This window comes from Tachypleus tridentatus, chromosome 12 (genome assembly GCF_004210375.1).
Source record: "Tachypleus tridentatus isolate NWPU-2018 chromosome 12, ASM421037v1, whole genome shotgun sequence".
Taxonomy (NCBI): Eukaryota; Metazoa; Arthropoda; class Merostomata; order Xiphosura; family Limulidae; genus Tachypleus; species Tachypleus tridentatus.
Genome location: NC_134836.1, coordinates 125,335,641 through 125,407,729, shown reverse-complemented (window position 1 = coordinate 125,407,729; position 72,089 = coordinate 125,335,641). Strand labels below are relative to the sequence as shown.

Below are 72,089 nucleotides of genomic sequence, written 5' to 3'. Positions count from 1 at the left end.
TAGTCTTACAGGATGGGAGTAGGCTTATAATACTAACTCTTACAGTAGGTTACAATATAGCTCTATAATAGTAGAGGGTATAATATATAATAGTTCTTACAGGGGTGGAGTAAGTCTAGGTTGTAATATAGCTCTTACAGTAGGTTTCATTGTAGCTCTTACAGTAAATTATAATATAGTCTTACAGGATGGGTAGGTTATAATATAGCTCTTACAGTAGGTTTATAATATAGCTCTTACAGTAAAATTATAATATAGACTTACAGGATGGAGTAGGTTATAATATAGCTCTTACAGTAGGTTACAATATATGGAATCTTACAGTAGTAAATTTATAATATGGTCTTTGGGTAGGTTGTAAGTATGGCTTTTTTACAGTACTTATTACTATAGTCTAACAGTAGGTTATAATATAGCTCTTTACAGTAGGTTACAATGTAATCTTACAGTAGATTTAAATATACGTATTACAGGGATGGGTAGGTTATGTAGCTCTTACAGTAGGTTTACTAGTACAGCTCTTACAGTAAATTATAATATAGTCTTACAGGGTGGAGTAGGTTATAATATAGCTCTTACAGTAGGTTACAATATATATACTTACAGTAGAATTAAAATATAGTCTTACAGGATGGAGTAGGTTATATAAATATAATAGCTCTTACAGTAAATTAAAATATAGTCTTACAGGATGGAGTAGGTTATAATAGCTCATTTACAGTAGGTTATAATACAGCTCTTACAGTATATTATAATATAGTCTTACACAGGATTAGGTAGGTTATAATATAACTCTTACAGTAGGTTACAATATACAGCTCTTACAGTAAATTATAATATAGTCTTACAGGGTGTGGGTAGGTTATAATATAACTCTTACAGTAGGTTATAATAGGAGCTCTTACAGTGTAAGTATAATATAGTCTTACAGGGTGGAGTAGGATTATAATATAGCTTTTACAGTAGGTTTTTCAATATAGCTCTTACAGTAAATTATAATATATAGTCACCACAGGATGGAGTAGGTTATAATATAGCTCTTACAGTAGGTTATAATACAGCTCTTGCAGTAAGTTATAATATAGTCTTACAGGATGGAGTAGGTTATAATATAGTCTTTACAGGATGGGTAGGTTATAATATGAGCTCTTACAGTAGGTTACAATATAGCTCTTACAGTAAAGTTATAATATAGACTTACAGGATGGGTTTGCGTTTATATATATAGCTCTTTTACAGTAGGTTATAATAGAGCTCTTACAGTAAATTATAATATAGTCTTACACGGGGTGGGTAGGTTATAATATAGCTTTTTTACGTGTAAAATTATAATATAGTTTAACAGTAGGTTATAATATAAAGCTCTTACGGTAGGTTACAATATAGCTCTTACAGTAAATTAAAATATAGTCTTACAGGATGGGTAGGTTATAATATAGCTCTTTACAGGGTTATAATACAGCTCTTACAGTAAATTATAATATAGTCTTACAGGGTGGAGTAGGTTATAAATAGCTCTTACAGTAGGTTACAATATAGCTCTTACAGTAAATTAAAATATAGTCTTACAGGATGGGTAAGGTTATAATATAGCTCTTACAGTAAATTAAAATATATAGTCTTACAGGATGGGTAGGTTATAATATAGCTCTTACAGTAGGTTATAATACAGCTCTTACAGTATATTATAATATAAGTCTTACAGGATGGGTAGGTTATAATATAACTCTTACAGTAGGTTACAATATAGCTCTCACATTAGGGTATAATATAGGTCTTTACACAGGGTGGGTAGGTTATAATATATGCACAGTAGGTTATAATAGAGCTCTTACAGTAAGAATTATAATATAGTTCTTACAGGGATGGAGTACGTTATAATATAGCTCTTACAGTAGGTTATAATGAGGCTCTTACAGTAAATTATAATATAGTCTTACAGGGTGGGTAGGATTTATAATATAGCTTTACAGTAAATTATATGTATAGTCTAACAGTAGGTTATAGTAATATAGCTACAGTAGGTTACAATATAAGCTCTTACAGTAAAATTAAAATATAGTCTTACAGGATGGAGTAGGTTATAATATAGCTCTTACATGTAGGTTATAATACAGCTCTTACAGTAGAATTATAATATGAGTCTTACAGGGTGGGTAGGTTATAATATAGCTCTTACAGTAGGTTACAATATAGCTCTTACAGTAAATTAAAATATAGTCTTACAGGATGGGTAGGTTATAATATGGCTCTTACAGTTAAATTAAAATATAGTCTTACAGGATGGGTAGGTTATAATATAGCTCTTACAGTAGGTTATAATACAGCTCTTACAGTATATTATAATATAGTCTTACAGGATGGAGTAGGTTATAATATAACTCTTACAGTGGGTTACAATATAGCTCTTACAGTAGAATTATAATATAGTCTTACAGGGTGGAGTAGGTTATAATATAGCTCTTACAGTAGGTTATAATAGGGCTCTTACAGTAGAATTATAATATAGTCTTACAGGGTGGGTAGGTTATAATATAGCTTTTACAGTAGGTTACAATATAGCTCTTACAGTAAATTATAATATAGTCTTTACAGGATGGGTAGGTTATAATATAGCTCTTACAGTAGGTTATAATACAGCTCTTACAGTAAGTATAATATAGTCTTACAGGATGGGTAGGTTATAATATAGCTCTTACAGTAGGTTACAATATAGCTCTTACAGTAAATTATAATATAGACTTACAGGATGGAGTACGTTATAATATAGCTCTTACAGTAGGTTTATAATATAGCTCTTACAGTGAAATTATAATATAGTCTTACAGGGTGGAGTAGGTTATAATATAGCTTTTACAGTAAATTATAATATAGTTTTAACAGTAGGATTTATAATATAGCTCTTACAGTAGGTTACAATATAGCTCTTACAGTAGAGGATTAAATATAGTCTTACAGGATGGGTAGGTTATAATATAGCTCTTACAGTAGGTTATAATACAGCTCTTACAGTAAATTATAATATAGTCTTACAGGGTGGAGTAGGTTATAATATAGCTCTTACAGTGGGTTACAATATAGCTCTTACAGTAAATTAAAATATAGTCTTACAGGATGGGAGTAGGTTATAATATATGGCTCTTACAGTAAATTAAAATATAGTCTTACAGGATGGGTAGGTTATAATATAGCTCTTACAGTAGGTTATAATACAGCTCTTACAGTATATTATAATATAGTCTTACAGGATGGAGTAGGTTATAATATAGCTCTTACGAGTAAATTAAAATATGGTCTTACAGGATGGAGTAGGTTATAATATAGCTCTTACAGTAGGTTATAATACAGCTCTTACAGTATATTATAATATAGTCTTACAGGATGGAGTAGGTTATAATATAACTCTTACAGTAGGTTACAATATAGCTCTCACAGTAAATTATAATATAGTCTTACAGGGTGGGTAGGTTATAATATAGCTCTTACAGTGGGTTATAATAGAGCTCTTACAGTAAATTATAATATAGTCTTACAGGATGGGTACGTTTATAATATAGCTCTTACAGTAGGTTATAATAGAGCTCTTACAGTAAATTATAATATAGTCTTACAGGGTGGAGTAGGTTATAATATAGCTTTTTGCAGTAAATTATAATATAGTCTAACAGGTAGGTTTATAGCTCATAGCTAACAACAGTAGGTTACAATATAGCTCTTACAGTAAATTAAAATATAGTCTTACAGGATGGGTAGGTTATAATATAGCTCAAACAGTAGGTTATAATATAGCTCTTACAGTAAATTATAATATATAGTCTTACAGGGTGGAGTAGGTTATAATATATAGCTCTTACAGTAGGTTACAATATAGCTCTTACAGTAAATTAAAATATAGTCTTACAGGATGGGTAGGTTATAATATAGCTCTTACAGTAAATTAAAATATAGTCTTACAGGATGGAGTAGGTTATAATATAGCTCTTACAGGGTTATAATACAGCTCTTACAGTATATTATAATATAGTCTTACAGGATGGAGTGGGTTATAATATAACTCTTACAGTAGGTTACAATATAGCTCTTACAGTAAATTATAATATAGTCTTACAGGGTGGAGTAGGTTATAATATAAGCTCTTACAGTAGGTTATAATAGAGCTCTTACAGTAAATTATAATATATAGTCTTACAGGGTGGAGTAGGTTATAATATAGCTTTTACAGTAGGTTACAATATAGCTCTTACAGTAAAATTATAATATAGTCTTACAGGATGGGTAGGTTATAATATAGCTCTTACAGTAGGTTATAATACAGCTCTTACAGTAAATTATAATATAGTCTTACAGGATGGAGTAGGTTATAATATAGCTCTTACAGTAAGGTAAAATATAGTCTTACAGGATGGGTAGGTTATAATATAGCTCTTACAGTAGGTTATAATACAGCTCTTACAGTATATTATAATATAGTCTTACAGGATGGAGTAGGTTATAATATAACTCTTACAGTAGGTTACAATATAGCTCTCACAGTAAATTATAATATAGTCTTACAGGGTGGAGTAGGTTATAATATAAGCTCTTACAGTAGGTTATAATAGAGCTCTTACAGTAAATTATAATATAGTCTTACAGGGATGGGTACGTTATAATATAGCTCTTACGAGTAGGTTATGGCAGAGCTCTCTTACAGTAAATTATAATATAGTCTTACAGGGTGGAGTAGGTTATAATATAGCTTTTACAGTAGGTTATAATATAGTCTAACAGTAGGTTATAATATAGCTCTTACAGTAGGTTACAATATAGCTCTTACAGTAAATTAAAATATAGTCTTACAGGATGGAGTAGGTTATAATATGATAGCTCTTACAGTAGGTTTATAATACAGCTCTTACAGTAAATTATAATATAGTCTTACAGGGGTGGAGTAGGTTATAATATAGCTCTTACAGTAGGTTACAATATAGCTCTTACAGTAAATTAAAATATAGTCTTACAGGATGGGTAGGTTATAATATAGCTCTTACAGTAAATTAAAATATAGTCTTACAGGATGGGTAGGTTATATATAGCTCTTACAGTAGGTTATAATACAGCTCTTACAGTATATTATAATATAGTCTTACAGGATGGGTAGGTTATAATATAACTCTTACAGTAGGTTACAATATAGCTCTTACAGTAAATTATAATATAGTCTTACAGGGTGGAGTAGGTTTATAATATAGCTCTTACAGTAGGTTATAATAGAGCTCTTACAGTAGAATTATAATATAGTCTTACAGGGTGGAGTAGGTTATAATATAGCTTTTTACAGTAGGTTACAATATAGCTCTTACAGTAAATTATTATAATATAGTCTTACAGGATGGAGTAGGTTATAATATAGCTCTTACAGTAGGTTATAATACAGCTCTTACAGTAGAAGTATAATATAGTCTTACAGGATGGAGTAGGTTATAATATAGCTCTTACAGTAGGTTACAATATAGCTCTTACAGTAAATTATAATATAGACTTACAGGATGGAGTACGTTATATATATAGCTCTTACAGTAGGTTATAATAGAGCTCTTACAGTAAATTATAATATAGTCTTACAGGGTGGAGTAGGTTATAATATAGCTTTTACAGTAAATTATAATATAGTTTAACAGTAGGTTATAATATAGCTCTTACAGTGGGTTACAATATAGCTCTTACAGTAAAATTAAAATATAGTCTTACAGGATGGAGTAGGTTATAATATAGCTCTTACAGTAGGTTATAATGCAGCTCTTACAGTAAATTATAATATAGTCTTACAGGGTGGGTAGGTTATAATATAGCTCTTACAGTAGGTTACAATATAGCTCTTACAGTAAAATTAAAATATAGTCTTACAGGATGGGTAGGTTATAATATAGCTCTTACAGTAGAATTAAAATATAGTCTTACAGGATGGGTAGGTTATAATATAGCTCTTACAGTAGGTTATAATACAGCTCTTACAGTATATTATAATATGGTCTTACAGGATGGAGTAGGTTATAATATAACTCTTACAGTAGGTTACAATATAGCTCTTACAGTAGAATTATAATATAGTCTTACAGGGTGGAGTAGGTTATAATATAGCTCTTACAGTAGGTTACAATATAGCTCTTACAGTAAATTAAATATAGTCTTACAGGATGGGTAGGTTTATAATTTAGCTCTTACAGTAAATTAAAATATAGTCTTACAGGATGGGTAGGTTATAATATAGCTCTTACAGTAGGTTACAATATAGCTCTCACAGTAAAATTATAATATAGTCTTACAGGGTGGAGTAGGTTATAATATAGCTCTTACAGTAGGTTATAATAGAGCTCTTACAGTAAATTATAATATAGTCTTACAGGATGGGTACGTTATAATATAGCTCTTACAGTAGGTTATAATAAGAGCTCTTACAGTGAAGTTATAATATAGTCTTACAGGGTGGAGTAGGTTATAATATAGCTTTTACTGAGTAAATTATAATATAGTCTAACAGTAGGTTATAATACAGCTCTTACAGTAGGTTACAATATAGCTCTTACAGTAAATTAAAATATAGTCTTACAGGATGGGTAGGTTATAATATAAGCTCTTACAGTAGGTTATAATACAGCTCTTACAGTAAGATTATAATATAGTCTTACAGGGTGGAGTAGGTTATAATATAAACTCTTACAGTAGGTTACAATATAGCTCTTACAGTAAATTAAAATATAGTCTTACAGGATGGAGTAGGTTATAATAAAAGCTCTTACAGTAAATTAAAATATAGTCTTACAGGATGGGTAGGTTATAATATAGCTCTTACAGTAGGTTATAATACAGCTCTTACAGTATATTATAATATAGTCTTACAGGATGGAGTAGGTTATAATATAACTCTTACAGTAGGTTACAATATAGCTCTTACAGTAAATTATAATATAGTCTTACAGGGTGGAGTAGGTTATAATATAGCTCTTACAGTAGGTTATAATAGAGCTCTTACAGTAAATTATATAATAGTCTTACAGGGTGGAGGTAGGTTATAATATAGCTTTTACAGTAGGTTACAATATAAAGCTCTTACAGTAAATTATAATATAGTCTTACAGGATGGAGTAGGTTATAATATAGCTCTTACAGTAGGTTATAATGCAGCTCTTACAGTAAATTATAATATAGTCTTACAGGATGGGTAGGTTATAATATAGCTCTTACAGTAGGTTACAATATAGCTCTTACAGTAAATTATAATATAGACTTTACAGGATGGGTACGTTATAATATAGCTCTTACAGTAGGTTATAATAGAGCTCTTACAGTAAATTATAATATAGTCTTACAGGGGTGGGGTAGGTTATAATATAGCTTTTACAGTAAATTATAATATAATTTTAACAGTAGGTTATAATATAGCTCTTACAGTAGGGTTACAATATAGCTCTTACAGTAAATTAAAATATAGTCTTACAGGATGGGTAGGTTATAATATAGCTCTTACGGTAGGTTATAATACAGCTCTTACAGTAGAATTATAATATAGTCTTACAGGGTGGAGTAGGTTATAATATAGCTCTTACAGTGGTTACAATATAGCTCTTACAGTAAAATTAAAATATAGTCTTACAGGATGGGTAGGTTATAATATAGCTCTTACAGTAAATTAAAATATAGTCTTGGGATGGGTAGGTTATAATATAGCTCTTTGTGTAGGTTATAATACAGCTCTTACAGTATATTATAATATAGTCTTACAGGATGGAGTAGGTTATAATATAACTCTTACAGTAGGTTACAATATAGCTCTCACAGTAAATTATAATATAGTCTTACAGGGTGGAGTAGGTTATAATATAGCTCTTACAGTAGGTTATAATAGAGCTCTTACAGTAAATTATAATATAGTTTTACAGGATGGAGTATTTATAATATAGCTCTTACAGTAGGTTATAATACAGCTCTTACAGTAAATTATAATATAGTCTTACAGGGTGGAGTAGGTTATAATATAGCTCTTACAGTAGGTTACAATAGAGCTCTTACAGTAAATTATAATATAGACTTACAGGATGGAGTAGGTTATAATATAACTCTTACAGTAGGTTACAATATAGCTCTTACAATAAATTATAATATAGTTTTTCAGGGTGGAGTAGGTTATAATATAGCTCTTACAGTGGGTTATAATAGAGCTCTTACGGTAAATTATAATATAGTCTTACAGGATGGAGTAGGTTATAATATAGCTCTTACAGTAGGTTACAATACAGCTCTTACAGTAGAATTATAATATAGTCTTACAGGGGTGGGTAGGTTATAATATAGCTTTTACAGTAGGTTACAATACAGCTCTTACAGTAAATTATAATATAGTCTTACAGGATGGAGTAGGTTATAATATAGCTCTTACAGTAGGTTACAATACAGCTCTTACAGTAAATTATAATATATTCTTACAGGATGGAGTAGGTTATAATATAGCTCTTACAGTAAATTATAATATTGTCTTACAGGGTGGGGAAGGTTATAATATAGCTCTTACAGTAGGTTACAATAGAGCTCTTATGGTAAATTATAATATAGTCTTACAGGGTGGAGTAGGTTCTAATATAGCTATTACAGTATGTTACAATAGAGCTCTTACAGTAAATTATAATATAGTCTTACAAGGTGTAGTAGGTTATAATATAGCTCTTACACTAGGTTACAATAGAGCTCTTACAGTAAATTATAATATAGTCTTACAGGGTGGAGTAGGTTATAATATAACTCTTACTGTAGGTTACAATAGAGCTCTTACAGAAAATTATAATATAGTCTTACAGGGTGGAGTAGGTTATAATATAGCTTTTACAGTAGGTTACAATAGAGCTCTTACAGTAAATTATAATATAGTCTTACAGGGTGGAGTAGGTTATAATATAGCTCTTACAGTAGGTTACAATATAGCTCTTACAGTAAATTATAATATTGTCTTACAGGGTGGAGAAGGTTATAATATTATGCTTACTGTAGGTTACAATAGAGCTCTTACAATAAATTATAATTAATCTTACAGGGTGGGGTAGGTTATAATATAGCTCTTACAGTAGGTTACAATACAGCTCTTACAGTAAATTATAATATATTCTTACAGGATGGAGTAGGTTATAATATAGCTCTTACAGTAAATTATAATATTGTCTTACAGGGTGGGGAAGGTTATAATATAGCTCTTACAGTAGGTTACAATAGAGCTCTTATGGTAAATTATAATATAGTCTTACAGGGTGGAGTAGGTTCTAATATAGCTATTACAGTATGTTACAATAGAGCTCTTACAGTAAATTATAATATAGTCTTACAAGGTGTAGTAGGTTATAATATAGCTCTTACACTAGGTTACAATAGAGCTCTTACAGTAAATTATAATATAGTCTTACAGGGTGGAGTAGGTTATAATATAACTCTTACTGTAGGTTACAATAGAGCTCTTACAGAAAATTATAATATAGTCTTACAGGGTGGAGTAGGTTATAATATAGCTCTTACAGTAGGTTACAATAGAGCTCTTACAGTAAATTATAATATAGTCTTACAGGGTGGAGTAGGTTATAATATAGCTCTTACAGTAGGTTACAATATAGCTCTTACAATAAATTATAATTAATCTTACAGGGTGGGGTAGGTTATAATATAGCTCTTACAGTAGGTTACAATAGAGCTCTTATGGTAAATTATAATATAGTCTTACAGGGTGGTGTAGGTTATAATATAACTCTTACAGTAGGTTACAATAGAGCTCTTATGGTAAATTATAATATAGTCTTACAGGGTGGGGTAGGTTATAATATAGCTCTTACAATAGGTTACAATAGAGCTCTTATGGTAAATTATAATATTGTCTTACAGGGTGGGGTAGGTTATAATATAGCTCTTACAGTAGGTTACAATATAGCTCTTACAGTATATTATAATATAGTCTTACAGGATGGAGTAGGTTATAATATAACTCTTACAGTAGGTTACAATATAGCTCTTACAGTAAATTATAATATAGTCTTACAGGGGTGGAGTAGGTTATAATATAGCTCTTACAGTAGGTTATAATAGAGCTCTTACAGTAAATTATAATATAGTCTTACAGGGTGGAGTAGGTTATAATATAGCTCTTACAGTAGGTTATAATACAGCTCTTACAGTAAATTATAATATAGTCTTACAGGGTGGAGTAGGTTATAATATAGCTCTTACAGTAGGTTACAATATAGCTCTTACAGTAAATTAAAATATAGTCTTACAGGATGGAGTAGGTTATAATATAGCTCTTACAGTAGAATTTAAATATAGTCTTACAGGATGGGTAGGTTATAATATAGCTCTTACAGTAGGTTATAATACAGCTCTTACAGTATATTATAATATAGTCTTACAGGATGGAGTAGGTTATAATATAACTCTTACAGTAGGTTACAATATAGCTCTTACAGTAAATTATAATATAGTCTTACAGGGTGGAGTAGGTTATAATATAGCTCTTACAGTAGGTTATAATAAAGCTCTTACAGTAAATTATAATATAGTCTTACAGGGTGGAGTAGGTTATAATATAGCTTTTACAGTAGGTTACAATATAGCTCTTACAGTAAATTATAATATAGTCTTACAGGATGGGTAGGTTATAATATAGCTCTTACAGTAGGTTATAATACAGCTCTTACAGTAAATTATAATATAGTCTTACAGGATGGAGTAGGTTATAATATAGCTCTTACAGTAGGTTACAATATAGCTCTTACAGTAAATTATAATATAGACTTACAGGATGGAGTACGTTATAATATAGCTCTTACAGTAGGTTATAATAGAGCTCTTACAGTAAATTATAATATAGTCTTACAGGGTGGAGTAGGTTATAATATAGCTTTTACAGTAAATTATAATATAGTCTAACAGTAGGTTATAATATAGCTCTTACAGTAGGTTACAATATAGCTCTTACAGTAAATTAAAATATAGTCTTACAGGATGGAGTAGGTTATAATATAGCTCTTACAGTAGGTTATAATACAGCTCTTACAGTAAATTATAATATAGTCTTACAGGGTGGAGTAGGTTATAATATAGCTCTTACACTAAATTAAAATATAGTCTTACAGGATGGAGTAGGTTATAATATAGCTCTTACAGTAGGTTATAATAGAGCTCTTACAGTAAATTATAATATAGTCTTACAGGGTGGGTAGGTTATAATATAGCTTTTACAGTAAATTATAATATAGTCTAACAGTAGGTTATAATATAGCTCTTACAGTAGGTTACAATATAGCTCTTACAGTAAATTAAAATATAGTCTTACAGGATGGAGTAGGTTATAATATAGCTCTTACAGTAGGTTATAATACAGCTCTTACAGTAAATTATAATATAGTCTTACAGGGTGGAGTAGGTTATAATATAGCTCTTACAGTAGGTTACAATATAGCTCTTACAGTAAATTAAAATATAGTCTTACAGGATGGAGTAGGTTATAATATAGCCCTTACAGTAAATTAAAATATAGTCTTACAGGATGGAGTAGGTTATAATATAGCTCTTACAGTAGGTTATAATACAGCTCTTACAGTATATTATAATATAGTCTTACAGGATGGAGTAGGTTATAATATAACTCTTACAGTAGGTTACAATATAGCTCTTACAGTAAATTATAATATAGTCTTACAGGGTGGAGTAGGTTATAATATAGCTCTTACAGTAGGTTATAATAGAGCTCTTACAGTAAATTATAATATAGTCTTACAGGGTGGAGTAGGTTATAATATAGCTTTTACAGTAGGTTACAATATAGCTCTTACAGTAAATTATAATATAGTCTTACAGGATGGGTAGGTTATAATATAGCTCTTACAGTAGGTTATAATAGAGCTCTTACAGTAAATTATAATATAGTCTTACAGGGTGGAGTAGGTTATAATATAGCTTTTACAGTAAATTATAATATAGTCTAACAGTAGGTTATAATATAGCTCTTACAGTAGGTTACAATATAGCTCTTACAGTAAATTAAAATATAGTCTTACAGGATGGAGTAGGTTATAATATAGCTCTTGCAGTAGGTTATAATACAGCTCTTACAGTAAATTATAATATAGTCTTACAGGGTGGAGTAGGTTATAATATAGCTCTTACAGTAGGTTACAATATAGCTCTTACAGTAAATTAAAATATAGTCTTACAGGGTGGAGTAGGTTATAATATAACTCTTACTGTAGGTTACAATAGAGATCTTACAGAAAATTATAATATAGTCTTACAGGGTGGAGTAGGTTATAATATAGCTCTTACAGTAGGTTACAATAGAGCTCTTACAGTAAATTATAATATAGTCTTACAGGGTGGAGTAGGTTATAATATAGCTCTTACAGTAGGTTACAATATAGCTCTTACAGTAAATTATAATATTGTCTTACAGGGTGGAGAAGGTTATAATATTATGCTTACTGTAGGTTACAATAGAGCTCTTACTGTAAATTATAATTAGTCTTACAGGGTGGGGTAGGTTATAATATAGCTCTTACAGTAGGTTACAATAGAGCTCTTATGGTAAATTATAATATAGTCTTACAGGGTGGGGTAGGTTATAATATAGCTCTTACAGTAGGTTACAATAGAGCTCTTATGGTAAATTATAATATTGTCTTACAGGGTGGGGTAGGTTATAATATAGCTCTTACAGTAGGTTACAATATAGCTCTTACAGTAAATTAAAATATAATCTTACAGGATGGAGTAGGTTATAATACAGCTCTTACAGTAAATTATAATATAGTCTTACAGGGTGGAGTAGGTTATAATATAGCTCTTACAGTAGGTTACAATATAGCTCTTACAGTAAATTAAAATATAGTCTTACAGGATGGAGCAGGTTATAATATAGCTCTTACAGTAGGTTATAATACAGCTCTTACAGTATATTATAATAAAGTCTTACAGGATGGAGTAGGTTATAATATAACTCTTACAGTAGGTTACAATATAGCTCTTACAGTAAATTATAATATAGTCTTACAGGGTGGAGTAGGTTATAATATAGCTCTTACAGTAGGTTATAATAGAGCTCTTACAGTAAATTATAATATAGACTTACAGGATGGAGTAGGTTATAATATAACTCTTACAGTAGGTTACAATATAGGTCTTACAGTAAATTATAATATAGTCTTACAGGGTGGAGTAGGTTATAATATAGCTCTTACAGTAGGTTATAATACAGCTCTTACGGTAAATTATAATATAGTCTTACAAAATGGAGTAGGTTATAATATAGCTCTTACAGTAGGTTACAATACAGCTCTTACAATAAATTATAATATAGTGTTACAGGGTGTAGTAGGTTATAATATAGCTTTTACAGTAGGTTACAATACAGCTCTTACAGTAAATTATAATATAGTCTTACAGGATGGAGTAGGTTATAATATAGCTCTTACAGTAGGTTACAATACAGCTCTTACAGTAAATTATAATATAGTCTTACAGAATGGAGTAGGTTATAATATAGCTGTTACAGTAGGTTACAATACAGCTCTTACAGTAGGTTACAATACAGCTCTTACAGTAAATTATAATATAGTCTTACAGGGTGGAGTAGGTTATAATATAGCTCTTACAGTAGGTTACAATAGAGCTCTTACAGTAAATTATAATATAGTCTTACAGGGTGGAGTAGGTTATAATATTACGCTTACTGTAGGTTACAATAGAGCTCTTACAGTAAATTATAATATAGTCTTACAGGGTGGTGTAGGTTATAATATAACTCTTACAGTAGGTTACAATAGAGCTCTTATGGTAAATTATAATATAGTCTTACAGGGTGGGGTAGGTTATAATATAGCTCTTACAGTAGGTTACAATAGAGCTCTTACAGTAAATTATAATATAGTCTTACAGGGTGGGGTAGGTTATAATATAACTCTTACAGTAGGTTACAATAGAGCTCTTACAGTAAATTATAATATTGTCTTACAGGGTGGAGTAGGTTATAATATTACGCTTACTGTAGGTTACAATAGAGCTCTTACAGTAAATTATAATATAGTCTTACAGGGTGGTGTAGGTTATAATATAACTCTTACAGTAGGTTACAATAGAGCTCTTATGGTAAATTATAATATAGTCTTACAGGGTGGGGTAGGTTATAATATAGCTCTTACAGTAGGTAACAATAGAGCTCTTATGGTAAATTATAATATAGTCTTACAGGGTGGGGTAGGTTATAATATAACTCTTACAGTAGGTTACAATAGAGCTCTTACAGTAAGTTACAATAGAGCTCTTACAGTAAATTATAATATAGTCTTACAGGGTGGAGTAGGTTATAATATAGCTCTTACAGTAGGTTACAATAGAGCTCTTACAGTAAATTATAATATAGTCTTACAGGGTGGGGTGGGTTATAATATAACTCTTACAGTAGGTTACAATAGAGCTCTTATGGTAAATTATAATATAGTCTTGCAGGGTGGGGTAGGTTATAATATAGCTCTTACAGTAGGTTACAATAGAGCTCTTACAGTAAATTATAATATAGACTTACAGGATGGAGTAGGTTATAATATAACTCTTACAGTAGGTTACAATATAGCTCTTACAATAAATTATAATATAGTCTTAGAGGGTGGAGTAGGTTATAATATAGCTCTTACAGTGGGTTATAATAGAGCTCTTACAGTAAATTATAATATAGTCTTACAGGATGGAGTAGGTTATAATATTGCTCTTACAGTAGGTTACAATACAGCTCTTACGGTAAATTATAATATAGTCTTAGAGGATGGAGTAGGTTATAATATAGCTCTTACAGTAGGTTACAATACAGCTCTTACAGTAAATTATAATATAGTCTTACAGGGTGGAGTAGGTTATAATATAGCTCTTACAGTAGGTTACAATAGAGCTCTTACAGTAAATTATAATATAGTCTTACAGGGTGGAGTAGGTTATAATATTACGCTTACTGTAGGTTACAATAGAGCTCTTACAGTAGAATTATAATATAGTCTTACAGGGTGGGGTAGTTTATAATATAGCTCTTACAGTAGGTTACAATAGAGCTCTTACAGTAAAATTATAATATAGTCTTACAGGGTGGAGTAGGTTATAATATAGCTCTTACAGTAGGTTACAATATAGCTCTTACAGTAAATTATAATATTGTCTTACAGGGTGGGGAAGGTTATAATATAGCTCTTACAGTAGGTTACAATAGAGCTCTTATGGTGAATTATAATATAGTCTTACAGGGTGGAGTAGGTTATAATATAGCTCGTACAGTATGTTACAATAGAGCTCTTACAGTAAATTATAATATAGTCTTAGAGGGTGTAGTAGGTTATAATATAGCTCTTACACTAGGTTACAATAGAGCTCTTACAGTAAATTATAATATAGTCTTACAGGGTGGAGTAGGTTATAATATAACTCTTACTGTAGGTTACAATAGAGCTCTTACAGAAAATTATAATATAGCCTTACAGGGTGGAGTAGGTTATAATATAGCTCTTACAGTAGGTTACAATAGAGCTCTTACAGTAAATTATAATATAGTCTTACAGGGTGGAGTAGGTTATAATATAGCTCTTACAGTAGGTTACAATATAGCTCTTACAGTAAATTATAATATTGTCTTACAGGGTGGAGAAGGTTATAATATTATGCTTACTGTAGGTTACAATAGAGCTCTTACAGTAAATTATAATAAAGACTTACAGGATGGAGTAGGTTATAATATAACTCTTATAGTAGGTTACAATATAGCTCTTACAATAAATTATAATATAGTCTTACAGGGTGGAGTAGGTTATAATATAGCTCTTACAGTGGGTTATAATAGAGCTCTTACGGTAAATTATAATATATTCTTACAGGATGGAGTAGGTTATAATATAGCTCTTACAGTAGGTTACAATACAGCTTTTACAGTAAATTATAATATAGTCTTACAGGATGGAGTAGGTTATAATATAGCTCTTACAGTAGGTTACAATATAGCTCTTACGGTAAATTATAATATAGTCTTACAGGATGGAGTAGGTTATAATATAGCTCTTACAGTAGGTTACAATACAGCTCTTACAGTAAATTATAATATAATCTTACAGGGTGGAGTAGGTTATAATATAGCTCTTACAGTAGGTTACAATAGAGCTCTTACAGTAAATTATAATATAGTCTTACAGGGTGGAGTAGGTTATAATATTACGCTTACTGTAGGTTACAATAGAGCTCTTACAGTAAATTATAATATAGTCTTACAGGGTGGGGTAGGTTATAATATAGCTCTTACAGTAGGTTACAATAGAGCTCTTACAGTAAATTATAATATAGTCTTACAGGGTGGAGTAGGTTATAATATAGCTCTTACAGTAGGTTACAATATAGCTCTTACAGTAAATTATAATATTGTCTTACAGGGTGGGGAAGGTTATAATATAGCTCTTAGAGTAGGTTACAATAGAGCTCTTATGGTAAATTATAATATAGTCTTACAGGGTGGAGTAGGTTATAATATAGCTCTTACAGTATGTTACAATACAGCTCTTACAGTAAATTATAATATAGTCTTACAGAATGGAGTAGGTTATAATATAGCTGTTACAGTAGGTTACAATACAGCTCTTACAGTAGGTTACAATACAGCTCTTACAGTAAATTATAATATAGTCTTACAGGGTGGAGTAGGTTATAATATAGCTCTTACAGTAGGTTACAATAGAGCTCTTACAGTAAATTATAATATAGTCTTACAGGGTGGAGTAGGTTATAATATTACGCTTACTGTAGGTTACAATAGAGCTCTTACGGTAAATTATAATTAGTTTTACAGGGTGGGGTAGGTTATAGTATAGCTTTTACACTAGGTTACAATATAGCTCTTACAGTAAATTATAATATTGTCTTACAGGGTGGAGTAGGTTATAATATTACGCTTACTGTAGGTTACAATAGAGCTCTTACAGTAAATTATAATATAGTCTTACAGGGTGGTGTAGGTTATAATATAACTCTTACAGTAGGTTACAATAGAGCTCTTATGGTAAATTATAATATAGTCTTACAGGGTGGGGTAGGTTATATTATAGCTCTTACAGTAGGTTACAATAGAGCTCTTATGGTAAATTATAATATAGTCTTACAGGGTGGGGTAGGTTATAATATAACTCTTACAGTAGGTTACAACAGAGATCTTACAGTAAATTATAATATATTCTTACAGGGTGTAGTAGGTTATAATATTACGCTTACTGTAGGTTACAATAGAGCTCTTACGGTAAATTATAATTAGTCTTACAGGGTGGGGTAGGTTATAATATAGCTCTTACAGTAGGTTACAATAGAGCTCTTACAGTAAATTATAATATAGTCTTACAGGGTGGAGTAGGTTATAATATAGCTCTTACAGTAGGTTACAATAGAGCTCTTACAGTAAATTATAATATTGTCTTACAGGGTGGGGAAGGTTATAATATAGCTCTTACAGTAGGTTACAATAGAGCTCTTATGGTAAAATTATAATATAGTCTTACAGGGTGAAGTAGGTTATAATATAGCTCTTACAGTAAGTTACAATACAGCTCTTACAGTAAATTATAATATAGTCTTACAGAATGGAGTAGGTTATAATATAGCTGTTACAGTAGGTTACTATAGAGCTATTGCAGTAAATTATAATATAGTCTTACAGGGTGGAGTAGGTTATAATATAGCTCTTACACTAGGTTACAATATAGCTCTTACAGTAAATTATAATATTGTCTTACAGGGTGGGGAAGGTTATAATATAGCTCTTACAGTAGGTTACAATAGAGCTCTTATGGTAAATTATAATATAGTCTTACAGGGTGAAGTAGGTTATAATATAGCTCTTACAGTATGTTACAATACAGCTCTTACAGTAAATTATAATATAGTCTTACAGAATGGAGTAGGTTATAATATAGCTGTTACAGTAGGTTACAATAGAGCTCTTACAGTAAATTATAATATAGTCTTACAGGGTGGTGTAGGTTATAATATAACTCTTACAGTAGGTTACAATAGAGCTCTTATGGTAAATTATAATATAGTCTTACAGGGTGGGGTAGGTTATATTATAGCTCTTACAGTAGGTTACAATAGAGCTCTTATGGTAAATTATAATATAGTCTTACAGGGTGGGGTAGGTTATAATATAACTCTTACAGTAGGTTACAATAGAGCTCTTACAGTAAATTATAATATAGTCTTACAGGGTGGAGTAGGTTATAATATAGCTCTTACAGTAGGTTACAATAGAGCTCTTACAGTAAATTATAATATAGTCTTACAGGGTGGGGTGGGTTATAATATAACTCTTACAGTAGGTTTCAATAGAGCTCTTATGGTAAATTATAATATAGTCTTACAGGGTGGGGTAGGTTATAATATAGCTCTTACAGTAGGTTACAATAGAGCTCTTACAGTAAATTATAATATAGACTTACAGGATGGAGTAGGTTATAATATAACTCTTACAGTAGGTTACAATATAGCTCTTACAATAAATTATAATATAGTCTTACAGGGTGGAGTAGGTTATAATATAGCTCTTACAGTGGGTTATAATAGAGCTCTTACAGTAAATTATAATATAGTCTTACAGGATGGAGTAGGTTATAATATAGCTCTTACAGTAGGTTACAATACAGCTCTTACGGTAAATTATAATATAGTCTTACAGGATGGAGTAGGTTATAATATAGCTCTTACAGTAGGTTACAATACAGCTCTTACAGTAAATTATAATATAGTCTTACAGGGTGGAGTAGGTTATAATATAGCTCTTACAGTAGGTTACAGTAGAGCTCTTACAGTAAATTATAATATAGTCTTACAGGGTGGAGTAGGTTATAATATTACGCTTACTGTAGGTTACAATAGAGCTCTTACGGTAAATTATAATTAGTCTTACAGGGTGGGGTAGGTTATAATATAGCTCTTACAGTAGGTTACAATAGAGCTCTTGCAGTAAATTATAATATAGTCTTACAGGGTGGAGTAGGTTATAATATAGCTCTTACACTAGGTTACAATATAGCTCTTACAGTAAATTATAATATTGTCTTACAGGGTGGGGAAGGTTATAATATAGCTCTTACAGTAGGTTACAATAGAGCTCTTATGGTAAATTATAATATAGTCTTACAGGGTGGAGTAGGTTATAATATAGCTCTTACAGTATGTTACAATAGAGCTCTTACAGTAAATTATAATATAGTCTTACAGGGTGTAGTAGGTTATAATATAGCTCTTACACTAGGTTACAATAGAGCTCTTACAGTAAATTATAATATAGTCTTACAGGGTGGAGTAGGTTATAATATAGCTCTTACACTAGGTTACAATAGAGCTCTTACAGTAAATTATAATATAGTCTTACAGGGTGGAGTAGGTTATAATATAGCTCTTACAGTAGGTTACAATATAGCTCTTACAGTAAATTATAATATTGTCTTACAGGGTGGAGAAGGTTATAATATTATGCTTACTGTAGGTTACAATAGAGCTCTTACGGTAAATTATAATTAGTCTTACAGGGTGGGGTACGTTATAATATAGCTCTTACAGTAGGTTACAATAGAGCTCTTATGGTAAATTATAATATTGTCTTACAGGGTGGGGTAGGTTATAATATAGCTCTTACAGTAGGTTACAATAGAGCTCTTACAGTAAATTATAATATAGACTTACAGGATGGAGTAGGTTATAATATAACTCTTACTGTAGGTTACAATATAGCTCTTACAGTAAATTATAATATAGTCTTACAGGGTGGAGTATGTTATAATATAGCTCTTACAGTGGGTTATAATAGAGCTCTTACGGTAAATTATAATATAGTCTTACAGGATGGAGTAGGTTATAATATAGCTCTTACAGTAGGTTACAATACAGCTCTTACAGTAAATTATAATATAGTCTTACAGGATGGAGTAGGTTATAATATAGCTCTTACAGTAGGTTACAATACAGCTCTTACGGTAAATTATAATATAGTCTTACAGGATGGAGTAGGTTATAATATAGCTCTTACAGTAGGTTACAATACAGCTCTTACAGTAAATTATAATATAGTCTTACAGGGTGGAGTAGGTTATAATATAGCTCTTACAGTAGGTTACAATAGAGCTCTTACAGTAAATTATAATATAGTCTTACAGGGTGGAGTAGGTTATAATATTACGCTTACTGTAGGTTACAATAGAGCTCTTACGGTAAATTATAATTAGTCTTACAGGGTGGGGTAGGTTATAATATAGCTCTTACAGTAGGTTACAATAGAGCTCTTGCAGTAAATTATAATATAGTCTTACAGGGTGGAGTAGGTTATAATATAGCTCTTACACTAGGTTACAATATAGCTCTTACAGTAAATTATAATATTGTCTTACAGGGTGGGGAAGGTTATAATATAGCTCTTAGAGTAGGTTACAATAGAGCTCTTATGGTAAATTATAATATAGTCTTACAGGGTGGAGTAGGTTATATTATAGCTCTTACAGTATGTTACAATAGAGCTCTTACAGTAAATTATAATATAGTCTTACAGGGTGGAGTAGGTTATAATATAACTCTTACTGTAGGTTACAATAGAGCTCTTACAGAAAATTATAATATAGTCTTACAGGGTGGAGTATGTTATAATATAGCTCTTACAGTAGGTTACAATAGAGCTCTTACAGTAAATTATAATATAGTCTTACAGGGTGGAGTAGGTTATAATATAGCTCTTACAGTAGGTTGCAATATAGCTCTTACAGTAAATTATAATATTGTCTTACAGGGTGGAGAAGGTTATAATATTATGCTTACTGTAGGTTACAATAGAGCTCTTACGGTAAATTATAATTAGTCTTACAGGGTGGGGTAGGTTATAATATAGCTCTTACAGTAGGTTACAATAGAGCTCTTATGGTAAATTATAATATAGTCTTACAGGATGGTGTAGGTTATAATATAACTCTTACAGTAGGTTACAATAGAGCTCTTATGGTAAATTATAATATAGTCTTACAGGGTGGGGTAGGTTATAATATAGCTCTTACAGTAGGTTACAATAGAGCTCTTATGGTAAATTATAATATTGTCTTACAGGGTGGGGTAGGTTATAATATAGCTCTTTCAGTAGGTTACAATATAGCTCTAACAGTAAATTAAAATATAGTCTTACAGGATGGAGTAGGTTATAATATAGCTCTTACAGTAGTTTATAATACAGCTCTTACAGTAAATTATAATATAGTCTTACAGGGTGGAGTAGGTTATAATATAGCTCTTACAGTAGGTTACAATATAGCTCTTACAGTAAATTAAAATATAGTCTTACAGGATGGAGTAGGTTATAATATAGCTCTTGCAGTAGGTTATAATACAGCTCTTACAGTATATTATAATATAGTCTTACAGGATGGAGTAGGTTATAATATAACTCTTACAGTAGGTTACAATATAGCTCTTACAATAAATTATAATATAGTCTTACAGGGTGGAGTAGGTTACAATACAGCTCTTACAGTAAATTATAATATAGTCTTACAGGGTGGAGTAGGTTATAATATAGCTCTTACAGTAGGTTACAATAGAGCTCTTACAGTAAATTATAATATAGTCTTACAGGGTGGAGTAGGTTATAATATTTCGCTTACTGTAGGTTACAATAGAGCTCTTACGGTAAATTATAATTAGTCTTACAGGGTGGGGTAGGTTATGATATAGCTCTTACAGTAGGTTAGAATAGAGCTCTTGCAGTAAATTATAATATAGTCTTACAGGGTGGAGTAGGTTATAATATAGCTCTTACACTAGGTTACAATATAGCTCTTACAGTAAATTATAATATTGTCTTACAGGGTGGGGAAGGTTATAATATAGCTCCTACAGTAGGTTACAATAGAGCACTTATGGTAAATTATAATATAGTCTTACAGGGTGGAGTAGGTTATAATATAGCTCTTACAGTATGTTACAATAGAGCTCTTACAGTAAATTATAATATAGTCTTACAGGGTGGAGTAGGTTATAATATAGCTCTTACAGTAGGTTACAATATAGCTCTTACAGTAAATTATAATATTGTCTTACAGGGTGGAGAAGGTTATAATATTATGCTTACTGTAGGTTACAATAGAGCTCTTACGGTAAATTATAATTAGTCTTACAGGGTGGGGTAGGTGATAATATAGCCCTTACAGTAGGTTACAATAGAGCTCTTATGGTAAGTTATAATATAGTCTTACGGGGTGGTGTGGGTTATAATATAACTCTTACAGTAGGTTACAATAGAGCTCTTATGGTAAATTATAATATAGTCTTATAGGGTGGGGTAGGTTATAATATAGCTCTTACAGTAGGTTACAATAGAGCTCTTATGGTAAATTATAATATTGTCTTATAGGGTGGGGTAGGTTATAATATAGCTCTTACAGTAGGTTACAATATAGCTCTTACAGTAAATTAGAATATAGTCTTACAGGATGGAGTAGGTTATAATATAGCTCTTACAGTAGGTTATAATACAGCTTTTACAGTATATTATAATATAGTTTACAGGATGGAGTAGGTTATAATATAACTCTTACAGTAGGTTACAATATAGCTCTTACAGTAAATTATAATATAGTCTTACAGGGTGGAGTAGGTTATAATATAGCTCTTACAGTAGGTTATAATAGAGCTCTTACAGTAAATTATAATATAGTCTTACAGGGTGGAGTAGGTTATAATATATCTTTTACAGTAAATTATAATATAGTCTAACAGTAGGTTATAATATAGCTCTTACAGTAAATTAAAATAAAGTCTTACAGCGTGGAGTAGGTTATAATATAACTCTTACTGTAGGTTACAATAGAGCTCTTACAGAAAATTATAATATAGTCTTACAGGGTGGAGTAGGTTATAATATAGCTCTTACAGTAGGTTACAATAGAGCTCTTACAGTAAATTATAATATAGTCTTACAGGGTGGAGTAGGTTATAATATAGCTCTTACAGTAGGTTACAATATAGCTCTTACAGTAAATTATAATATTGTCTTACAGGGTGGAGTAGGTTATAATATAGCTCTTACAGTAGGTTACAATAGAGCTCTTACAGTAAATTATAATATAGTCTTACAGGGTGGAGTAGGTTATAATATTACGCTTATTGTAGGTTACAATAGAGCTCTTACGGTAAATTATAATTAGTCTTACAGGGTGGGGTAGGTTATAATATAGCTCTTACAGTATGTTACAATAGAGCTTTTATGGTAAATTATAATATTGTCTTACAGGGTGGGGTAGGTTATAATATAGCTCTTACAGTAGTTTAAAATATAGCTCTTACAGTAAATTAAAATATAGTCTTACAGGATGGAGTAGGTTATAATATAGCTCTTACAGTAGGTTATAATACAGCTCTTACAGTAAATTATAATATAGTCTTACAGGGTGGAGTAGGTTATAATATAGCTCTTACAGTAGGTTACAATATAGCTCTTACAGTAAATTAAAATATAGTCTTACAGGATGGAGTAGGTTATAATATAGCTTATACAGTAGGTTATAATAGAGCTCTTACAGTAAATTATAATATAGTCTTACAGGGTGGAGTAGGTTATAATATAGCTTTTACAGTAGGTTACAATATAGCTCTTACAGTAAATTATAATATAGTCTTACAGGCTGGAGTAGGTTATAATATAGCTCTTACAGTAGGTTATAATAGAGCTCTTTCAGTAAATTATAATATAGACTTACAGGATGGAGTAGGTTATAATATAACTCTTACCGTAGGTTACAATATAGGTCTTACAGTAAATTATAATATAGTCTTACAGGGTGGAGTAGGTTATAATATAGCTCTTACAGTAGGTTATAATAGAGCTCTTACGGTAAATTATAATATAGTCTTACAGGATGGAGTAGGTTATAATATAGCTCTTACAGTAGGTTACAATACAGCTCTTACAGTAAATTATAATATAGTCTTACAGGATGGAGTAGGTTATAATATAGCTCTTACAGTAGGTTACAATACAGCTCTTTCAGTAAATTATAATATAGTTTTACAGAATGGAGTATGTTATAATATATCCCTTACCGTAGGTTACAATACAGCTCTTACAGTAGGTTACAATACAGCTCTTACAGTAAATTATAAATAGTCTTACAGGGTGGAGTAGGTTATAATATAGCTCTTACAGTAGGTTACAATAGAGCTCTTACAGTAAATTATAATATAGTCTTACAGGGTGGAGTAGGTTATAATATTACGCTTACTGTAGGTTACAATAGAGCTCTTACAGTAAATTATAATTAGTCTTACAGGGTGGGGTAGGTTATAATATAGCTCTTACACTAGGTTACAATATAGCTCTTACAGTAAATTATAATATTGTCTTACAGGGTGGAGTAGGTTATAATATTACGCTTACTGTAGGTTACAATAGAGCTCTTATGGTAAATTATAATATAGTCTTACAGGGTGGAGTAGGTTATAATATAGCTCTTACAGTAGGTTACAATAGAGCTCTTGCAGTAAATTATAATATAGTCTTACAGGGTGTAGTAGGTTATAATATAGCTCTTACACTAGGTTACAATAGAGCTCCTACAGTAAATTATAATATAGTCTTACAGGGTGGAGTAGGTTATAATATAACTCTTACTGTAGGTTACAATAGAGCTCTTACAGAAAATTATAATATAGTCTTACAGGGTGGAGTAGGTTATAATATAGCTCTTACTGTAGGTTACAATAGAGCTTTTACAGTAAATTATAATATAGTCTTACAGGGTGGAGTAGGTTATAATATAGCTCTTACAGTAGGTTACAATATAGCTCTTGCAGTAAATTATAATATTGTCTTACAGGGTGGAGAAGGTTATAATATTATGCTTACTGTAGGTTACAATAGAGCTCTTACGGTAAATTATAATTAGTCTTACAGGGTGGGGTAGGTTATAATATAGGTCTTACAGTCGGTTACAATAGAGCTCTTATGGTAAATTATAATATAGTCTTACAGGGTGGATTAGGTTATAATATAGCTCTTACAGTAGGTTACAATAGAGCTCTTACAGTAAATTATAATATAGTCTTACAGTGTGGTGTAGGTTATAATATAACTCCTTCAGTAGGTTACAATAGAGCTCTTATGGTAAATTATAATATAGTCTTACAGGGTGGGGTAGGTTATAATATAACTCTTACAGTAGGTTACAATAGAGCTCTTACAGTAAATTATAATATAGTCTTACAGGGTGGGGTAGGTTATAATAGAGCTCTTACGGTAGGTTACAATAGAGCTCTTATGGTAAATTATAATATAGTCTTACAGGGTGGGGTAGGTTATAATATAGCTTTTACAGTAGGTTACAATAGAGCTCTTATGGTAAATTATAATATAGTCTTACAGAGTGGGGTAGGTTATAATATAGCTCTTACTGTAGGTTACAATAGAGCTCTTACGGTAAATTATAGTTAATTATATTTTAATTACTGCAATTAGTTAATTACTGTAATAAAGATTTTACAGCATGTTATAATATAATTTTTACAGAGTGGAGTAGGTTATAATATAGCTCTTACAGTAGGTTATAATATAGCTCTTACAGTAGGTTACAATAGAGCTCTTACAGTAAATTATAATATAGTCTTACAGTAGGTTATAATATAGCTCTTACAGTAGGTTATAATATAGCTCTTTATTTGCTAGTGTACGAATATCTTTAATGTTTTATTAGATAACTGAAAAAACTTATATAAGTTTTTCTTATTGAAAACTACCTTATCTCTTATGAGTAATACTTTACTGTATTGTGTGAAATTACTTTCTAATTTGGCAAACGTACTCGAAACTCTCGAAACTAGCAGTCGGGTATTATGTTGCACTGTGAAAAGTGAGGTGATTAGCTAATTCTACTGCCTTACTTTAAAATCATATTAGCTAGATGAAACCTTAGGTACGATGTTACATTGTGTAGAACGAGCTTATTTACTGATTTAAAATCCTGAACTTGGCTCAGACACTGTGAAGATAGTCGGTCTTAACTGCTGCACCTCATGAATGAATAGACATCGAAGTCTATGATTCGCTGTGGAGATAGCAAACAACAACAAATGTCCATTCATGGTCATGATGGTCATCCAAAATTGGCATATCGTAGAATTTTTCGAAAAACTTTGGTCTTTGAGAAGAAATAGGTAGACTTCACCTCAGACCATTCTAACATATGAGCATCATATAATGTTTGATTTCCAGACGGGCCATTTGATTAGGGTGCTGGACTCGTAATCCGAGGATCACGGGTTCGAATCTCCGTCCTACCAAACATGCGTTAGAATGTTAGGATAGATTATACTATTCGTTTGTAAAATGTAGATCAAGAGTTGGCGGTGGGTGGTGATGACTAACTGCCATTCCTCTAATCTCACACTGTTAAATTAGAGATGGCTAGCGCAGATGGCCCTTGTGCAGCTTTGTGCAAAAAACAACAAACTAATTTCCAGTAAAAATAGATTATCCATTCCGCCAAAAAAAACAGACACCTAATCTGCACGACAGACTAAACTGTAATCTTCAGAGGAGACAGAATTTCCAATAATGAAGTGGTTACGAAAACCTAATGTTGAAACTGATTGAAAATAGACATTTGGAATATGGGAAAACAAAGAGATAAAAAAAGCACATGAAAAATTACGAACATACAGCCATAATTTCTGTATCAAAGGAAAGCATATCATTGATATGACAAAGAATAGTTCTCACGATACAATACGACTCCTCATACATTAAATACCAAACACAAGACAACAAGAGCATCTTCTATCATCAGCATCCAGTAATAAAAGAAGGTAACTGGTAAGTAATTATACTTAGTTGATTTAAAAACATTTCACGAGACCGAATTTAATAAGAGAAAATCCATATAACCTCTATTGTACTGACCTTTTAGCAATAGGTCATGTCAAAGGTCTCTGATTGAAATAAAAATATATCAGAACAATTACAGATTAGGTAATAATATATCAGTTTTAGTTACTACTATAGTGTTCTGTAAAATGTATCAGTTTTAGTTACTACTATAGTGTTCTGTAAAATGTATCAGTTTTAGTTACTACTATAGTGTTCTGTAAAATGTATCAGTTTTAGTTACTACTATAGTGTTCTGTAAAATGTATCAGTTTTAGTTACTACTATAGTGTTCTGTAAAATGTATCAGTTTTAGTTACTACTATAGTGTTCTGTAAAATGTATCAGTTTTAGTTACTACTATAGTGTTCTGTAAAATGTATCAGTTTTAGTTACTACTATAGTGTTCTGTAAAATGTATCAGTTTTAGTTACTACTATAGTGTTCTGTAATATGTATCAGTTTTAGTTACTACTATAGTGTTCTGTAATATGTATCAGTTTTAGTTACTACTATAGTGTTCTGTAATATGTATCAGTTTTAGTTACTACTACAGTGTTTTATAAAATGTATCAGTTTTAGTCACTACTATAGTGTTTTATAAAATGTATCAGTTTTAGTTACTACTATAGTGTTTTGTAAAATGTATCAGTGTTAGTTACTACTATAGTGTTTTATAAAATGTATCACTTTCAGTTACTACTATAGTGTTTTGTAAAATGTATCAGTTTTAGTTACTACTATAGTGTTCTGTAATATGTATCAGTTTTAGTTACTACTACAGTGTTTTATAAAATGTATCAGTTTTAGTTACTACTATAGTGTTTTATAAAATGTATCAGTTTTAGTTACTACTATAGTGTTCTGTAATATGTATCAGTTTTAGTTACTACTACAGTGTTTTATAAAATGTATCAGTTTTAGTTACTACTATAGTGTTTTATAAAATGTATCAGTTTTAGTTACTACTATAGTGTTCTGTAATATGTATCAGTTTTAGTTACTACTACAGTGTTTTATAAAATGTATCAGTTTTAGTCACTACTATAGTGTTTTATAAAATGTATCAGTTTTAGTTACTACTATAGTGTTTTGTAAAATGTATCAGTGTTAGTTACTACTATAGTGTTTTATAAAATGTATCACTTTCAGTTACTACTATAGTGTTTTGTAAAATGTATCAGTTTTAGTTACTACTATAGTGTTCTGTAAAATGTATCAGTTTTAGTTACTACTATAGTGTTCTGTAAAATGTATCAGTTTTAGTTACTACTATAGTGTTCTGTAAAATGTATCAGTTTTAGTTACTACTATAGTGTTCTGTAAAATGTATCAGTTTTAGTTACTACTATAGTGTTCTGTAAAATGTATCAGTTTTAGTTACTACTACAGTGTTTTATAAAATGTATCAGTTTTAGTTACTACTATAGTGTTCTGTAATATGTATCAGTTTTAGTTACTACTATAGTGTTCTGTAATATGTATCAGTTTTAGTTACTACTATAGTGTTCTGTAAAATGTATTAGCTTTAGTTACTACTACAGTGTTTTATAAAATGTATCAGTTTTAGTTACTACTATAGTGTTTTATAAAATGTATCAGTGTTAGTTACTACTGTAATTTTGCTGTTAAAATGGTGTATCATGATTACGCTGTAAGAGTGATGGTCAAATTTGTTCTGACAAACGTAGCTCAAGAGTTGGCGGTGGGTCCTGTTGCCAAACCGTTTTCTGTCTAACTTATCGGTTCAAAATTAGCGATGGCTGTGTGTAATTAAACCTTGTATATCCAGCATTACGTGAAATTCTGAAATAAAAAAAACGAACAAATGCAGTTTAGGAGACGCCATTTTTTATTGTCTGACTTCAATACTTGTTTACTTTTACTTTACAGGTGATACTCGCCAAGTTAGTAGTTTTTACATTTGTTGATTTGTGTATTTTTGGTTATATTATATTTAATGATTAACACTCCTACGAAAAGTGGGGCCTAATAGGCCCCAGAGCAACTTGAAAGGTTATTAATATTAGGCTAATAAATTTGTATTTAAATGAAATTGAAATGTAAATGAAACTTTTCGTAGGAGTGTTAATTATATGTTCGCTTATCTCGTGACAAACGTGGTGTGAAACTGTTATTTTTAAAACTAGGAATCCCCGGATGTTAATGACATTTTATATTTTCGTTTAAATACTGCAACACCATGTTTTCGAAAAACATTGTGTTTGTTGCTTTACGTATATTCACTTAAGCATTTATCAGAATGTAACGAAACAGAGGAATAGCACAACTTAGAATGTAAATATATTCGTATGTGTGTGCACCGTGTATTGCCAGCTGTAAATGGATTAATGCGAGATTAAGAGAATTATAAAATAGGAGTAGTGGGGGTCAAGGGTCAGGAAGAAATGTGGTTTGAAATTCTAATTTATTATGAACAGAGACAAGTGAAAACGAACACTATAAAGATTGTGTCTATACGTGTTTCGCGGGTCGAATTGTTCACATGTCGTGCCTTAAGCAATTTTTATGTATTTTTTCAGCTGCCTCCCTCACAAAAGCCCAGGAAGGAGTAAACTACAACGAAAGGTTTGATTGGATAGGAGGTAAGAAAGGACTAGGACGCGGTCTTACTAGAAACACCACAAAACTCCTTTATTATAACTTCTTACCATTATATGTTGTTTTTATTTATTACACAATTATTTTATTGTTATGATTAAAACAAATTAAATTGTTTTATAGAATGTTTTATAATTATTTAGTAATTACGAAACTTTGCTACAGAAGAAGAGAACCAAATAAATATCTCTTCACTCCCCCATTGTCCGTCTTTTCATCTTTATAGTATTAGTTCTATGTACTACAAAAAGGGTGACCTGTTTAACCAATGAGATGCAGCGATATTTAGTTGTGTAAGCACGTGATATACCGGTTCTTACGTTTAACTGACCTCGAGAGGGCAAAGAAAGTGAATCAAACAAAGTGAAAAAAATGGAAACAACAACGCTTATTTACAAACGCTAGCAGTGTGTCGTATAATCAGGATTGACGAATGGTTATCTTTATGTTGCATGTAGTTTGCTTACACTTCAATAAAGGTAATTATAACGATTTTTTTGAGTTTGTGACAATAAGGTTCAACGCTCTGCAACTAAGTTGTAAGATCATGTAAACATACTGTTGGGAAGGGCGTAGCTTCTTACGAGCAGTCAATTATCTAATTTCTTTTATAAGGAAACATAAAAATGTTTTGGTTTTGTTATAAAAAATGAAAAACCGGTGACCTACTTTCTTCTCTATATGTTTAAATAGTTATCTGTAGGTACAATCTGTAATGCTTTATAAATCTTAGAGTTCTACCTATAGTAGAACATGGTTTATAATGTAATACACTCTCTGTACAAACTGTTACTATGTTTTTATTTAGAATACTCTCAAAATACAAGCTGTCACTATGTTCTATTATGTAAACTACTAAGTACAAGTTCTTACTATGTTCTATTATGTAAACTACTAAGTACAAGTTCTTACTATGTTTTATTATGTAAACTATCGTCTAAGTACAAGTTCTTACTATGTTTTATTATGTAAACTATCGTCTAAGTACAAGTTCTTACTATGTTTTATTATGTAAACTATCGTCTAAGTACAAGTTCTTACTATGTTTTATTATGTAAACTACCGTCTAAGTACAAGTTCTTACTATGTTTTATTATGTAAACTACCGTCTAAGTACAAGTTCTTACTATGTTTTATTATGTAAACTACCGCCCAAAGTAGAAACAAATGAAAATTAATAACTAAACGTTCTTGAACAGTGAAAATCGGACAATTACACGTCTTCCACCTTTAAAGGTCTTCCAGTTGACGTACTCCAGAGCACACAATAGAAAAAGAAAACCTCGTTTCGATAACAACCATGTTTAGCTTGGTTAGTCTCAATGCCCTGTGGTTAAACACATAATAAACGAGGGTGGACCTCATATGTTTTCAATTACGTATCTGCTTCTTTAAATATTATTATTATAAATCACTTAAGAAAGCACGAAAAGTGACTAATTTTCTGGGTGGATGAATACGCTTGTGGCTTGGAAGTTAACACCGAAAGTAGTTAATGGAATTCGTGATGACAAGAAACCCACTTGAAGTAAAAATTTATTTCAGGACGGGTGGTGTGGGTAGTAACACTTTTTTTTTTAGTAAAAGTTGATGGAATGTCGATCCTCTCACGTGCCTACGATTTCAGTCTGCGCGAGGTAACACTTAAAGAAGTCGATTTTTGTTCGTATTTTTATTATTGCGCTAGTAACTAAAACCAAAAAATACACTGCTCTAATCTTTATTTTACTTAAAGGTTATTACATATTACTGCCTTTTAAATTAAGATCTACGTCCGTTATGGAGTTTCCACTATCACTTCCTGTCCCTCGGTGGGACAGTGATAACTTTCTGGACTTAAAAGTGTAAAATCTAGGGTTCGATTCCCCGCCGTGGACATAGTAGACAGCTCAATGGGGCTTTGATCTGAAATAAATAAACTGTTAGTGCAATAGAAAGTTGAAACTCGCTGAATGTTATACCTTGTGATGATAGAATGCTGTGTCAGCGTCATAACATCCATACCCTTCAACACCTTGGACATTTTAGTACTTTAAGTTTGTAGGTTAGCCTAGTGTTGATTATTATCATAACATCCATACCCTTCAACACCTTGGACATTTTAGTACTTTAAGTTTGTAGGTTAGCCTAGTGTTGATTATTATCATAACATCCATACCCTTCAACACCTTGGACATTTTAGTACTTTAAGTTTGTAGGTTAGCCTAGTGTTGATTATTATCATAACATCCATACCCTTCAACACCTTGGACATTTTAGTACTTTAAGTTTGTAGGTTAGCCTAGTGTTGATTATTATCATAACATCCATACCCTTCAACACCTTGGACATTTTAGTACTTTAAGTTTGTAGGTTAGCCTAGTGTTGATTATTATCATAACATCCATACCCTTCAACACCTTGGACATTTTAGTACTTTAAGTTTGTAGGTTAGCCTAATGTTGATTATTATCATAACATCCATACCCTTCAACACCTTGGACATTTTAGTACTTTAAGTTTGTAGGTTAGCCTAATGTTGATTATTATCATAACATCCATACCCTTCAACACCTTGGACATTTTAGTACTTTAAGTTTGTAGGTTAGCCTAATGTTGATTATTATCATAACATCCATACCCTTCAACACCTTGGACATTTTAGTACTTTAAGTTTGTAGGTTAGCCTAATGTTGATTATTATCATAACATCCATACCCTTCAACACCTTGGACATTTTAGTACTTTAAGTTTGTAGGTTAGCCTAATGTTGATTATCAGCGAGCTGCATCGCATCTGATTGTTTTTCACTAAATTATGTAAAAATGACCACTTTACATGATTAAGGTTAAGTAAGTCATCTGTTGATGTGATGATAGCCAAAAAGCAGGTAATGATTTCGATGCCTTATATACAAAGGGTCCGAAATAAATACTTCAAAAACAACGTTGAATAGCTTTGTTGTTGTTTGTAATAATAACAAATATTTATTATAAATACAAATAGTTGTTCTGTACGTTTTGTTCGTATTTCTTTATGAACACCTGCTATAAGAGCTGTTCATTCATCAACTCTTGACTTGTTACAAAGAGCTATCTTCTAATAGGATGGAGCACCATCCATCTTTGATCGAATTGTTAAAGTGTTTTTAAACCAAACTTTCCCAGAGCGTTGGATTGATAGGAGAGAGCCTATAAGCCCCTTTAGATTTCCATCTGTAGGGTGTTTTGAAAACAATAAAACTTGAGAACTTCAATATGTGTTTCATGTTGTCCATCATGTTGTCCATTTCTACTGCTGTGTTGAAAAATGTTTTCATCGAATTTAAACTCATGATTAAATAAATTATAGCGAATGATGTAAGACATCTAGAATCTCACTAGTTATTAAAATTAACCACCTACTTCGTGTAATATTATTATCGCAAATAGCAATGAAGTTAAATTTAACTTTATTTTTTATATATTTACTTTCGGACACCTATGTGTGTGTGTGTGTGTATATATATATATCAAAGCAGTAATAGTATTGTGTAGGTTGCCACGGAAACAATCATCATGTTGTTATGGTTACAGCAACAGAGATCAGAGAAGGATACAGAGAAGCATTAGTCAAAGGGTTACCTCTTCCAATCTTAACGATTGCTGAATACCTGAGTCAGGATCTGGAGGGGTTTTGTTGGGGTCGTCGTTACCGCATGGCCGGATATTACTCTTACATCCTACTTTGGTAAGTTTCACTCATCCAAATTTGAAATAGCTTTAAAAGAGATTTATTGTGATCGGTCTTTCTCTCTTACTATCGAAATAAAAGTTTCCCTGTAACGAATCAGTCTTGTTATCTTCCATTTCAATCAAACTCGTTTCTGCTGTTGTAAACTAATAAGTATGGAATATTGAATAGACAAGGTGAACATTGTGCGTGTTAAACCAACACGTGCACGAAGTATTTACTGGGAAAAGTGAGTGTTGTACGTATTAAACCAAGATGTACACGTGGTAATTACTGCGCAAAGTTAACATTGTACGTGTTAGATCAACACGTATATGGAGTAGTTACTGTACAAGGTGAACGTTGTTAATTTTTCCAGAGTGTTGTTAAAGTGAATGTTCATTAAGTGATATAGACCGTGAATGTTTTGCACTGTAAGGTAAGGACCGTTTAAATAAAAGTTGCTTGTTCATTACACACAATAATTACTACATGTTAATTAGTTCACATACTTACCACTAGTTTGTTTTTACACCAAACAGCCATTAACGGTAATAACATTTAAACACATTGTGTTGATTCTTACGCTAAATTACTGGCTACTATTTATAGTACTTTGGTTTTTAAATTGTGCATTAATACTTACAATGAGTACCCACGAGGTGTTATAAATGTAGTTTACTGTGTACTAACTTCTTACACTCTCTAACCACCAGTTATAGCTTCCTGCTCCAACTGCTTGTTCCTTGTGGATAACTTCACTACTTCAGAGATTTTATTAATAATAGAAGGTATTAGTTTTAAACAGTGAGGCCCTAATGAAGATGTTTCTTCAAAGTGTCATTGGTGTTTTGTGATACTACTGAGGCTTGTGAGGTGTAATAGAACTTTGATGGTTTGGTTAAAGTACATCCTGTAACCAACCTTAATCATACGTTTTGATGGTTTGGTTAAAGTACATCCTGTAACCAACCTTAATCATACGTTTTGATGGTTTGGTTAAAGTACATCCTGTAACCAACCTTAATCATACGTTTTGATGGTTTGGTTAAAGTACATCCTGTAACCAACCTTAATCATACGTTTTGATGGTTTGGTTAAAGTACATCCTGTAACCAACCTTAATCATACGTTTTGATGGTTTGGTTAAAGTACATACTGTAACCAACCTTAATCATACGTTTTGATGGTTTGGTTAAAGTACATCCTGTAACCAACCTTAATCATACATTTTGATGGTTTGGTTAAAGTACATCCTGTAACCAACCTTAATCATACGTTTTGACGGTTTGGTTAAAGTACATCCTGTAACCAACCTTAATCATACGTTTTGATGGTTTGGTTAAAGTACATCCTGTAACCAACCTTAATCATACGTTTTGATGGTTTGGTTAAAGTACATCCTGTAACCAACCTTAATCATACGTTTTGATGGTTTGGTTAAAGTACATCCTGTAACCAACCTTAATCATGCGTTTTGATGGTTTGGTTAAAGTACATCCTGTAACCAACCTTAATCATGCGTTTTGATGGTTTGGTTAAAGTACATCCTGTAACCAACCTTAATCATGCGTTTTGATGGTTTGGTTAAAGTACATCCTGTAACCAACCTTAATCATACGTTTTGATGGTTTGGTTAAAGTACATCCTGTAACCAACCTTAATCATACGTTTTGATGGTTTGGTTAAAGTACATCCTGTAACCAACCTTAATCATACGTTTTGATGGTTTGGTTAAAGTACATCCTGTAACCAACCTTGATCATACGTTTTGATGGTTTGGTTAAAGTACTTCCTGTAACCAACCTTAATCATAGAAAAGCACTCGCACTTATTATCGATGATGAAATGGTTAAAACTTTGGTAAGATATAACAAAATGACGTTTTTCAGTTGCAATTTTAGTGTTTTTATGTCTTTGGTAACTCTTGTTATCCTGATATAGATGGTTAGTTGACTGTCAGATATTATCTCTAGGTACTTCAGTGTTTGTTTCTTTCCAGAGCGATGTTTGTATCCTCAAAGAATGGTGGTGGGTAATTTGTCCTCATCAGCAAGTGTGTTGTTGAGTGTCCAAAGCAAGATGTATCACAATAATTATGCTTCTCCATTTGATAGTCCTCTTATTAGGTAGTTGAATATTGCTTTTGATTTTAGCTTTACTAGAGCCTTTACACCATGATGTTGTCAGCAAAAGTTGGCACATAACATCTGGTTGGATTGTCGAGATAGACTAGATTCATGTTGTAGGTTTTGAAGATAACTGGCGAAAGTGACCAACATTGATGTTAATTTGTCTAACTACCATTTTACACACTTCATGATGCATCTTGTGGTAACTATTACAACTAAGACTTAAGTTACATAAGTTATATTGATATTTATTGTTATATTGGACTTTATTGTGGGCAGTTTCCAGATATAAAGCTACTACCATTGTGTTCTTACCAGTTTCAAAGAAGTCTCACTTATCAACTGCAAATTCAGGAACTTTGATCAGTGTTTGTGATCCATCTATTGATGACTGTAACAGTGGATCAGTTTGATAGACAAACCTTTTTTGCTATAGTCTTCTCTGATGTATTTTCAATGGTGTTTTGTAAGAAAATAATTTGTTAGCCTTTAAGACCACAGAAAGCCCTTCGCAAATTTGCTTAAGGACTTAATAATAGTATCAGCATATATTTCAGGGGTGCTATCCATTAATGAGTTATAATGGTACTCCAACACTGATTTCAACAAGATGGCTTCTTTAAGTTTTTAAAAGCGGGTATTATTAAATCATATTGACCTGTAGTTCCAGATTGAGATCTATTTATGATTCTGTGCATCTCGTCCAAGATAAAGATATATTTCATATCTAAATGTAGATTTGTAGATAACTTGAGACTATTCATCCATGATGACATTGGTTTAATGTATTTGCACGTAAGGCCTTGCCTTAGTTTTTCATCTGGAATAACGTAATCTTCGTAAGTGATGGTCATTACCATTTTTATATATTTATATACTGCACATTTAAGTTCATGTGTCGTATTTGGAAACTTATCTCCTGTAGAGAACACAGGATCTATAAGGGTACAATGCTTGTCTCTTGAATATTTTGGTAATGCCTAAGACTCTAACAAAGTCTGGATTTGATTGTATACTTTCTTGGCTTTATCAGTGTCATTGTTGAATCAGTCTGGGTTTTTCCTCTTGTAAAGGTTGCTGTCTTGACTTTGTTCTGGCAAAAAAAGAACCCCTTGTATAGGTTTCTAAATTGTTTTGTTCTGCTACTCCATTCAGTCTTTACATATATACCTTACACAAGAGGTGATGACGGATAACTTCATATCTCCTGTGTCAGGTAAAGATTGTTATCAAGGTGAGGTTAGTAAAAATCAGGTATATAGAAGAGTCTCTGTCACCTTGATTTTTAGCAGTTATTGATGGTCCATTCGAGTTAATCGGTATAAACTTGTCAGTTATACTGAAGAATATAATCTAAACCATCAATGTTTTCATTCATCCATATCTCGTGAAGCAAGAGAGGCCTGACAATGAAGTATCCTACCACTAGTTGTCAGACAGGGGTCAACAATGTCTATCACGATGTGTCGCCTTTCTTCCATACATTAACACGGCGGTGATTCGAATATATGGGTACCTTCAGATGAGGTACCTGGTGGTTTGTAGCTTGCAATAGTGATTGTCCCACTGAGAACTGTCGCAACTGTTCATAACAAGTGCAGATGAAAGCCAAGAAGTGTGTGTAATAACGTGACAACCAGATGATACCTGCTATATCCAGTGCCAACTGGGATTTTCGTCCAGTACTAAACCTCTCCAGGAATATACTGGATTATGTTTGCAACAGATGTCGCTGTCACGTCGAATTGCAATGCCATCCCAGCTTTTGCGTAATTATTTGGGATGAAGTCTACCCTAGAGACAGTTAATTCCTCAAGGTCAGATGTCTTGAAAGAGTTACAATATCACAAACTTTGCATACCTCCAAGACACAGTAATATCTCCTGACATTCCATTAACCTGTTGATAAAGTCTGCTGGAGTTTCTATACATTTTTCGTACATACTTCAATTTTCTTGTTTTAAATTTTCTTCTGGTGGTCAGTTGAGGTCTTCCACTGCGTGCATAAACTTCGTTATTTCCAGAACGTCCGCCAGGTGCTATGTTTTAATCGTTGTTTATAAGCAATACATTAACAAACTGCTCTTGAGAACTGTTATTTATCCACTGGAAGAAGCGTATGATGGTCCAGCTCAGAATTACATCTTCATGTTGTTTCTATCCTTTAGTAATGGTGTGATGATTTGTCAACCTGACGCGGTACATCTTCATGTTGTTTCTATCCTTTAGTAATGGTGTGATGATTTGTCAACCTGACGCGGTACATCTTCATGTTGTTTCTATCCTTTAGTAATGGTGTGATGATTTGCCAACCTGACGCGGCATGGCCAAGTGGTTAAGGCACTCGACTCGTAATCTGGAGTTCGTAGGCTTCAATCCCCGTCACACCAAATATGCTCGGCCTTTCAGCCGTGGAGACGTTATAAAGTGACGGTCAATCCCACTATTCCTTGATAAAAGAGTAACCGAAGACTTGGCGGCGGGTGGTGATGGCTAGTTGCCTTCCTTTTAGTCTTACACTGCTATATTAGGGACGGTTAGCGCAGATAGCCATCGTGTAGCTTTGCGCGAAATTCAAACCAAACCAATTTCTCAACCTCGCGGACATATGCAGACACTATCTGTTTTATCTTGTAGATCTAAGCAGTATTGGTTGTAGGCCTATAGATGTACCTAATATTCAACTCACAGTCACAGTAGTTGCAATCAAAAGTGAACACTGTGTATATATAACTGACATACACTAACGTTGTACTAACGACTATAACTGAACTAATAGTAACACAAAGGAAGCTTAAGCCAAAAGTGCATGACAGATTTGGTGACAACTGGTTCAGCAATTGACCAGTTTAAAGCGGGCACTATTGGAAAGGCTAGGTCCGAAGTCTGCTACTCATGTCATAAGAGTACGTACCGAGTTTGGTAACAAATGGTTCAGCGGTTCGCAAGCTGCAAAGAACACGCACACCCAAAGACTTTTTTGAAATTGTGTTGTTTTTTTTTCTCACACTAATCTCACAACAGTGGCGTTACGCGACACGGAAGTTTTTGTTTGTAAAGAGTTTCTGTTTGAGGTCCGTGTTATTCTTTATGTTTTTTGGGATAACGAATTCTCTAAGTACAATCAAAAGGACACGCCATGTTCATTTCGCGCTCTTTTTTTCTACTTGTCCCGATGAGTCGACATATTTGTTCTGGGACAGTTGTTAGAACCAGAGATCAAGTCCATCGACTCATGGGGACAATTTTTAGAACCAGAGATCAAGTCTGTCGACTCATGGGGAAAGTTTTCAGAATCAGAGATCAAGTCTGTCGACTCATGGGGACAGTTTTCAGAATCAGAGATCAAATCTGTGGACTCATGAGGACAGTTTTCAGAACCAGAGATCAAGTCTGTCGACTCCTGGGGACAGTTTTCAGAACTAGAGATCAAGTCTGTCTACTCATGGGGACAGTTTTCAGAACCAGAGATCAAGTCTGTCGACTCGTGGGGACAGTTTTCAGAACCAGAGATCAAGTCCGTCGACCTATGGGGACAGTTTTCAGAACCAGAGATCAAGTCTGTCGACTTATGGGGACAGTTTTCAGAACAAGAGATCAAGTCTGTCGACTCATGGGGACAATTTTTAGAACCAGAGATCAAGTCTGTCGACCTATGGGGACAGTTTTCAGAACCAGAGATCAAGTCTGTCGGCTCCTGGGGACAGTTTTCAGAACCAGAGATCAAGTCTGTCGACTCATGGGGACAATTTTTAGAACCAGAGATCAAGTCTGTCGACTCATGGGGACAGTTTTCAGAACCAGAGATCAAGTCTGTCGACTCCTGGGGACAGTCTTCAGAACCAGAGATCAAGTCTGTCGACTCCTGGGGACAGTCTTCAGAACCAGAGATCAAGTCTGTCGACTTACGGAGACAGTTTTTAGAACCAGAGATCAAGTCTGTCGACTCCTAGGAACAGTTTTCAGAACGAGAGATCAAGTCTGTCAACTCCTGGGGACAGTTTTCAGAACCAGAGATCAAGTCTGTCGACTTATGGGGACAGTTTTTTAGAACCAGAGATCAAGTCTGTCGACTCATGGGGACAGTTTTCAGAACCAGAGATCAAGTCTGTCGACTCATGGGGACAGTTTTCAGAACCAGAGATCAAGTCTGTCGACTTATGGGGACAGTTTTTAGAACCAGAGATCAAGTCTGTTGACTTATGGGGACAGTTTTCAGAACCAGAGATCAAGTCTGTCGACTCATGGGGACAGTTTTTAGAACCAGAGATCAAGTCTGTCGACTTACGGAGACAGTCTTCAGAACCAGAGATCAAGTCTGTCGACTTATGGGGACAGTTTTTTAGAACCAGAGATCAAGTCTGTCGACTCCTGAGGACAATTTTCAGAACCAGAGATCAAGTCTGTCGACTTACGGAGACAGTTTTTAGAACCAGAGATCATGTCTGTCGACTCATGGGGACAGTTTTCAGAACCAGAGATCACGTCTGTTGACTCATGGGGACAGTTTTCAGAACCAGAGATCACGTCTGTCGATTCACGGGGACAGTTTTCAGAACCAGAGATCACGACTGTCGACTCATGGGGACAGTTTTCAGAATCAGAGATCACGTTTGTCGACTCATGGGGACAATTTTTAGAACCAGAGATCGAGAGTGTCGACTCGTGGGGACAGTTTTCAGAACCAGAGATCGAGAGTGTCGACTCGTGGGGACAGTTTTCAGAACCAGAGATCGAGAGTGTCGACTCGTGGGGACAGTTTTCAGAACCAGAGATCGAGAGTGTCGACTCGTGGGGACAGTTTTCAGAACCAGAGATCGAGAGTGTCGACTCATGGGAACAGTTTTCAGAACCAGAGATCGAGAGTGTCGACTCATGGGAACAGTTTTCAGAACCAGAGATCGAGAGTGTCGACTCGTGGGGACAGTTTTCAGAACCAGAGATCGAGAGTGTCGACTCATGGGGACAATTTTTAGAACCAGAGATCAAGTCTGTCGACTCATGGGGACAGTTTTCAGAACCAGAGATCACGTCTGTCGACTCGTGGGGACAGTTTTTAGAACCAGAGATCAAGTCTGTCGACTCGTGGGGACAGTTTTTAGAACCAGAGATCGAGAGTGTCGACTCGTGGGGACAGTTTTCAGAACCAGAGATCGAGAGTGTCGACTCGTGGGGACAGTTTTCAGAACCAGAGATCAAGTTTGTCGACTCATGGGGACAAGTAGAAACAAGATAAAAGAACGCAATTAACGTGGCTTTTCGTTCTGGTTGCACTTGATATCTGGTTCTAAACACTGTAATAAAGAGTAAGTTTGAGAAGACAAACAAGGACTGGTTTAAAGACTGAACTTTTTAAACATAATGATCTTACTATGTGTAACATGGGAGTCAGTTTAATGTTAACCTGTGTAACATCAGAGTCAGTTTTTAGATCGACCTGTGTAACATCAGAGTCAGTTTTAATGTTAGTTTCAACAATATGTACATTTTCGTTTTCTGTGATGAATTACCTGTTTCTACGTACGGACAACTTGTTGTATTTGTAGATTTAATCTTTCAATGTAAACAATAGTTCATTGTAACATTAGCATTATTAACGTCAAACCGTTGGGTCATACAGTGCAAAACAATAAGCTCTAGAAAACTTACTTGTTTTCAGTTGTCTTAAGGTTTCTTTTATTAATGTTATATAGTTCCTGTAGAGTACACTGTTCTCTCGGTTTATTAATGTTATATAGTTTCTGTAGAGTACACTGTTCTCTCGGTTTATTAGTGTTATATAGTTTCTGTAGAGTACACTGTTCTCTGGGTTTATTAATGTTATATAGTTCCTCTAGAGTACACTGTTCTCTCGGTTTATTAATGTTATATAGTTTCTGTAGAGTACACTGTTCTCTCGGTTTATTAATGTTATATAGTTTCTGTAGAGTACACTGTTCTCTCGGTTTATTAGTGTTATATAGTTTCTGTAGAGTACACTGTTCTCTCGGTTTATTAATGTTATATAGTTTCTGTAGAGTACACTGTTCTCTCGGTTTATTAGTGTTATATAGTTTCTGTAGAGTACACTGTTCTCTCGGTTTATTAATGTTATATAGTTTCTGTAGAGTACACTGTTCTCTCGGTTTATTAATGTTATATAGTTTCTGTAGAGTACACTGTTCTCTGGGTTTATTAGTGTTATATAGTTTCTGTAGAGTACACTGTTCTCTCGGTTTATTAGTGTTATATAGTTTCTGTAGAGTACACTGTTCTCTCGGTTTATTAATGTTATATAGTTTCTGTAGAGTACACTGTTCTCTGGGTTTATTAGTGTTATATAGTTTCTGTAGAGTACACTGTTCTCTCGGTTTATTAGTGTTATATAGTTTCTGTAGAGTACACTGTTCTCTCGGTTTATTAGTGTTATATAGTTTCTGTAGAGTACACTGTTCTCTCGGTTTATTAGTGTTATATAGTTTCTGTAGAGTACACTGTTCTCTGGGTTTATTAGTGTTATATAGTTTCTGTAGAGTACACTGTTCTCTGGGTTTATTAGTGTTATATAGTTTCTGTAGAGTACACTGTTCTCTGGGTTTATTAGTGTTATATAGTTTCTGTAGAGTACACTGTTCTCTGGGTTTATTAGTGTTATATAGTTTCTGTAGAGTACACTGTTCTCTGGGTTTATTAGTGTTATATAGTTTCTGTAGAGTACACTGTTCTCTCGGTTTATTAGTGTTATATAGTTTCTGTAGAGTACACTGTTCTCTCGGTTTATTAGTGTTATATAGTTCCTGTAGAGTACACTGTTCTCTCGGTTTATTAGTGTTATATAGTTTCTGTAGAGTACACTGTTCTCTGGGTTTATTAGTGTTATATAGTTCCTGTGGTGTACACTGTTCTCTCGGTTTATTAATGTTATATAGTTTCTGTAGAGTACACTGTTCTCTCGGTTTATTAGTGTTATATAGTTTCTGTAGAGTACACTGTTCTCTCGGTTTATTAGTGTTATATAGTTTCTGTAGAGTACACTGTTCTCTCGGTTTATTAGTGTTATATAGTTCCTGTAGAGTACACTGTTCTCTCGGTTTATTAGTGTTATATAGTTTCTGTAGAGTACACTGTTCTCTCGGTTTATTAGTGTTATATAGTTTCTGTAGAGTACACTGTTCTCTCGGTTTATTAGTGTTATATAGTTTCTGTAGAGTACACTGTTCTCTCGGTTTATTAGTGTTATATAGTCCCTGTAGAGTACACTGTTCTCTGGGTTTATTAATGTTATATAGTCCCTGTAGAGTACACTGTTCTCTGGGTTTATTAATGTTATATAGTCCCTGTAGAGTACACTGTTCTCTGGGTTTATTAATGTTATATAGTTTCTGTAGAGTACACTGTTCTCTCGGTTTATTAGTGTTATATAGTTTCTGTAGAGTACACTGTTCTCTCGGTTTATTAGTGTTATATAGTCCCTGTAGAGTACACTGTTCTCTCGGTTTATTAGTGTTATATAGTCCCTGTAGAGTACACTGTTCTCTCGGTTTATTAGTGTTATATAGTCCCTGTAGAGTACACTGTTCTCTCGGTTTATTAGTGTTATATAGTTTCTGTAGAGTACACTGTTCTCTCGGTTTATTAGTGTTATATAGTTTCTGTAGAGTACACTGCTCTCTCGGTTTATTAATGTTATATAGTTCCTCTAGAGTACTCTGTTCTCTGGGTTTATTAGTGTTATATAGTTTCTGTAGAGTAATCTGTTCTCTCGGTTTATTAATGTTATATAGTTTCTGTAGAGTACACTGTTCTCTGGGTTTATTAGTGTTATATAGTTTCTGTAGAGTACACTGTTCTCTGGGTTTATTAGTGTTATATAGTTTTTGTAGAGTACACTGTTCTCTCGGTTTATTAGTGTTATATAGTTTCTGTAGAGTACACTGCTCTCTCGGTTTATTAATGTTATATAGTTCCTGTAGAGTACACTGTTCTCTCGGTTTAACTTTATGACGTAGTGTTCGAATTTTGTAAAGAACTTGAGCTCAACTGATAGATTTTCATGAAGTTTTGAGGTAAATTAATATACAGACCAAAGTTAAGCAACGGATTTGTTGAGAAAATTACTTTAATTCCTTGTTCGTATGAATAACTAGATTAAACTAGTCAGTAATAGATATGTAGTAGTGAACTTGTATATTAAACTAGTCAATAATAGATATGTAATAGTGAGCTTGTATATTAAACTAATCAAAAACAGATATGTAATAGTGAGCTTGTATATTAAACTAGTCAATAATAGATATGTAACAGTGAAATTCTATATTAAACTAGTCAATAATAGATATGTAATAGTGAGCTTGTATATTAAACTAATCAATAATAGATATGTAATAGTGCACTTCTATATTAAACTAGTCAATAATAGATATGTAATAGTGAACTTCTATATTAAACTAGTCAATAATAGATATGTAGTAGTGAACTTGTATATTAAACTAGTCAATAATAGATATGTAATAGTGAAATTCTATATTAAACTAATCAATAATAGATATGTAGTAGTGAACTTGTATATTAAACTAGTCAATAATAGATATGTAATAGTGAAATTCTATATTAAACTAATCAATAATAGATATGTAGTAGTGAACTTGTATATTAAACTAGTCAATAATAGATATGTAATAGTGAAATTCTATATTAAACTAATCAAAAACAGATATGTAATAGTGAGCTTGTATATTAAACTAGTCAATAATAGATATGTAACAGTGAAATTCTATATTAAACTAGTCAATAATAGATATGTAATAGTGAGCTTGTATATTAAACTAATCAATAATAGATATGTAATAGTGCACTTCTATATTAAACTAGTCAATAATAGATATGTAATAGTGAACTTCTATATTAAACTAGTCAATAATAGATATGTAATAGTGCACTTCTATATTAAACTAGTCAATAATAGATATGTAATAGTGCACTTCTATATTAAACTAGTCAATAATAGATATGTAATAGTGAACTTGTATATTAAACTAGTCAATAATAGATATGTAGTAGTGAACTTGTATATTAAACTAGTCAATAATAGATATGTAATAGTGAGCTTGTATATTAAACTAATCTATAATAGATATGTAATAGTGAACTTGTATATTAAACTAGTCAATAATAGATATGTAATAGTGAACTTGTATATTAAACTAGTCAATAATAGATATGTAATAGTGAACTTCTGTATTAAACTAGTCAATAATAGATATGTAATAGTGAGCTTGTATATTAAACTAGTCAATAATAGATATGTAATAGTGAGCTTGTATATTAAACTAGTCAATAATAGATATGTAATAGTGAGCTTGTATATTAAACTAGTCAATAGTAGATATGTAATAGTGAACTTGTATATTAAACTAATCAATAATAGATATGTAATAGTGAGCTTGTATATTAAACTAGTCAATAATAGATATGTAATAGTGAACTTGTATATTAAACTAGTCAATAATAGATATGTAATAGTGAACTTGTATATTAAACTAGTCAATAATAGATATGTAATAGTGAACTTGTATATTAAACTAGTCAATAATAGATATGTAATAGTGAACTTGTATATTAAACTAGTCAATAATAGATATGTAATAGTGAAATTCTATATTAAACTAGTCAATAATAGATATGTAATAGTGAAATTCTATATTAAACCAGTCAATAATAGATATGTAATAGTGAGCTTATATAATAAACTAGTCAATAATAGATATGTAATAGTGAACTTGTATATTAATCTAGTCAATAATAGATATGTAATAGTGAACTTGTATATTAATCTAGTCAATAATAGATATGTAATAGTGAAATTCTATATTAAACTAGTCAATAATAGATATGTAATAGTGAACTTCTGTATTAAACTAGTCAATAATAGATATTTAATAGTGAAATTCCATATTAAACTAGTCAATAATAGATATGTAATAGTGAACTTGTATATTAAACTAATCAATAATAGATATGTAATAGTGCACTTCTATATTAAACTAGTCAATAATAGATATGTAATAGTGAACTTCTATATTAAACTAGTCAATAATAGATATGCAATAGTGAACTTGTGTATTAAACTAATCAATAATAGATATGTAATAGTGAACTTCTGAAATGTTTAATCCGCTGTTCATAATGTTGTAAGTTTCCATAGAAACGTTCATTCACTCTGCTGTTGTAGGGGGGAGTAAAGAGAAATGATAGCACAGCCATTCGACACAGCTTATTCTTAATGCAAAACCTAACTATTCTGTGTTTTCTTCGGTCTGATGGATTTGTCAAATATTTTACTGTGATTGAGATAGTTATTTAGAGCAGAACGCGTAATACACTCCACGTTCGTACAACAGCTATAGAGAGATGTGGTTTAAATCCCACTTTTATGTTAAGGAAAGCGTGACGACACAAACAGTGGCACTGTTTCATTACGGATAAAAGAAAATACGAAATAAAACTAAATACAGTTTCAAGTACCTTAAAAATAACTGGGAAATATTTTGACGAAGCCACGTGAATTATAAATTACTTAGTCATGTGACCACAACATCGGGTACATTTTAAGGGGGCGTTTCCTATATTAAAAGCTTATCGAACTCTTAAATATGAATCGTTAATGTGATAAGGAAACTGGAATTATTAACCTGGTAGTTCAGTGAAGCAGTGTGGTTTATAATAGAGGGCGTTTTACTTTTTTCTTTTCTTTTTAAGAAGAGAATGTGAAAAACTTCAGATCGTAATATATATTAAGACAGTGAGTTTATTACTTTGAATGGTTCTGTTCTCGAAAGTCAGTGAATGAGTTTACCGATCATTAACTATTAACAACTCACTGTCAAACACATAAAGTTTGAAACTAAGAAAATATAGTGTATTAGTTTCTTTTATCCAAATGGGCTTTTCGTCCTGTTCTAGATAGGCTGAAGCTTCTGGCATATAATCCGCAAGACGGATTTAAATACTAAGCAATGACGTCATAGGGGATGCCAAAGGTTTCCATGGTAATACTTATCCTTGTTCAGTTGATAAAAGTTATAAAAGTGTGTTTTTTGAAAGTACCTCCAAATTTTTATGCCAGAAACTATTATTGAACTACAATTATATAACTTTGAAGAAATGCATATTTCTGGCCATAATATTTTGAAAATAACATTTACTTAAATAACTTAGAGGAGGTTAATTACTAAGGTCCCATTTTGTACCTGAGAATTATTTACACAACGACTCGGAAATTCTGTTGTACTAGAACTGACTACAGATCTAAGAGACATGTTCCCTGATTTCTGTTACGTCTGTTAACTATTTACACAGAACAGAACTATGCACTCGGTTTCCTTGTTTTGCCAGAACTGACCACAGAACATGAGAATAAATGTGCTTAGGTTCCTGTTACGTTTGACAACTATTCACATAGATTAGGGCTAAGCACTGATATGCCCTGTCTTACCTGAGAAACTGTCACAGATCTGAGAGATAAGTACTCAGCTGTCCTGTTGTGGTATGTGGTTAACAGCAGAGCCAGAGTGCCTTGAGTTACTTCTAAGTTAATAAAAAATGTGATACTGCTTAATTACCAAGAAGGCACTAAGTTCCCACGTGTATCTCTGTAACTGAAAAACAATTACAGAACTTCTGTCAGTGACTCAGGTTTTCTGTCATGTCTAAGAAAATAAATCACAACAGAAGACATGGCTGAGACATGCTGTTCCTATTTATTCCTCAACATTAAAGCAATGAGGACTGTGTGTCCAGGTGTTTTGTCATACGTAAGAACTGACTAAAGAGCTGAGGACTGTGTGTCCAGGTGTTTTGTCACATGTAAGAACTGACTAAAGAGCTGAGGACTAAGTGTCCAGGTGTTTTGTCATACGTAAGAACTGACTAAAGAGCTGAGGACTGTGTGTCCAGGTATTTTGTCGTATGTAAAAACTGACTAATGAGCTGAGGACTAAGTGTCCAGGTGTTTTGTCGTATGTAAGAACTGACTAAAGAGCTGAGGACTAAGTGTCCAGGTGTTTTGTCATACGTAATAACTGACTAAAGAGCTGAGGACTGTGTTTCCAGGTATTTTGTCGTATGTAAAAACTGACTAAAGAGCTGAGGACTAAGTGTCCAGGTGTTTTGTCATACGTAAAAACTGACTAAAGAGCTGAGGACGAAGTGTCCAGGTATTTTGTCATACGTAAGAACTGACTAAAGAGCTGAGGACGAAGTGTCCAGGTATTTTGTCGAATGTAAGAACTGACTAAAGAGCTGAGGACTAAGTGTCCAGGTATTTTGTCGTATGTAAGAACTGACTAAAAAGCTGAGGATTAAGTGTCCAGGTATTTTGTCGTATGTAAGAACTGACTAAAGAGCTGAGGACTTAGTGTCCAGGTGTTTTGTCGTATCTGAGAACTAACTACAGTACTGAAGACTTAGTGTCCTGGTGTTTTGTCGTATCTGAGAACCAACTACAGTACTGAGGACTTATTGTCCTGGTGTTTTGTCGTATCTGAGGACTAACTACAGTACTGAGGACTTAGTGTCCTGGTGTTTTGTCGTATCTGAGAACTAACTACAGTACTGAGAACTTAGTGTCCTGGTGTTTTGTCGTATCTGAGAACTAACTACAGTACTGAGAACTTAGTGTCCTGGTGTTTTGTCGTATCTGAGAACTAACTACAGTACTGAGGAGTTAGTGTCCTGGTGTTTTGTCGTATCTGAGAACTAACTGCAGTACTGAGGACTTAGTGTCCAGGTGTTTTGTCGTATCTGAGAACTAACTACAGTACTGAGAACTCAGTGTCCTGGAGTTTTGTCGTATCTGAGAACTAACTACAGTACTGAGGACTTATTGTCCTGGTGTTTTGTCGTATCTGAGAACTAACTACAGTACTGAAAGACTAACTGTCCAGGTATTTTGTCATATCTGAGAACTAACTACAGTACTGAAAGACTAAGTGTCCTTGATATTTGCTCTGAGAAAAATAAAAGCCATGAAGTACAACCATGACACAGTAGAATTTATAATTTTTTTCTGACGTTAGGTATTTATTACCTGTTTGTTTTTCGCCCGCTTTTCTGTGTTTTAATACAGAACAATGTTAAAACTAATTGTGATTCTAGATATAAAATAAACATTCTCATTAAAATTGTCTAAAAATATACACATCAATTCTCGTGACTCTACAGAGATTCAGCCTATCTGGTGTGTCTGTGTGTATACATATACGTTCCTATAATAAGATAAAACCTCTTCAGTTCACGTATTAAACCAGTTAATCAGGACTAGTGAAGAAACTTTGAAAACGGTGGATAATACCGAAAACTTAGTTCAATACTGAAGGTAGCGACTTTAATGCAACAACAGATGTTCTGTGAAAATCATGGAGAGTGAATGATTGTTAAATGTTTAATATCCGCCACGTTTCTAATTTAGCAATTACTGAAAAAAACCAAACAAGATTAAACAGAAAAAAATGTTTACAAAACTAAGTGGTTATGGGTTGAGTTCATTCGTCCTTAAGGACTCTGATAGAAAGTAAACTTTATGAACAAACCTGTACCTTGACAGTAGGTGGTACTGAACGAAATATCCATTACTGATATGGACAAACCAGTAACTTGACAGTAGGTGGTACTGAACGAAATATCCATTACTGATATGGACAAACCATCTTGACAGTAGGTGGTACTGAACGAAATATCCATTACTGATATGGACAAACCATCTTGACAGTAGGTGGTACTGAACGAAATATCCATTACTGATATGGACAAACCAGTAACTTGACAGTAGGTGGTACTGAACGAAATATCCATTACTGATATGGACAAACCATCTTGACAGTAGGTGGTACTGAACGAAATATCCACTACTGATATGGACAAACCAGTAACTTGACAGTAGGTGGTACTGAACGAAATATCCATTACTGATATGGACAAACCATCTTGACAGTAGGTGGTACTGAACGAAATATCCACTACTGATATGGACAAACCATCTTGACAGTAGGTGGTACTGAACGAAATATCCATTACTGATATGGACAAACCATCTTGACAGTAGGTGGTACTGAACGAAATATCCATTACTGATATGGACAAACCATCTTGACAGTAGGTGGTACTGAACGAAATATCCACTACTGATATGGACAAACCAGTAACTTGACAGTAGGTGGTACTGAACGAAATATCCATTACTGATATGGACAAACCATCTTGACAGTAGGTGGTACTGAACGAAATATCCATTACTGATATGGATAAATCATTAACTTGACAGTAGGTGGTACTGAACGAAATATCCACTACTGATATGGACAAACCAGTAACTTGACAGTAGGTGGTACTGAACGAAATATCCATTACTGATATGGACAAACCAGTAACTTGACAGTAGGTGGTACTGAACGAAATATCCAATACTGATATGGACAAACCAGTAACTTGACAGTAGGTGGTACTGAACGAAATATCCACTACTGATATGGACAAACCAGTAACTTGACAGGTGGTACTGAACGAAATATCCATTACTGATATGGACAAACCAGTAACTTGACAGTAGGTGGTACTGAACGAAATATCCATTACTGATATGGACAAACCATCTTGACAGTAGGTGGTACTGAACGAAATATCCACTACTGATATGGACAAACCATCTTGACAGTAGGTGGTACTGAACGAAATATCCATTACTGATATGGACAAACCATCTTGACAGTAGGTGGTACTGAACGAAATATCCATTACTGATATGGACAAACCAGTAACTTGACAGTAGGTGGTACTGAACGAAATATCCATTACTGATATGGACAAACCAGTAACTTGACAGTAGGTGGTACTGAACGAAATATCCATTACTGATATGGACAAACCATCTTGACAGTAGGTGGTACTGAACGAAATATCCACTACTGATATGGACAAACCAGTAACTTGACAGTAGGTGGTACTGAACGAAATATCCATTACTGATATGGACAAACCATCTTGACAGTAGGTGGTACTGAACGAAATATCCACTACTGATATGGACAAACCAGTAACTTGACAGTAGGTGGTACTGAACGAAATATCCATTACTGATATGGACAAACCAGTAACTTGACAGTAGGTGGTACTGAACGAAATATCCATTACTGATATGGACAAATCATTAACTTGACAGTAGGTGATACTGAATGAAATATCCACCATTGGTAGCTGGTTATGAGGTTAGTAATCTTTACATGTGATCTGTTAAAATCCTCAAAAGTCATTGAATTTCTGGATTAGTACCATAACCGACTTTTGGGATCTTCCTTTTTGTTTTAGGCTCCCATCCTTAAATAAGATTAAAACTAAAGAAGATAAAGTCTAATATAGACATTAGACATCACTGATGAGTGGTGTACTTCAGTTGAAACTAAAGAAGGTAAAGTCTAATATAGACATTAGACATCACTGATGAGTGGTGTACTTCAGTTGAAACTAAAGAAGGTAAAGTATAATATAGACATTAGACATCACTGATGAGTGGTGTACTTCAGTTGAAACTAAAGAAGGTAAAGTCTAATATAGACATTAGACATCACTGATGAGTGGTGTACTTCAGTTGAAACTAAAGAAGGTAAAGTCTAATATAGACATTAGACATCACTGATGAGTGGTGTACTTCAGTTGAAACTAAAAAAGATAAAGTTTAATATAGACATTAGACATCACTGATGAGTGATGTACTTCAGTTGAAACTAAAGAAGGTAAAGTCTAATATAGACATTAGACATCACTGATGAGTGATGAACTTCAGTTGAGGAGCACACTGAGAAGGATAAGGGTTAAAAATGGACTTTTATTTTGTTTTTGAATTTCGCGCAAAGCTACTCCAGGGCTATCTGCGCTAGCCATCCCTAATTTAGCAGTGTAAGACTAGAGGGAAGGCAGCTAGTCATCACCACCCACCGCCAACTCTTGGGCTACTCTTTTACCAACGAATAGTGGGATTGACCGTCACATTATAACGCCACCACGACTGAAAGGGTGAGCATGTTTGGAGCGACCGGATTCGAACCCACGACCCTCGGATTACGAGTCGAATGCCTTAACACACTTGTCCATGCCGGACCACTTTTATTTATCAGATGAATTTTTTAACATGAAATTTGAGCCAATTAAGCCACTTTAATCACAATTCTTATGAGTAGAATATCCTGTTTTTAGTATTTCAACTGCCCCAGTATTATCCATGTTATTACATTTAATATCCTAACTCGGTACCCCTTACTAATAAATGAAGTCCTAATTGGTTTATTTAAAGTTACTAATTATACGTAACACATCGTCTTGTTTTAGTTTGGCTAAGATTAGTCTAAAACCAATTCACTTGACTACTGCCCTCACAACTCACAGAATCCTCCTGTATTGTGTTACACAGCAAAAGCGTTTCTTTCTATAACCATTTAAGGTTAGTTAAATAGTTTTAGGCATAAAGTCACGACATGGATTTTCGCAGTTTTCTGTAACGATGTCCTGTACTTATCTCTTCCTCCCACAGGACCGCGTTTGCATTGTGGCTGCTGATGGACATTCTTCTCTGTACTGTTCCAAGATATGGAGCCTTCTGCTTGCAGCTCACGGGAGCTGCCATGTTAGTCACTAACGCCATCTATGCTCTCTTACTGCCTCGTAAGCCTTTAGTCATTCCCTTCGAGGACGGAACCCTAACGTTTGAATATGGATGGTGTTTCTGGCTCGTCCTTGGTACAGGTAAGTCCTTTTGAAATGAATACGTTGGACCTCTTCTCGTTCCTCGTCTAGTTTTACTATAACAACTGCTTTTTTGAAAGGAGACAAAACGTTCATTGAATATAAACAAAAGGTGATTCAATTTTAGGGGACATTTTTAAAGTTATCTATTGGTCACTTCAAGATGTCTAAAAATATTCAAAGTTTGAAAACGAACAAATATCTGTGTGCCTAATTTCAAAATATACTTGCTTTGATTTAGTCTATAGGTTTCTCTCGTACTAACTATAAAGGACCTTCACACCAACAATATGTTTGATATTTTTCGCTGTGATTTAAGTCCAGCTTATCTGTCTTAGGTTAACTTTAGGGTTAGTGATGAGAAGTGTAATTCTCCCTAAACTAATATAACACAATAACACATGTTGATCAAATTGTAGATTAAACTGGACTTACTCTGAACTTAGAGAACAGTAAGTTTATTTATTATGACGCCCTAGTTGTTAACAGTAACATCAAGTTTATTTATTATGACGCCCTAGTTGTTAACAGTAACATCAAGTCACTTTTTTACCACTAAGAAGGTTTGTATGTTTTACATATCGTTCCAACAACTTGCATGTGCACCTACTAAAGTTATACAAAGTAAGTTATAAATTTAAGAAAGGTAAACAAATCTCTTACTAGATCTGTTTGCCCGTGTAAACAGATAAAATTAAAACAAAGTTTTCGATAATTACAATCAAACTGTTGCCCTCCTTCACTACACTGCTTACAGAAGTGTGTGGCACATGTTATTCATTTCACTGCGCGTCGTCCTGTTCGTAAAATTGAGTTTAATGGCTTTGAAAGTTTCATTACTGTTTCAATAGTGTAAAATGGTACAGGAACTTTATCTCGACGCGAATGAGTTGTTACTTATTTCTGCGTTATCTGACGTTTTTTAAAATATAGGTCAGCATCTCGTGACATACTGATTTCGAGTGTTATTAGATGCTTATTGTTAAGATGTGATAATTAACTAATGAACCGTCATCCTCCACGAGCCTATATCGTGACATCGTATTACTTAGTACCTAGTACTAGTATATTGTATAAGACATTAGTTTCATTGTTTTATCCTTGAGTAAAATGAAACAATGTATCGAATTCTTTCACTATATAAGTATATGTAAAGGCGAGTTCAGGCGGAAAGATACCTATTTACATTCCCGTAATCAAAATTAGTTAGAGCAAGATAGAAGACGAACACGTCTACGAAGTGAATGCTCGTGTTGTAACATGGGAAGAAATAGTGACCAATCATAGTTTACAGACTCAAGTGACGACAGCTCACTCACGTGTCAACAACCTTAAGTACGAGATAATCTGTTTGATAAACGTAATAGGTTTTTGTTTTGTTTTTATGGGCCTTTACTTGATAGTATAGGAGATTGTCTCCCCTAACGGAACATTCTAGAACTAATTTAGCGGTACAAACATGACACGAATCAATCAATCATGGGGATATAGGTCTTTTGCCAACTCGGGAGGGTCTGGTTTTTCCTTTCTCCTGTCAGGTATTCTAAACTTGGTTTTAAATAAGCTGATCTGGATGTCGAACAGTTTACACTGAAACTTCTGTTTCAGGGCTATGTCCAGGCCATGTTGTATCTTTCTTGACTTATATTTACTGTGTATTTGTATATGTTCTTTGTAGACGTACAAGAAACTGAATTGTCTAAGGTAGTAACGGTGTTAAGTGTTCTGTGGTTATTTTAATGGTTAGTATTACACTATCATCATGGCTATGGGGTTTTTGTTTGGTGTTAGGAATTCACAGAATATGTTTGTGGCTGCTTCTGTTACCTGGCTTATTCTTTCGTGTTGTTGTGTTTTAGCTGTTGTGTTTTCTGGCTTGTTTTGTCGTGTGGTCAGTTTGAGTGTGCGTGTTTTGCTGCCTATATGTTTAGTAGATTGTTGTCGGTGGTTTCCTCTGTTTGTGTGATTATATTCGTTGTGTGTTAACCATGGGACAGTCTCTGTTTCAGTGTCTTATTGTTGACAGTTGTAAACACTGGGTTTCCATGACTACAGTCGTTTGTACTTTGTCTGTATCAGGATATGGTCCACGTTTAGGACCAGGGAGAGTCAGGTTCAGTGTAAACCACAACCTTCCTCTCTCTTACTGAACCCGAGATAATGACCCTTGTTACGGTGTTGTTGCATCACTTAAAATATGTTAAATTTTGTCCATTATCCACAGTTTTAATTAATGCACCCTCCTCGTGACTTGTCTAATCATGAGGTAGTGTTAACTCGTACATTTTCATTGGCTATTCACAAAGTAGTTCCGATTAGCAGTCATGTATAAACACACATAACCCTATTTTTACATATAAAACCCTTTTAAAATAGAGCTACATTTGTGTTTAGGGTTCAGTTAGCCTACCACTGTTTAACCTGTTTACAGCCTACTAATGATTGGCAGCGTGTGTTTATTTGGTTTGAATTTCGCTCTGGTCGTCCCTAGTATAGAAGTGATGGACTAGAGAGAACGCTGGTCGTCCCTAATTTAGAAATGATGGACCAGAGACAACGCTGGTCGTCCCTAATTTAGAAATGATGGACCAGAGACAACGCCGGTCGTCCCTAATTTAGAAATGATGGACTAGAGACAACACCGGTCGTCCCTAATTTAGAAGTGATGGACTAGAGACAACGCTGGTCGTCCCTAATTTAGAAGTGATGGACCAGAGACAACGCTGGTCGTCCCTAATTTAGAAATGATGGACCAGAGACAACGCTGGTCGTCCCTAATTTAGAAGTGATGGACCAGAGACAACGCTGGTCGTCCCTAATTTAGAAGTGATGGACTAGAGACAACACCGGTCGTCCCTAATTTAGAAAAGATGGACCAGAGACAACGCTGGTCGTCCCTAATTTAGAAATGATGGACCAGAGACAACGTTGGTCGTCAATAATTTAGAAGTGATGGACCAGAGACAACGCTGGTCGTCCCTAATTTAGAAATGATGGACCAGAGACAACGCTGGTCGTCCCTAATTTAGAAATGATGGACCAGAGACAACGTTGGTCGTCAATAATTTAGAAGTGATGGACCAGAGACAACGTTGGTCGTCAATAATTTAGAAGTGATGGACCAGAGACAACGCTGGTCGTCCCTAATTTAGAAGTGATGGACCAGAGACAACGCTGGTCGTCCCTAATTTAGAAATGATGGACCAGAGACAACGCTGGTCGTCCCTAATTTAGAAATGATGGACCAGAGACAACGCTGGTCGTCCCTAATTTAGAAATGATGGACCAGAGACAACGCTGGTCGTCCCTAATTTAGAAATGATTGACCAGAGACAACGCTGGTCGTCCCTAATTTAGAAATGATTGACCAGAGACAACGCTGGTCGTCCCTAATTTAGAAATGATTGACCAGAGACAACGCTGGTCGTCCCTAATTTAGAAATGATGGACCAGAGACAACGCTGGTCGTCCCTAATTTAGAAATGATTGACCAGAGACAACGCTGGTCGTCCCTAATTTAGAAATGATTGACCAGAGACAACGCTGGTCGTCCCTAATTTAGAAGTGATGGACCAGAGACAACGCTGGTCGTCCCTAATTTAGAAGTGATGGACCAGAGACAACGCTGGTCGTCCCTAATTTAGCAGTGATAGACTAGAGACAACGCTGGTCGTCCCTAATTTAGAAATGATTGACCAGAGACAACGCTGGTCGTCCCTAATTTAGAAGTGATGGACCAGAGACAACGCTGGTCGTCCCTAATTTAGCAGTGATAGACTAGAGACAACGCTGGTCGTCCCTAATTTAGCAGTGATAGACTAGAGACAACGCTGGTCGTCCCTAATTTAGCAGTGATGGACTAGAGACAACGCTGGTCGTCCCTAATTTAGCAGTGATAGACTAGAGACAACGCTGGTCGTCCCTAATTTAGCAGTGATGGACCAGAGACAACGCTGGTCGTCCCTAATTTAGCAGTGATGGACCAGAGACAACGCTGGTCGTCCCTAATTTAGCAGTGATGGACCAGAGACAACGCTGGTCGTCCCTAATTTAGCAGTGATAGACCAGAGACAACGCTGGTCGTCCCTAATTTAGCAGTGATGGACCAGAGACAACGCTGGTCGTCCCTAATTTAGCAGTGATGGACTAGAGACAACGCTGGTCGTCCCTAATTTAGCAGTGATGGACTAGAGACAACGCTGGTCGTCCCTAATTTAGCAGTGATAGACTAGAGACAACGCTGGTCGTCCCTAATTTAGCAGTGATAGACTAGAGACAACGCTGGTCGTCCCTAATTTAGCAGTGATGGACTAGAGACAACGCTGGTCGTCCCTAATTTAGCAGTGATAGACTAGAGACAACGCTGGTCGTCCCTAATTTAGCAGTGATGGACCAGAGACAACGCTGGTCGTCCCTAATTTAGCAGTGATGGACTAGAGACAACGCTGGTCGTCCCTAATTTAGCAGTGATGGACTAGAGACAACGCTGGTCGTCCCTAATTTAGCAGTGATGGACTAGAGACAACGCTGGTCGTCCCTAATTTAGCAGTGATGGACTAGAGACAACGCTGGTCGTCCCTAATTTAGCAGTGATAGACTAGAGACAACGCTGGTCGTCCCTAATTTAGCAGTGATGGACCAGAGACAACGCTGGTCGTCCCTAATTTAGCAGTGATAGACCAGAGACAACGCTGGTCGTCCCTAATTTAGCAGTGATAGACTAGAGACAACACTGGTCGTCCCTAATTTAGCAGTGATAGACTAGAGACAACGCTGGTCGTCCCTAATTTAGCAGTGATGGACTAGAGACAACGCTGGTCGTCCCTAATTTAGCAGTGATGGACCAGAGACAACGCTGGTCGTCCCTAATTTAGCAGTGATAGACTAGAGACAACGCTGGTCGTCCCTAATTTAGCAGTGATGGACCAGAGACAACGCTGGTCGTCCCTAATTTAGCAGTGATAGACCAGAGACAACGCTGGTCGTCCCTAATTTAGCAGTGATGGACTAGAGACAACGTTGGTCGTCCCTAATTTAGCAGTGATAGACCAGAGACAACGTTGGTCGTCCCTAATTTAGCAGTGATAGACCAGAGACAACGCTGGTCGTCCCTAATTTAGCAGTGATAGACCAGAGACAACGCTGGTCGTCCCTAATTTAGCAGTGATGGACTAGAGACAACGCTGGTCGTCCCTAATTTAGCAGTGATAGACCAGAGACAACGCTGGTCGTCCCTAATTTAGCAGTGATGGACTAGAGGGAAAACAGCTACTCATCACCATCTCAGGGCTACTCTATTGTCAACGTGCGATATTGGGATTGACTGTTACTTTATAACACCCTCACGGCTGAAAGGGCGAACCCGCTACCCTCATATTGCGAATCGAGTGCCCTAACCATCTGACCATGCCTGGCCCATGTATATGTGTAAACCTAACTAACTTTACAATTTACACATCGGAAACCTCTTGTCATTCAATGGTAAAACAGATCTTATAACGTTAAAGTTCGGTGTCCGACCTTTATAGGGGGCTAGGTTCAGATACCCAACCAATTGTGTATCTTTGGGCTAGAATAAAACCAAAGCATATTTAAAAACAACAAAAACATTTATTACAAAACTGTTTTTAATAAAACGAGGAACAAATTTTACAAAATTTATCTCTTTCTTTAATTACGTCTGAGGGTTTATGATGCTAAAATCCGAGTTTGTTACTCAATAAATATTCTATTGTGTGACTTTGCGCTTAACAACAACAAAACTAAATAAATCAAAACACATGAAGACACTAATAATTGGAACACTAACTCTTGTTTGCACGTGATAAAATTGCTCCTAGAAGCTACGTTACAAGTATATATAAATTGTGTTAATAGTTGGTATAAGTTATGTCAATGTTTAGGAACTGTACTTAGAGTTCAAATGTTGTTAAGAATGGATATAAGTTATGGAGTGTTTTTTACATAGAATTCCTACTTATATTCAACGAAGTTTGATGTCAGAGAATGAGTTCATAATAAATAATTTTCCCGTTAGAATGCGCTGGTGTATCGCGATCTTCGAAGCCGACGAAGGAGGTAAAAAATTCGTCCTACTGGTTGTGAGTAGATATGAATAAATAGTTGCAACTATGTATTCTTTAACTTAAAAATTGCCCACTATTCACCAACCAAGTGTAGACCCATTTCAGGTTATTCAGTGATACCAAATACAATCGGTGCTTAACCGTAAATGAGTCAGTTGACCTACGCTTTCACGTTTACATTTGGAGTCTTTAGTTTGTGTCAGACTTTGCCTGAGGCAAGTGAAATCGAACTTGTAAAGTCAAGGTGTTACAGACATGCGCTTTAAAGATTTAGCTGAGCAGAAATTAACCTAACATTTTAGTTGAAATCAACAACAGTAGCGATGATATGTCTCATATTTACAAATGGAAGTTTATATGTTTCAGTTACTGTATCCATATGTTGATTCGTGTGTTTTTTCTTCACAATAGAACTAAAACTCGTATAATAATCAATTGTCCTTTGTAATATTTCTTGAATTAGATATTTCTTGTACGTCGTTAGGCTTAAGTTTAAACTTGAGTTGAAAATATTTACCGAAAGCTTTGTTTGTTTGTTTTTGAATTTCGCACAAAGCTACTCGAGGGCTATCTGTGCTAGCCGTCCCAAATTTAGCAGTGTAAGACTAGAGGGAAGGCAGCTAGTCATCACCACCCACCGCCAACTCTTGGGCTACTCTTTTACCAACGAATAGTGGGATTGACCGCAAATTATAACGCCCCCACGGCTGAAAGGGCGAGCATATTTGGCGCGACCGGGATGCGAACCCGCGACCCTCAGATTACGAGTCGCACGCCTTAACACGCTTGGCCATGCCGGGCCCTTACCGAAAGCAAATATGCAAGTACTTCCCTTAAAGTTTTGTACAATAATAAACTAAACGCAGTAACTGTGTTATTTTTACATAACTTTTAGTTGATATCTCATCTGATAAAGTTAAACATTTGAGGTACAAACAAGTTGACCCGTTAATGATACGCAATTTCCTTTTGTACTAATTGTAATCACAGCCTAATCTTTCATCTGTCAGTACAGCCTAGTGTCCCATCTGTCAGTATAGCCAAGTGTCCAATCTGTCAGTAAGGTCTAATATCCCATCTGTCAGTACAGCCTAGTGTCCCATCTGTCAGTAAGGTCTAATGTCCCATCTGTCAGTACAGCCTAATGTCCAATCTGTCAATAAGGTCTAATGCCCTATCTGTCAGTACAGTCTAGTGTCCAATCTGTTAGTAAGGTCTAATGTCCCATCTGTCAGTACAGCCTAGTGTCCAATCTGTCAGTAAGGTCTAATGTCCCATCTGTCAGTACAGCCTAATGTCCAATCTGTCAATAAGGTCTAATGCCCTATCTGTCAGTACAGCCTAGTGTCCAATCTGTTAGTAAGGTCTAATTTCCCATCTGTCAGTACAGCCTAGTGTCCAATCTGTCAATAACGTCTAATGTCCCATCGGTCAGTACAGCCTAGTGTCCAATCTGTCAGTAAGGTCTAATGTCCCATCTGTCAGTACAGCCTAGTGTCCCATCTGTCAGTAAGGTCTAATGTCCCATCTGTCAGTACAGCCTAGTGTCCAATCTGTCAGTAAGGTCTAATGTCCCATCTGTCAGTACAGCCTAGTGTCCAATCTGTCAGTAAGGTCTAATGTCCCATCTGTCAGTACAGCCTAGTGTCCAATCTGTCAGTAAGGTTTAATGTCCCATCTGTCATTACAGCCTAGTGTCCAATCTGTCAGTAAGGTTTAATGTCCCATCTGTCATTACAGCCTAGTGTCCAATCTGTCAGTAAGGTCTAATGTTCCACCTGTCAGTACAGCCTAGTGTCTAATCTGTCAGTAAGGTTTAATGTCCCATCTGTCAGTACAGCCTAGTGTCCAATCTGTCAGTAAGGTTTAATGTCCCATCTGTCAGTACAGCCTAGTGTCCAATCTGTCAGTAAGGTTTAATGTCCCATCGGTCAGTACAGCCTAGTGTCCAATCTGTCAGTAAGGTCTAATGTCCCATCTGTCAGTACAGCCTAATGTCCAATCTGTCAGTAAGGTCTAATGCCCCATCTGTCAGTACAGCCTAGTGTCCAATCTGTTAGTAAGGTCTAATGTCCCATCTGTCAGTACAGCCTAGTGTCCAATCTGTCAGTAACGTCTAATGTCCCATCTGTCAGTACAGCCTAATGTCCAATCTGTCAGTAAGGTCTAATGCCCCATCTGTCAGTACAGCCTAGTGTCCAATCTGTTAGTAAGGTCTAATGTCTCATCTGTCAGTACAGCCTAGTGTCCAATCTGTCAGTAAGGTCTAATGTCCCATCTGTCAGTACAGCCTAGTGTCCAATCTGTCAGTAAGGTCTAATGTCCCATCTGTCAGTACAGCCTAGTGTCCAATCTGTCAGTAAGGTCTAATGTCCCATCTGTCAGTACAGCCTAGTGTCCAATCTGTCAGTAAGGTTTAATGTCCCATCTGTCATTACAGCCTAGTGTCCAATCTGTCAGTAAGGTCTAATGTCCCACCTGTCAGTACAGCCTAGTGTCTAATCTGTCAGTAAGGTTTGATGTCCCATCTGTCAGTACAGCCTAGTGTCCAATCTGTCAGTAAGGTTTAATGTCCCATCTGTCAGTACAGCCTAGTGTCCAATCTGTCAGTAAGGTTTAATGTCCCATCGGTCAGTACAGCCTAGTGTCCAATCTGTCAGTAAGGTCTAATGTCCCATCTGTCAGTACAGCCTAATGTCCAATCTGTCAGTAAGGTCTAATGCCCCATCTGTCAGTACAGCCTAGTGTCCAATCTGTTAGTAAGGTCTAATGTCCCATCTGTCAGTACAGCCTAGTGTCCAATCTGTCAGTAACGTCTAATGTCCCATCTGTCAGTACAGCCTAATGTCCAATCTGTCAGTAAGGTCTAATGCCCCATCTGTCAGTACAGCCTAGTGTCCAATCTGTTAGTAAGGTCTAATGTCCCATCTGTCAGTACAACCTAGTGTCCAATCTGTCAGTAAGGTCTAATGTCCCATCTGTCAGTACAGCCTAGTGTCCAATCTGTCAGTAACGTCTAATGTCCCATCTGTCAGTACAGCCTAGTGTCTAATCTGTCAGTAAGGTTTAATGTCCCATCTGTCAGTACAGCCTAGTGTCCAATCTGTCAGTACAGCCTAATGTCCAATCTGTCAGTAAGGTCTAATGCCCCATCTGTCAGTACAGCCTAGTGTCCAATCTGTTAGTAAGGTCTAATGTCCCATCTGTCAGTACAGCCTAGTGTCCAATCTGTCAGTAAGGTCTAATGTCCAATCTGTCAGTAAGGTCTAATGCCCCATCTGTCAGTACAGCCTAGTGTCCAATCTGTTAGTAAGGTCTAATGTCCCATCTGTCAGTACAGCCTAGTGTCCAATCTGTCAGTAACGTCTAATGTCTCATCTGTCAGTACATCCTAATGTCCAATCTGTCAGTAAGGTCTAATGTCCCATCTGTCAGTACAGACTAGTGTTTAATCTGTCAGTAAGGTCTAATGTCCCATCTGTCAGTACAGCCTAGTGTCCAATCTGTCAGTAAGGTCTAATGTCCCATCGGTCAGTACAGCCTAGTGTCCAATCTGTAAGTAAGGTCTAATGTCCTATCTGTCAGTACAGCCTTGTGTCCAATCTGTCAGTAAGGTCTAATGTCCCATCAGTCAGTACAACCTAGTGTCCAATCTGTCAGTAGGGTCTAATGTCCTATCTATCTGAAAGGATACATTTTTTAACTCAAGATTCTCAATTTGAAAGTTTTAACAGTTAGAACATTACATTTTTTATTCCACGGTTGGAAAAATATTTTTTTTGCAGTGAATGTTTTTGAAAATCCCAGAAAAAATATGTTTATTTATTTCAAGTTGTGTTTTCAACTGATAGGAACTTTTATAAGTTTTTATAGCAGTATAATTTTAGAGATAACCTTAATTTCATAAATCTTCCATTAATCTTAATATATAGGTAAATCAGCGACATCTGGTGTTACGGGACTCTGTGGTAGCAGTTCATAAGCACGAATGACGTGATTTTAATCACGAAAATAATTTCTTCTAATAACATGAAAACATCGACACAATAAATAAACTAGTTTTTTTGGTGTTTGGTATTTTAACCCAGCCAGCACTCCAGGGGTTAAACGTCCGATTCAGAATCCAATATATTTTAATTACAGTGGTCCTAATTTCTAACTTTCACCAGTCGAAAGGCAACCGCTAAAATATGGAGTACTTTCAGCATCATTGTAGTGCGAACCTCGGACTTATTGAGCTGTATACTACCTTAGTATTCTCATTGGAGAAACTCATCCAGCCAAGAGTATAGCGACACCTTTAGAAAACTTTCTGTTTGGATTAAATTAAATATACGTAAACTACAAGAAACTTCTTTGTTATTGACTAACAATAAATGTTAAAACCATATATAGGAGGATGATGTGTTTGTTTAGCAAAAGTACAAAATATATTTCAATTAATCATCAGTTCTTAGGCTTAAGTGCTGGACATACACACCAGAATGGATATGGCTCAACGTTTTACATATGCTGTGTTTTACAACTATATTGGTAAGCCAGGAAATTTAAAAGATTCAAGTTAATTCAGCACTGTGATCTTACTTGAGAGGAGGAGATAAATATTTTGTTTCATGCTCACTTTAAATAATATGTTAATTGTTGTTGTTACTTATATAACAAGTAGGTGTCGCAAGTGTTCTTTAACGTGACACGTCACTTGTCTCGAACATTACTGATCTTCGTGCGAAACTAAAAAACAAGTAGGAAGAAATTAAAATTCACCCTCATACCAAACATGTTCGTCCTTTCAGCCGTAGGGGTGCTATAATGTTACGGTCAATTCCACTATTAGTTGGTAAAAGATTAGCCCAAGAGTTGGTGGTGGGTGGTGATGACTAGCTGCCTTTCCTCTAGTCTTATACTGCTAAATTAGGCTAGCGCAGATAGCCCTCGTGTAGCTTTGCAGGAGATCGAATCTCGGATTTTAGCGCTGTAACGTTGTCAGTCTAAGAACTTTCGCTGAGTACTTTGTAGGAAAGTCTCGCTTTAAACACTGACATTAGTATTTCCAACAATATGTCAACTACATCCAGCTATATCCAGAGCCGACCAGGCCTTTCGCACATCACCAGGTCTCATCGGGTTGGCTGAGATACAAAAACAGTAGCGATAGAGACGCTATTTATATTAGTAGAGCTTTTGTTTAAAATTTTGTTTACAATACTTAATAGAAAGCATGACTGACGTAACTGCAATACATAAATTACAGCGACATTACTTACCTAAAATATTATTAACTTACTAATTCTATTTGAACTGAACTCGTGTCTCGTGGATGTCCACAGACACAGTGAATGACATGTTAAACTATTGTTATGTCTATTTCACACATCATCTTAATATAGGTGTAGTAGCTAGCATTTTAATTGTAATTATGAATACAATAATAAGAATTACTGAATTTCACGCTCAGAGTGACTTCTGTTGTACGTACCCCACTGGCACTGCGGTATGTCTACGGATTTACAACGTTAAAATAAGGAGTTCGATTCCCCTCGCTGGACTCAACAGATAGCGACATGTGGCTTTGCTATCAGAAAAACATAAGAAAACACTTTTGTTGTCCCTGGGTAGTATTATAAAGTAGTTATTTACCTGATCAGAGTTTAAAGTGAGGCAGAATGCTATCCCACTACTTTGATACAAACTGTAAGCTTTTCAGTAGGGAAAAGTTCAATAGACGAGGCAATCAATGTTGTGGCGAGAAACTGGGAAAATAAACTTGTTTTTTTCTACTCAAAATGTAAAAGCAAAGTCGTAATGAAACAAAGTACTAAATGGATGGAGTGAATGAACCCACTTGGTTCATGTGACCGGGTTATGAACCACAAACTTTCCATATTACAACTCCTACGGCATAAATCTCTTTTAATCTTAATTGTACTGCTCTTTGAATCGTGTCTAACTAATAATAATCCCGCCACATAGATTGTAAATCAACACCGAACGTGCAGCTCACGTTACCGTGTCGAATTACGTAACGTACGTCTCACAGTCTCGTGAAGTTTCTAACTTTTCATTATCTTACCTAATCTAACGGCCCGGCATGGCCAAGCGTGTTAAGGCGTTCGACTCCTAATCCGAGGGGTGCGGGTTTGAATTCCGGTCGCACTAAACATGCTCGCTCTTTTAGCCGTAGGGGTGTTATAATGTAATGGTCAATCCCACAATTCGTTGGTAAAAGAGTAGCCCAAGAGTTGGCGGTAGGTGGTGGTGACTAGCTACCTTCCCTCTTCTCTTACACTGCTAAAGTAGGGACGGCTAGCGCACGTAGCGCTCGAGTAGCTTTGCGCGAAATTCAAAACAAACAAACCTAATCTAACCTTCTCAATCGTGTAAATTTATAATGATCACATTTAAGTTACTTTCATGATAATAAATTATTAATGCACATGAAGAACAAGAAACGCAGTATTCATTTTCACAAACCGTTTTGTTTCCTTTTTTTCCCCGCTTCGAGCACTGAAGATAACAATAAGAATAATTTTATTTAACGTTTCCATATCGGTCCTTCAACCACTGCTTGATATCTATACATTAATGGTACTGTCTGTTGTGTGTCCATGTAACCACTTAAAAGGTTGTAGCCAGATAGTTACTGAAATTGATACATGGGTTCATCAGGTCCATGCTGGAGTTGTTTACATATTTTGAGTTTTGTATTTTGCGGTTATTATGGTCCCTCGCTGGTACAGCGGTAAGTCTACGGACTTACAACGCTAAAATCAGCGGTTCGATTCTCCTCGATGGACTTAAGAGACAGCCCATGTGGCTTTGCTATAAGAAAAACACACCCAAACACACGGTTATTAAAAAAAATATTTATGCAATTACATATAAGAGAAGCAACTTTTCATGTTATAAGATAACCTTTAATTAATCATATATCTACACAACTTACATTTAGAGGAGGGGTAGGTACTCCAGTTAGAATGGTAATAAGGTTATACGGGTATTCCACTTATTAATAACTTTAATTATAGTGTTAATAGGAATTAGTTCATTTATTGTTTCCTAACTTACGGTGTAACTTTAATGGTAAATATGAAGTAAAATAATGGAACAGAGAACTCTTGGGGTGGGACAAGCTATAGAAGAAGACACCCCTTTCCAGCTGCGCCATTGGTTGATTTTCAACATCGTAAAACTGTTTTTTGTTGTTTTTGACACCCACAGAGGGACGGGGGAGGCAAAGCAAAGCTTTGTGTATAACAACCCTTGGATATTATTGCCTACGTTAACCACTGCACAAAGGAGACAATATTCACTATGCTTAGAATGTGTATATTCGACATGCCTCTGTCTGTTCACTTTATTTTGTATATTTCCATGTAAACTTGATACAGGTAATAAAAAAAATACTGTAACAAGATATCATCGGCCAACATTTACAAAAAACAAACAAAAAACATGTTTGTTTGAGAAACTATGTTTAGTCTCATTACAGTGATAGCACTATGTAACACAAATATTGTTCCTGGATAGTATGTGTTATAACACTGTGTAACACAAATTTTGTTCCTGGATAATATGTGTTATTTCTTAATTACTTATGTTGTAAAAGTACAGAAAATGGTCATTATTCCCTTCAAACTTTACTTTTGTGACCTGAATAATGAAATTTAGAAATTAACCTATTTTCTATGTAAAAACAGGCAAATTTACACATTTTCATTTACATAAAGTCTGAATAAAACAACATATGAATCAAGATTTACATGTATTTATACTAAAGTTATACAAAAATGTTTAGAAGTGAGTAGTTTTTCGAGATTTGCGACTGTAATGTAAATCACTTTCACGTATCAGCCCCCAAATATAGTCTCCCATCATGTTTTCGTTATACGCTCTCAGGTGACAAAAGCAAAGTTTGAAGAGGAAAATAGGTCTTTTCCATTTACTTTAGACATGAGCAATTGGGAAATAACACTTTCTGTCCAGGAACAAGAAAAAGTAAATATTTTGTCACACAGTGTTATTAATATAAATATTTACCAGGTATACTTTGGTAGTGTCCTCGATAATGTTCTATTGTAAGAGTAAATAAAACATAAATTAAGAGTAACAAATATTTCTATTCCTTGTTTTTAAACTGCACGTGTCATGCTGTGGTGTAACCTACAGAGTGCATGACTCGCGACATGCGCACGGTTTGTTGAAGTTATGAGATCACAATATGCAACGTTGAGCATCTCTTATGTGACGTAATTTTAGTGTCTACTGACTCATATTGTGAGTGAGAGAAAGTAGAACTGATGAACCTTCTGTGCTGCCTTAGGCTTGTTTGTTTTTGAATATCGCGCAAAGCTGCACGATGGCTATCTGCGCTAGTCGTCCCTAATTTAGCAGTGTAAGACTAGAGGGAAGGCAGCTAGTCATCACCACCCACCGCCAACTCTTGGGCTACTCTTTACCAACGAATAGTGAGATTGACTGTCACATTATAACGCCCCCACGGCTGAAAGGGTGAGCATGTTTGGTGCGACGGGGATGCGAACCCGCGACCCTCAGATTACGAGTCGAGTGTCTTAACTCACCTGGCCATGCTATGTCCCGACTTTAGGCATCCTTTCGAGAAAATAAACTATGTTTAAATAATTTTTCATCATTGTGCACTATTATCTACTATGAGTTTCCTATTTTGTTTCGTTGCTTACTTTACTTTGCTTGTATTTAGAAGGTTGGCGTGCCGGGCTGCGGATCGAGCGGCCCAGGGCTTCTGAACTCTTTAGGAACATTTAAAAAAAATTAAATTCCGGTTAAAAGTAGCTTGTTAGCGATTGATTCCACTAACTAAGCCTAAATGGTGCAGCTGTTTCGCCCATGCGTCGCCACAAGTGCCATTAAGCTTTAAAATACCAAAATTCTATGTTTAGAGTTAACGACATTTTTACAGTTTCAACGATGACTATCTTTGTAGTTTCCACCCCAATGTTCTTTTTTTCCGTGTCTCATTTCGTTCCGTCTTTGAACACGTTTTAACTGAAGTCCTGATTATTATTATTTAAACTTCGTATTAATTATTTGATTTCATTGTATTTTATACAGGATGTATAGCACTCCTGACTGGGCTCGTGGTTGTCATTGTAGATATTCTTTATCCAAATACGTTTATTACGATTCTGGAAGTCGATTACGACACCCCCCTACCGCTACTTTGTCCAACAGACTAGCAGCACGAGTGCGATGTGGAAAAACAACCGTCAACTGCAAAGTGGTCAATGTCCTGTTGTCCGAAACGTCCTTGATGTCCCTAGTTGTAACAGAAGCGGTGCTGGCAACTTTGCTTGTGACAATGACGACAGTGACCGAAGTACGGTAATTAACGGAGAGAAAACCACGAGTCTTCACCACTTTCATAATTACGCCGAGCGTGAGGCAACAAGAGGGTTTTTTTCAGCTATCAATCAGTAGGTGTCGCTTTTAATATTTCCCTTAAACGTAATATTAATTGTGCTGCTGTAATAACAAGAAAACATTAAACGTTATAATTCTACACATAATTGAGCATAAGTGTTATATATATATAATTAACACCAAATGTACCCTGCCATGCACTACATGTTTTTACTGGTGATGCAAATAACCCATGAAATTAGATTTGTAAAAACTCAACCTGCGATTCGTTTCCACGGAACAGCCAAGTAACTGTTTTTGGTTGGGATTTTTTCCTAAACGTAATGCGATCAACAGTTGAAAATACATAAAAAACAAAATCACAAAAATAAGTGTGTGTGTTTTCTTATTGCAAAGCCAGATTGGGGTATCGGCTGAGCCCACCGAAGGGAATCGAACCCCCTGATTTTATCGTTGTAAATCTGTAGACATACCGCTCTACTAGCGGGGTACACACAACAATAAGACACGTAGAACCAGTTCTTGACCAAAACAACGTTAGAACACATCAATCATGTCTTACAAAATAAAAAAATCCACATATATCTAACTTTTTCCAAACCCATTAGATTTTTAAGCATATTTTAAAAACTATTTATAAACCAAATTGTGTTGAGGTTCATGACTTTGTTCTTTATAATTACACAAAACGTTGTTGTTATTAAATAAAAAAGCTCCACACAGGGCTATCTGTGCTCTGCCCGCTTCGGTAGTGAAACCCGGTTTCTAGAAGTAGGAGCCCGCAGACATATTGCTGAGCCAATAGGGGGCAGCACAAAACAACCCACTTTATCATACTAATTAATGTTTCTTAAAGAGTGATTTTGACCCACTCAATTTAAGTTCGGGGGGGCTCTTCCCTGTTTAGAAATCTCCTCCTCAAATACGAGGGCTGTTCAAAAAATACGCGGACTGTTTGAATTGCGCGGCTCCAGTTGATTCCAGGGGAATCCGCTTGGTGTCGCTAGGTTCGCACAGATCAGCTGATTACGACGCCATTTCCCGATTGCAGATATCTTCATTTGTGTATTAGCTACGCAGTTTTAAGTGAAGTGCGATTTTTTCGTTTGGTGGATTTCAGAATGAATGACCTGAAGGAGCAACGACTTGCTGTGAAATTTTGTGTTAAACTTGGAAAATCTGCGACTGAAACTTTTGCTATGCTTAACACGGCTTACGGTGATGTTGCTATGAAGCGTACGGCATGTTTCAAGTGGCATGAACGTTTTAAGGATGGTCGACAGTCCATTGAAGATGATGAGCGTCCTGGACGTCCTTCCACGTCAAATGACGACCCACACGTCGACAAAATCAACACCCTGGTGCGGGCAAATCGATGTCTGACTGTCAGGGGAGCTTGCTGAAGAGTGTGGGATATCAGTTGGATCTTGTTACGAAATTTTGACCGAAAAATTGAAGATGCACCGCATTGCTGCGAAATGTGTGCCTCAGAACTTGTGAGTGTTTGGCCAAACACTCGATCACTGTTTTTCCCCACCCCCCTACTCACCTGACCTTGCTCCTTGCGATTTTTTCTTGTTCCCCAAACTCAAAAGACCCTTGAAAGGAAGAAGATTTGAGTCGATTCCCGAGATTAAGGCAAATGCGACGAAGGAGCTGGAGGACATTACAAAAGAAGCGTACCAGGACTGTTTCAACAAGTGGAAACACCGTTGGGATAAGTGTGTGCGTTGGGGAGGAGAGTACTTTGAAGGGGTCCCAGACCTGTAACTTCTAAATAAAGTACATTTTGTTTTATGACGTCAGTCCGCGTATTTTTTGAACAGACCTCGTAGAGTATTTTCCATTTTATTGAATTTCTATTTTAATGCATTCCTGCCCAGCTTCACACCCATCCCCTGGTGGAAAGGTTTGGATTTAACAGTGCAGCCAGTGCCAGTTTAAAAATTATTTTGGTATTTAAAAAAAGCGAACATCGACAATGGATTGTTGACAAGTTCAATTAATTCATTGACAAACCTAGAAACAATTCCTGTTGTTTCCCAAAAGGGCCTTGCATAGCCAGGTGGTTAGGTAATCTGAAGGTCATGGGTTCGAATTCCCGTCACACCAAACATGTTCGCCCTTTCAGCCGTGGAGGCGTTATAATGTGACGGTCAATCCCCCCTATTCATTGGTAAAAGATTAGCCCAAAAGTTAGCGTTGGGTGGTGATGACTAGCTACTTTCCCTGAAGTCTTACACTACTAAATTAGGGACGGCTAGCGTAGATATCCCTCGTGGAAGTGTGCACGAAATTAAAAATAAACAAACTAGAAGAGACGATTATTCGTGGCTTATCAACTTGAGAAATGAATAAAAGAAGTTTTATTTCATTAGTTTCTCCCTGTTTAGATAGGCGTCTGTTGAGACATAACATTCAAACTTTATAAAATTAATCTAGAACGAGAAAAGTTTGTTGATCAGTATCATTTGTTACTAACACTTGTTTTAATGTAACGTTATAAACGTGTTTCAATTGTCAGATAGTATCCCGTCCCTCTGTGACTCAGCAGTAAACATGAAGGTTTGTAACGTATCATGGTGTCATACCTGCGATTAGCACGACGCAGTTATCAGTTCTATTGTTTTTTTGTAGCTTTGTAAGAAACAAACAAAACAACCAGTTTGTTGCTGTGAATAAGACCCTATTACCAGTCAATGTATTTATTATTTTTATTCAGTTCTGTGGGAGTTCCACGTCTGCGGATACTGTAACAAACAATCTCATGTTCTAAAGATACAATTATAAATTTTTAAACATTTTCCTTTGTTTTTTTCCAGGAGCGTCAACTCCGCCTCAGACGCTACAGGTGGCGCGCATAAGATTAGCGCTGAATTGCAGGCGGCAGCACTGTGGTGACGTCATGTTATGGTTCCACGTGAACTCGAGTAGGAGTGCAGAAAGTGGACAATGTTTCGACGATCTAAGACAAACAATGTTTGGAGTTTAACACAAACACAGAAGAGATAACCGATTTTGATGGAATCATTCTCGATAGAAGACATTCGACGAGATTTCGGGTTCAGCCTTACCTAGTGTTTGATGTACTTTTAACTTATGACGTAGAATCGAATATTAAAAGCACATGTATATTTGTAATATTAATCGCTTCACGTGCACAAGTGGATAAAACTTTGTTACCCCTATATAAACCTTGTGCTCTCCCATTTCTTGTAGAAGTTACGTTTTTTTCCTTCTAACTGTTTCTAGAGGAATGTTAATGAATGACCAATCCTGGATGTTTCACTCTTTCAACCAAAGAAGACAGGAGAAAAAAGTCGGGTCATCTTGTTATCCAAACTTCGCCGTATTTCATAACTTTGGCAAGAAAATATGAAACACGTTAAATCTAAAACTAAAAACACCAATAACTAACTGTTCTCTGACGAAAATATAAAATACGTTATATCTAAAACTAAAAACACCGATAACTAACTGTTCTCTGACGAAAATATGAAACACTTTAAGTCTAAAACTAAAAACACCGATAACTAACTGTTCTCTGACGAAAATATGAAACACTTTAAGTCTAAAACTAAAAACACCGATAACTAACTGTTTTCTGAAGAAAATATGAAACACGTTAAATCTAAAACTAAAAACGCCAATAACTAACTGTTCTCTGAAGAAAATATGAAACACGTTAAATCTAAAACTAAAAACACCAATAACTAACTGTTTTCTGACGAAAATATGAAACACGTTAAGTCTAAAACTAAAAACACCAATAACTAACTGTTCTCTGACGAAAATATGAAACACGTTAAGTCTAAAACTAAAAACACCAATAACTAACTGTTTTCTGAAGAAAATATGAAACACGTTAAGTCTAAAACTAAAAACACCAATAACTAACTGTTCTCTGAAGAAAATATGAAACACGTTAAATCTAAAACTAAAAACGCCAATAACTAACTGTTCTCTGAAGAAAATATGAAACACGTTAAATCTAAAACTAAAAACACCAATAACTAACTGTTCTCTGACGAAAATATGAAACACGTTAAATCTAAAACTAAAAACACCAATAACTAACTGTTTTCTGACGAAAATATGAAACACGTTAAGTCTAAAACTAAAAACACCAATAACTAACTGTTCTCTGACGAAAATATGAAACACGTTAAGTCTAAAACTAAAAACACCAATAACTAACTGTTTTCTGAAGAAAATATGAAACACGTTAAGTCTAAAACTAAAAACACCAATAACTAACTGTTCTCTGAAGAAAATATGAAACACGTTAAATCTAAAACTAAAAACGCCAATAACTAACTGTTCTCTGAAGAAAATATGAAACACGTTAAATCTAAAACTAAAAACACCAATAACTAACTGTTCTCTGACGAAAATATGAAACACGTTAAGTCTAAAACTAAAAAC

At 34.6% G+C, this 72,089-nt stretch overlaps 1 pseudogene across 1 annotated transcript; it reads left to right on the top strand.

Moving 5' to 3' along the window:
• Positions 1 to 29,249: 29,249 nt before the first annotated feature.
• Positions 29,250 to 70,858, top strand: LOC143234610 (dual oxidase maturation factor 2-like; annotated as a pseudogene). Its single transcript, XR_013018733.1, has 5 exons — positions 29,250 to 29,571; positions 33,142 to 33,295; positions 51,968 to 52,179; positions 67,356 to 67,717; positions 70,487 to 70,858. The product of XR_013018733.1 is annotated as a dual oxidase maturation factor 2-like (transcript).
• Positions 70,859 to 72,089: the final 1,231 nt, after the last annotated feature.